The sequence below is a fragment of the Arachis ipaensis genome, chromosome B4 (assembly GCF_059453495.1).
Source record: "Arachis ipaensis isolate K30076 ecotype BB chromosome B4, ASM5945349v1, whole genome shotgun sequence".
Classification (NCBI taxonomy): Eukaryota; Viridiplantae; Streptophyta; class Magnoliopsida; order Fabales; family Fabaceae; genus Arachis; species Arachis ipaensis.
In genome coordinates, this window is record NC_142439.1 from 41,725,693 (window position 1) to 41,797,781 (window position 72,089).

At 39.1% G+C, this 72,089-nt stretch overlaps 1 non-coding gene and 1 pseudogene across 1 annotated transcript; one reads left to right on the plus strand and one right to left on the minus strand.

Moving 5' to 3' along the window:
- Positions 1-21,391: 21,391 nt before the first annotated feature.
- Positions 21,392-21,495, minus strand: LOC148567313 (small nucleolar RNA R71). The gene has a single exon (XR_015882267.1). It is a non-coding gene; the product is annotated as a small nucleolar RNA R71 (small nucleolar RNA).
- A 7,942-nt stretch (positions 21,496-29,437) lies between these two features.
- On the plus strand, positions 29,438-31,018 carry LOC148567314 (uncharacterized; annotated as a pseudogene).
- Positions 31,019-72,089: the final 41,071 nt, after the last annotated feature.

Consider the following 72,089-nt stretch of genomic DNA (forward strand, 5'->3'; position numbering starts at 1 on the left):
ATGTTTAGATTAAAAAATTTTCAAGTTGTTACTTGCCTATTAAGAAAAGATCAATCTTTAAATTCTAGAATCATATATTTTAGTTTCTTATTAGTCAAGTAATCAACTTTAATTACAAAAATCAAGTCTTTTTAATTCCCTTTTCAAATCTTTTTCAAAATAGATTTCAATCATATCTTTTTCAAAACTTAATTTCAATCTTTTTCTAACTTCTTATCTTTTCAAAATTGATTTTCAAATCTTTTTCAATTAACTACTTGACTTTTTGTTTGTTTTACTATTTCTTATCTTTTTCAAAATCACATAACTACTTTTCTCTCTCCAATTTTCGAAAATAACTAACCCCTTTTTCAAAATTTCTTTTAATTAACTAATTATTTTAAATTCTAATTTTATTTTATTTTCCTTCTTAATTTCGAATACTAACCAATAATTAAAATAAAAACAAAAATATTTTTCTTCTCTTTTAAATTAATATTTGAATTTTCTCTCTTTCACATCTCTTTCTATTTATTTTATTTATTTACTAACACTTCTCTTCTTCTTATAATTCGAACCCTCTCCCTCTCTCTGTGTTCGAATTCTTCTCCTTCTCCCTTTTTCATTCTATTCTTCTACTCACATAAGGGAATCTCTATACTGTGACATAGAGGATTCCTATTCTTTTCTGTTCTCTTCTTTTTCATATGAGCAGAAACAAGGATAAGAACATTCTTGTTGAAGCTGATCATGAACCTGAAATGACTCTGAAGAGGAAACTAAGAGAAGCTAAAGCACAAAACTCTGGAGAGGACCTAACAGAAATTTTGAAAAAGAAAAAGACATGTCAGCCAAAAATAATAACAATGGTGGAGATGCAAGGAAGATGCTTGGTGACTTTACTGCACCATCTTCTGACATTTATGGAAGAAGCATCTCAATTCCTGTAATTGGAGCAAAGAACTTTGAGCTTAAGCCTCAATTAGTTTCTCTAATGCAACAGAATTGCAAGTTTCATGGACTTCCATTGGAAGATCTTCATCAGTTCTTAGCCGAGTTCTTGCAAATCTGCGACACTGTTAAGACTAATGGGGTTAATCTCGAGGTCTACAGACTCATGCTTTTCCCCTTTGCTGTAAGAGACAGAGCTAGGACATGGTTGGACTCACAACCTAAAGAAAGCCTGAACTCTTAGGAAAAGTTGGTCAATGCCTTCTTGGCCAAATTCTTTCCACCTTAAAAGTTGAGCAAGCCTAGAGTGAAAGTCCAAACCTTCAGACAGAAGGAATGTGAATCCCTCTATGAAGCTTGGGAAAGATACAAGCAATTGATCAGAAGGTGTCCTTCTGACATGTTTTCAGAATAGAGCATCCTATGTATATTCTATGATGGTCTGTCTGAATTGTCCAAGATGTCATTGGATCACTCTACTGGTGGATCTCTTCAACTGAAGAAGACACCTGTAGAAGCCCAGGAACTTATTGAAATGGTTGCAAATAACCAGTTCATGTACACTTCTGAAAGAAATCCTGTGAATAATGGGACAACTCAGAAGAAAAGAGTTTTTGAGATTGATACTCTGAATGTAATATTGGCTCAGAATAAAATATTGACTCAGCAAGTCAATATAATTTCTCAGAGTCTAACTGGAATGCAAGCTGCATTCGTCAGTACTAAGGAAGCTTCCTCTGAAGAAGAAGCCTATGACCTTGAGAATCCTGCAATGGAAGAGGTGAATTACATGGGAGAATCCTATGGAAATACCTATAACCCTTCATGGAGAAATCACCCTAATTTCTCATAGAAGGATCAATAGAAGCCTAATCAGAGCTTCAATAATAATGGTGGGAGAAATAGGTTTGGCAATAGCAAGCCTTTTCCATCATCTTTTGAGCAACAGACAGAGAATTTTAAGAGAGCCACTCTGACTTAGCAACCATAGTCTCTGATCTTAGTAAGACCACTCTCAGTTTTATGACCGAAACAAGGTCCTCCATAAGAAATTTAGAGGCACAAGTGGGTCAACTGAGCAAAAGTGTTACTAAAATCCCTCCTAGTGCTCTCCCAAGCAATACAGAGGAGAATCTAAAGAGAGAGTGCAAGGCCATAACTATAATCAAAATGGCCGAACCTAGAGAGGAAGGAAAGGCAGTGATTTCCACTGAGGAAGACCTCAATGGACGTCCACTGGCCACTAAGGAGTTCCCTATTGAGGAACCAAAGGAATCTGAGGCTCATACAGAGACCATAGAGATTCCACTGAACTTACTGTTGCCATTTATGAGCTCTGATGAGTATTCTTCCTCTGAAGAGGATGAAGATATTATTGAAGAGCAAGTTGCTCAATATCTTGGAGCAATCAAGAAGCTGAATGCCAAGTTATTTGGTAATGAGACTTGGGAGGATGAACCTCCATTGCTCAGCAATGAACTGAATATCTTGGTTTAACAGAAATTACCTCAGAAGAAACCGGATCCCGAAAAGTTCTTAATACCTTGCATCATAGGCACCATGACTTTTAAGAAGGCTCTGTGTGACCTTGGTTCAAGTATAAACCTCATGCCACTCTCTGTAATGGAAAAACTATAGATCTTTAAGGTACAAGCTACAAGAATCTCACTAGAGATGGCAGACAATTCAAGGAAACAAGCTTATGGACTTGTAGAGGATGTCTTAGTAAAAGTTGAAGGCTTTTACATCCCTGCTGATTTCATAATCCTAGACACTGGGAAGGATGAGGAAGAATCCATTATCCTTGGAAGACCCTTCCTAGCCACAGCAAGAGCTGTGATTGATGTGGACAGAGGAGAGTTAGTCCTTCAATTGAATGAGGATTACCTTGTGTTTAAGGCTCAAGGATCTTCTTCTGCAACCATGGGGAGGAAGCATGAGAAGCTTCTCTCAATACAAAGTCAAACAGAGCCCCCACACTCAACTTCTAAGTTTGGTGTTGGGAGGCCATCATCAAGCTCTGAGTCTCTGTGAAGCTCTCTAAGAGCTCACTGTCAAGCTATTGACATTAAAGAAGCGCTTATTGGGAGCCAACCCAATGTTATTTAATTATATTTATTTATTTTCCATTGTTATTTTATGTTTTCTTTAGGTTCATGATCATGTGAAGTCATAAAAACAACTATAAAATTAAAGTAAAATGAAAAATGCATCAAAAACAGCACACCCTGGAGGACAGAATTACTGGCGTTTAAATGCCAGTAAGGATAGCAGAATGGGCATTTAACGCCCAGCCTGGCAGCATTCTGGGTGTTAAATGCCAAAATGGGCAACACTCTGGGCGTTTAACGCTAGAAAGGGCTGTCTGGCATCTGATTGGTGTTAAACGCCAGAAATGGGCATCTGGCTGGCGGTAAACGCCAGATATGGGCAGCAGATTGGCGTTTAATGCCAGGAAAGGTAGCAGAGCTGGTGTTAAACGCCAGGATTAGCACACAGTGGGTGTTTGAACGCCAGAATAGTGCAGGGAGTAGAATTCCTTGACACCTCAGGATCTGTGGACCCCACAGGATCCCCACCTACCCCACCTCTTCTTCTCTCCTCTTCACACCTTTCTATAACACTCTTCCCTAAATATCCTTCACCTATCAAATCTTACCCTCTTCTCTATAATCTCTTCACCACTCATATCCATCTATCATAAAACCCCACCTACCTCACCATTCAAATTCAAACTATTTCCCTCCCAAACTACCCCTTCATGACCGAATTCCCCCTCTCTCCTACCCTATAAATACCCCTCCTCACTACCTTCAATTTCACACATCATACACACTACTACCCCCCTTGGCCAAAACCTTCACTACCCTCTATCTCCTCCATTTCTTCTTCTTCTACTCCTTTCTTTCTTTTTTTGCTCGAGGACGAGTGATAAACCCCAATTTTGTGGTTTATATTGTGTAGAATTTGGGGGATTTTGTCAATATTTCTCACACTTATTCACAAGAAATGCATGGTTTTGTGTTCACTTCCTAATATTGCCCCATGATGAAAAACATGCTTATTTTGCCTCAAAATTGCTATATTTTAATCCCCTTCTATTGCCATTCGATGCCGTGATGTATTTGTTGAGTGATTTCAGGAATTATAGGGTAGGAATGGCCTCAAAGAGAGAAAGAAAGCATATACAAAAGGGAGAAACATGAAGACTTGAAATTTTGGAAAAAGCAGCATTGGCACGACCGCGCACTCCACGCGCACGCGTGGATGAGGTTGGCTAGAAGCGACGTGCAAGGATGGACGCATCTGCGCAGATCAGAAGATTCCTATCGACGCGCACGCGCAATTGGCGCACACGCGTGGGAAGCTGCACGTGACCTCATTAAAGGAAATCATGCCTGGCAATTTCTGAGGCTCATCAGGCCCAATTTGAAGCTGTTTTTGCATGGAAAAGCCCCAAGGATGCTAGGGGAAAAGGGGGGGGGGATCAACCATTTTACACTAAGACACAATTTTAGCTAGTTTTTGGGTTCTTTGTTCTAGAGAGAGAAACCCTTGTTCCTCTCTAGATCTAGTTTTAATTTGATCTTCCTTTGTTGAATCGTGAATTGGATCTTGTTAGTTACTAGTTTTAATGGTTCAATTTAAATTTCCTAGTATAATTTTGCTTATATCTTGTGATAGTTTCATGAATTCTTGTCAATTGTCATTTTATACCCATTTCATGAATGTTGTGAATCTTGGCTTGTTGATGTTATATTGATGATTTCTATGTTTAGTTGTGTTGTTTAGATGATTGTATGTTGAGAATTTTTAGTGGGTACTTGTTGATTTCAATTTAATTGCTATTTTGAACATGTCTTTTGTTAATGCTTACCATGTGTTTGATGAAATGTTTACTTTGATTATGGAGTAGTTCTCTTTACTCTTGGCCTAGGCCAAGGGAATTGGATAAACTTGAGTCATTGGGTATAATAGATTTGATGATTTGGGAGCCCTTAGTGGTCAATTTGATATCCATTGATGCTAACCTTCTATTAAGTCAATTAGTAGTGAGGTTAGAACTTATGGATTGATGTTGACCCAACCATTTGATGTACTTCAAGTATAGAAGTAGACTTAATGAGTTTGGTTCCTCATAATTGTCATGATATGGTTATTAGACAAGAATGGTGACCCCAATTCCCATGCCTAGCCAAGAGTTACTTTTATTATTTATACTTGAAAACCAAAATTCCCAATCACTTGCCTTAGTTATAGTTACTTGTTTAGCTTAGAATAGAATTATATTGAATGTTACTTTGTTAGTTTGAAATCACTCATATCTTGCTTAGTTGATTGAATTAGTTTCTTGTAATCTAAGATTACTTGCTTGTTAAGATTCTCATTTATTTTTATGCTCATAACTCACAACCCCAGATTTCTAACCAATGTTGAAGCACATGTTTGCCCATTCCTTGTGAGACGACCCGAGGTTTGAATACTTCGGTTATTTCTATTGGGGTTGAACTTGTGACAACCAATTCCCTCTTCTAAATTTGATGCCCGAAGATTGTTGTTGGTAGAGCTATACTTGCAACGCAGTTTTATTAAGAAAAATCTTTACCAATACACCCTTGGGTCACCATCAAATTTTTGGCACCGTTACCAGGGAAAGGTTGTAACATATGCCTTGATATTGGTTATGTGAATATGTGAATATTGTAGATATTTTAATTATTTTCAATACTTAGCTCTAGTTTAGATTTCTTTTATATTTGTGCTATGACTCTCAAGTTTGATGACTCGGTCTCAACCGAATTCTAGCTTAGCCAATTTTGATCTCGAGATTGAAAGAACTTTGTTACATACTCGGCAAGCTAGACGGCGGTTGGACTATACGGCTAGTACTTCGGCCTCTCTTGAGGAACATACCGAATCACTAGGTGGTACCGAGAGTGACTTGGAGTCTGCTACTTCCTATTCTTCTGTTGGCACTAATAATACGTCTTTACATCATATAGGTGAGCCACACATGGCGGAGCCACGACGGATCACTTTGCATGAGCAAGGAGCTCCGGATATCATACTTCAACCATTGCAAGCATGGTATCCTAACCTTGATCCAAACTTTGAATTGAAGGATAGCTTGATACATCTACTTCCTAAATATCATGGGTTGCCGGGCCAATACCCCATCCAACATCTAAGAGATTTTCAAGTTGCTTGTTCTACGGCTCGAAGGCATGGAGCCGATGAGGTGGCTATCATGGTTTTTGCCTTCTCTTTCTCTCTTGAAGGGCAAGCAAAGACATGGTTTTATTCGCTACCGGATGAGATTGCTACTAATTGGGATTTCTTGAGAAGAGAGTTTCTAGATAAATTCTTTCCACCGGAGAAGACCGACTACATTCGGAAAGAGATTTAGGGCATAATGCAAAGAGACCAAGAGAGTTTGTATGAGTATTGGTCTCGGTTCAAGAGGCTATTGGAATCTTGTCCGCATCATGGAATGAACACTCACTTGCTCATTAGCTACTTCACCGGAGGTCTTTGTGTGGAAGATAGAAGATTGCTTACCGCTTCTAGCAGTGGTTCCCTTTCGAAAAACAAGACGGAGGGAGAAGCTTGGAATTTGATAAAGGATGTTGCCGAGGCTACATAAAACACAAGGGTGAGAAGTAATCCTCTCAAGGGTGTGGTAGAACCATCTCCTTCCGAATCAAGTCTAACCAAAGCACATGGGGATATGACTACCATCCTTACCCAAATACAAAAGGATCAAAAGGAATACTACTCCATCCAAGTCGTCCAAGCCCCGCCTCCGGATGATCAACTTGGAGGCCCTCCTAGAATTTGTGGTTTGTGCTCTAGCACCACACATTACACCGATCAATGCCATCAAATTCAAGAGGAACATGCTCTTGTAGTAGCCAATGTGAATTATAATAACCGTCCACCTTACCCTTCTCAAGGCCAAAACAATTACCATCAAGGTGGTAATCAACATCAAGGGTGGAGGGATAATGCACAAGGAAGCAATCAAAACCAAAGATGGAACAACCCTTCTTCTCCCCACAACAACAACCAATCTTCATCCCAATACCACCATAACAACACCAACTACCAAGCCAACCAAGGCCACTGGTATGCAAAATTGTTACTCAGGTTGTGAATTATTGTTCGAAATTGATTCCCTGGCGATGGCACCAAAAACGGATGCACAGAACCATGGTCTAAACATATCTTCACAACTTCGCATAACTAACCAGCAAGTGCACTGGGTCGTCCAAGTAATAAACCTTACGTGCGTAAGGGTCGATCCCACGGAGATTGTTGGTATGAAGCAAGCTATGGTCACCTTGTAAATCTTAGTCAGGCAGATATAAAATAGTTATGGAGTTTTCGAAATTAATACTAAAATAAGTATAGAAATACTTATGTAAATCATTGGTGAGAATTTCAGATAAGCGTATGGAGATGCATTCATTCCTCTGAACCTCTGCTTTCCTGCTGTCTTCATCCAATCCGTCTTACTCCTTTCTATGGCTGGCTTTATGTAAGGATGTCACCGGTGCCAATGGCTACTTTCAATCCTCTCAGGAAAATGGTCCAAATGCTCTGTCACAGCACGGCTAATCGTCTGGAGGCATCACCCTTGTCGTTGGTTGCATCCTATTCCTCTCTGTGAAAATGGTCCGATGCGCTATCACTGCATGGCTAATCATCTTGGAGGTTCTCGATCATACTGGAATAGAATTTACTATCCTTTTGCGTCTGTCACTACGCCCAGCACTCGCGAGTTTGGAGTTCGTCACAGTCATTCAATCCCAGAGTCCTACTCGGAATACCACGGACAAGGTTTAGACTTTCCGGACTCTCATGAATGCCGCCATCAATTTAGCTTATACCACGAAGATTCTGATTAAGAGATCTAAGAGATACTCATTCAATCTAATGTAGAACGGAAGTGGTTGTCAGGCACGCGTTCATAGGGAATGATGATAATTGTCACGTTCATCACATTCAGGTTGAAGTGCGAATGAATATCTTAGAAGCGAAATAAGATGAATTGAATAGAAAACAGTAGTACTTTGCATTAATCTTTGAGGAACAGCAGAGCTCCACACCTTAATCTATGGAGTGCAGAAACTCTACCATTGAAAATACATAAGTAATGAAGGTCCAGGCATGGCAGAATGGCCAGCCCCCAAACGTGATCAATAGATCAAAAGATAATCCAAAGATGTCTAATACAATAGTAAAAAGTCCTATTTATAATAAACTAGCTACTAGGGTTTACAGAAGTAAGTAATTGATACATAAATCCACTTCCGGGGCCCACTTGGTGTGTGCTTGGGCTGAGCTTGAAGTCTACACGTGGAGAGGTCATTCTTGGAGTTGAACGCCAGCTTTTGTGCCAGTTTGGGCGTTGAACTCCACTTTGCAACTTGTTTCTGGCGCTGGACGCCAGAATTGGACAGAGAGCTGGCGTTGAACGCCAGTTTGCGTCATCTAAACTTGGGCAAAGTATAGACTATTATATATTTCTGGAAAGCCCTGGATGTCTACTTCCCAACGCAATTAGAAGCGCGCCATTTTGAGTTTTGTAGCTCCAGAAAATCCATTTTGAGTACAGGGAGGTCAGAGTCCAACAGCATCAGCAGTCCTTCTTCACCCTCTGAATCTGATTTTTGCTCAAGTCCCTCAATTTCAGCCAGAAAATACCTGAAATCACAGAAAAACACACAAACTCATAGTAAAGTCCAGAAATGTGAATTTAACATAAAAACTAAAGAAAACATCCCTAAAAGTAACTAGATTCTACTAAAAACATACTAAAAACAATGCCAAAAAGCGTATAAATTATCCGCTCATCACAACACCAAACTTAAATTGTTGCTTGTCCCCAAGCAACTGAAAATCAAATAGGATAAAAAGAAGAGAATATACTATAAATTCCAAACTATCAATGAAACATAGCTCCAATCAGATGAGCGGGACTTGTAGCTTTTTGCCTCTTGAATAGTTTTGGCATCTCACTTTATCCATGGAGGTTCAGAATGATTGGCATCTATAGGAACTCAGAGTTCAGATAGTGTTATTGACTCTCCTAGTTCAGTATGATGATTCTTGAACACAGCTTCTTTATGAGTCTTGGCCGTGGCCCTAAGCACTTTGTTTTCCAATATTACCACCGGATACATAAATGCCACAGACACATAATTGGGTGAACCTTTTCAGATTGTGACTCAACTTTGCTAAAGTCCCCAATTAGAGGTGTCCAGGGTTCTTAAGCACACTCTTTTTTTGCTTTGGACCTTGACTTTAACCGCTCAGTCTCAAGTTTTCACTTGACACCTACATGCCACAAGCACATGGTTAGGGACAGCTCGATTTAGCCGCTTAGACCAGGATTTTATTCCTTTAGGCCCTCCTATCCACTGATGCTCAAAGCCTTGGGATCCTTTTTATTTGCCCTTGCCTTTTGGTTTTAAGGGTTATTGGCTTTTTGCTCTTGCCTCTTGGTTTTAAGAGCTTTTGGCTTTTTCTGCTTGCTTTTTTTTTTCCTTTCTATTTTTTTTTCGCCTATTTTATTTTTTTTTCTGCAAGCTTTGTTCTTTGCTGCTTTTTCTTGCTTCAAGAGTCATTTTTATGATTTTTCAGATTATCAAATAACATGTCTCCTAGTCATCATTCTTTCAAGAGCCAACATATTTAACATTCTTAAACAACAACTTCAAAAGACATATGCACTGTTCAAGCATACATTCAGAAAACAAAAAGTATTGTCACCACATCAATATAATTAAACTAAGTTCAAGGATAAATTCAAAACTCATGTACTTCTTGTTCTTTTGAATTAAAACATTTTTCATTTAAGAGAGGTGATGGATTCATAGGACATTCATAACTTTAAGACAAGGTTACTAACTACTAATGATCATGTAATGAAGACACAAACATAGATAAGCACTTAACATAGAGAAAACGAAAAACAGAGAAAGTAAGAACAAGGAATAAGTCCACCTTAGTGATGGTGGCGTTTCCTCCTTGAGGAACCAATGATGTCCTTGAGCTCTTCTATGTCTCTTCCTTGTCTTTGTTGCTCCTCCCTCATTGCTTTTTGATCTTCTCTTATTTCATGAAGGATGATGGAGTACTCTTGATGTTTCACCCTTAGTTGTCCCATGTTGGAACTTAATTCTCCTAGGGAGGTGTTGATTTGCTCCCAATAGTTTTGTGGAGGAAAATGCATATGAGGCATCTCCGGGATCTCATGGTGATGAGCTTCCTGTGCCTCTTGAGCTCCATGAATGGGCTCTCTTGCTTGCTCCATCTTTTTTTTAGTGATAGGCTTCTCTTCCTCAATGTGAATGTCTCCTTCTATGGAAGCTCCAGCTGAGTAAGATAGATGGCAGATAAGATGAGGAAAAGCTAGCCTTGCCCCAGGAGAGGGCTTTTCGGCTATTTTGTAGAGTTCAAGGGAGATGACTTCATAAACCTCTATTTCTTCTCCAATCATGATGCTATGGATCATGATGGCCCGATCCACAGTAACTTCATATCGGTTGCTAGTGGGGATGATGGAGCGTTGGATGAACTCCAACCATCCTCTAGCCACAGGCTTGAGGTCCAATCTTCTTAGTTGAATCGGCTTGCCTTTGGAGTCAATCTTCCATTGAGCTCCTTCCACACATATGTCCATGAGGACTTGGTCCAACCTTTGATTAAAGTTGACCCTTCTAGTGTAGGGGCGTTCATCTCCTTGCATCATAGGCAAGTTAAACGCTAACCTCACATTTTCCGGACTAAAATCCAAGTATTTCCCCCGAACCATTGTAACATAGTTCTTTAGATCCGGGTTCTTACTTTGATCATGGTTCTTGGTGACCCATGCATTGGCATAGAACTCTTGAACCATTAGGATGCCGACTTGTTGGATGGGATTTGTTAGAACTTCCCAACCTCTTCTTTGAATTTCATGTCAGATCTCTGGATACTCATTTCTTTTGAGTTTGAAAGGGACCTCAGGGATCACCTTCTTCTTGGCCACAACATCATAGAAGTGGTCTTGATGAGCTTTGGAGATGAATCTTTCCATCTCTCATGACTCGGAGGTGGAAGTTTTTGTTTTCCCTTTTCTAGAGGATTCTCCGGTCTTAGGTGCCATCAATGGTAATGGAAAAACAAAAAGCTTATGTTTTTACCACACCAAACTTAGAATATTGCTCGCCCTTGAGCAAGAAAATAAAGAATTAGATGAAGAAGAAGAAGAAAAGATGGAGAAGAGGGGGAAGGTGTGTTTCGGCCAAGAAGAGAAGAGAGGGTTGTGTTGTGTGAAAATGAGGAAGAATGGAAGGCTTTATATAGGGAAGGGAGGGGGGGTTAAGGTTCGGCCATATGAGTGGGTTTGGGTGGGAAATTGATTTGAATTTTGAAGGTAGGTGAAGTTTATTGGGTAGGTTTATGGGGAAGAGTGGGTGGATGTGAGTGGTGAAGGGTTAATAGGGAAGAGAGATGGAGGTGATAGGTGAAGGGTTTTGGGGAAGAGTGTTTATTGGGAATAGAGGATAATTGAGAAGAGAGAAGAGAGTCAGTGGAGGTAGGTAGGGATCCTGTGGGGTCCACAGATCCTGAGATGATCCTATGGGGTCCACAGATCCTGAGGTGTTCAAGGATTTACAACCTTGCACCAAATTAGGCATGTAAAATGCCCTTGCACACAACTCTGGTCGTTCAGCGCCAGGTTGGTGCCCATTTTGGGCGTTTAACGCCCATTTGTTGCCCATTTCTGGCGTTGAACGCCAGAACCATGCTTGTTCTGGGCGTTCAGCGCCAGAACCATGCTCTGTTCTGGCGTTGAACGCCAGACAGGTGCTTCCTCCAGGGTGTGATTTTTCTTCCGCTGTTTTTGATTCTGTTTTTAAATTTTTCGTTTATTTTGTGACTCCACATGATCATGATCCTAAGAAAACATGAAAAAAAATAAAATTAGATAAATAAACATTGGGTTGCCTCCCAACAAGCACTTCTTTAATGTCATTAGCTTGACAGTGGGCTCTCATGGAGCCTCACAGATGTGCAGAGCTTTGTTGAGACCTCCCAACACCAAACTTAGAGTTTGGATATGGGGGTTTGACACCAAATTTAGAGTTTGGTTGTGGCCTCCCAACACCAAACTTAAAGTTTGACTGTGGGGGCTTTGGTTGACTCTGCTTTGAGAGAAGCTTTTTCTGCTTCCTCTCCATGGATGCAGAGAGAGATCCTTGAGTTGTAAACACAAGGTTGTCCTTATTTAATTGAAGGATCAATTCTCCTCTGTCTACATCAATCACAGCTCTTGCTGTGGCTAGGAAAGGTCTTCCTAGGATGATGGATTCATCCTCTTCCTTTCCAGTATCCAGGACTATGAAATCAGCAGGGATGTAAAGGCCTTCAACCTTTACTAACACGTCCTCTACTTGTCCATAAGCCTGTTTTCTTGAATTGTCTGCCATCTCTAATGAGATTTTAGCAGCTTGCACCCCATAGATTCTCAGTTTCTCTATTACAGAGAGGGGCATGAGGTTTATTCCTGAACCAAGGTCACACAGAGCCTTAAAGATCATGGTGCCTATGGTACAAGGTATTATGAACTTTCCAGGATCCTGTCTCTTCTGAGGCAATGTCAGTTGATCCAGATCATTTAGTTCATTGGTGAACAAGGGAGGTTCATCTTCCCAAGTTTCAATACCAAATAATTTGGCATTTAGCTTCATGATTGCACCAAGAAACTTGGCAGCTTGCTCTTCAGTAACATCCTCATTCTTTTCAGAAGAGGAATATTCATCAGAGCTCAAGAATGGCATAAGGAGGTTCAATGGAATCTCTATGGTCTCTAGATGAGTCTCAGATTCCTTAGGTTCCTCAGAGGGAAGCTCCTTATTGATCACTGGACGTCCCAGGAGGTCTTCCTCCTTGGGATTCACGTCCTTCTCCTCTCTTGTGGGTTCGGCCATGGTAATTAATTCAATGGCCTTGCACTCTCCTTTTGGATTCTCTTCTGTATTGCTTGGGAGAGTACTAGGAGGGATTTCAGTGATCCTTTTACTCAGCTGGCCCACTTGTGCTTCCAAATTTCTAATGGAAGACCTTGTTTCATTCATGAAACTCACAGTGGCCTTAGATAGATCAGAGACTAAATTTGCTAAGCTAGATGGATGCTGCTCAGAATTCTCTGTCTGTTGCTGAGTGGGTGATGGAAAAGGCTTGCTATTGCTAAACCTATTTCTTCCACCATTATTAAAGCCTTATTGAGGCTTTTGATCCTTCCATGAGAGATTTGGGTGATTTCTCCATGATGGATTGTAGGTGTTTCCATATGGTTCACCCATGTATTTTAACTCTGCTATTGCAGGGTTCTCAGGATCATAAGCTTCTTCCTCAGAAGATGCCTCTTGAGTACTGTTGGATGCAGCTTGCATTCCATTCAGACTCTGAGAAATCATATTGACTTGTTGAGTCAATATTTTATTCTGAGCCAATATGGCATTCAGAGTATCAATTTCAAGAACTCCCTTCTTCATAGGCGTCCCATTACTCACAGGATTCCTCTCAAAAGTGTACATAAACTGGTTATTAGCAACCATGTCAATGAGTTCTTGAGCTTCTGCAGGCGTTTTCTTTAGGTGAATGGATCCACCTGCAGAAGTATCCAATGACATCTTTGATAGCTCAGATAAACCATCATAGAATATATCCAGGATGGTCCATTCTGAAAGCGTGTCAGAATGACACTTTTTGGTCAGCTGCTTGTATCTTTCCCAAGCTTCATAGAGGGATTAACCTTCTTTCTGTCTGAAGGTTTGAACATCAGCTCTAAGCTTGCTCAGCTTTTGAGGAGGAAAGAACTTGGCTAAGAAAGCCGTGACCAGCTTATCCCAAGAGTTCAGGCTGTCTTTGGGTTGAGAGTCCAACCATATTCTAGCTCTGTCTCTTACAGCAAAAGGGAAAAGCATGAGCCTGTAGACTTCAGGATCTACTCCATTAGTCTTAACATTATCACAGATCTGCAAGAATTCAGTTAAGAACTGAAAAGGATCTTCAGATGGAAGTCCATGAAACTTGCAGTTCTGCTGCATCAGAGAAACTAGCTGAGGTTTCAGCTCAAAATTGTTTGCTCCAATGGTAGGAATGGAGATGCTTCTTCCATGTAAATTGGAATTAGGTGCAGTAAAGACACCAAGCATTCTCCTTACATTATTGTTGTTGGGTTCGGCTGCCATCTCCTTTACTTGTTCGAAATTTTCAATAAGGTTGTCTCTGGATTGTTGTAATTTAGCTTCTCTTAGTTTTCTCTTCAGAGTCCTTTCAGGTTCTGGATTAGCTTCAACAAGAATGCCTTTTTCTTTATCCCTGCTCATAAGAAAGAGAAGAGAAAAAGAAAAGAAGAGGAATCCTCTATGTCACAGTAAAGAGGTTCCTTATTGTTAGTAGAAGAAGAAAAGGAATAGGGGTGAAGAAGAATGAAGAATCCAAACACAAAGGTGATGATAAGAGCAGAGATGTGAGATGAAGTGAAGTGTTAGTAGATGAATAAATAAATAGAAGGGGATGAGAGGAGGAGAGAATTTTCGAAAATAATTTTTGAAAAAGAGTTAGCGATTTTCGAAAATAGTTTTTGAAAAAGGTTATTAGTTTTTCGAAAATTCAAATAAAAAATAAAATAATTAGTCTAATTAAAAAGAAATTTTGAAAAAGAGGGAAGATTTTTTTCGAAAATTAGAGAGAGAGAGAGAGAGTTAGTTAGGTAGTTTTGAAAAAGGTAAGAAACAAACAAAAAGTTAGTTAGTTAGTTGAAACAAATTTTGAAAAGATAAGGAGTTAGGAAGTTAGAAAAGATATTTTGCAATCACTTTTTTGAAAAAAGTAAGATAAGAAGATATTTTTGAAAAGATATGATAGAAATTAGTTTTTGAAAAAGATTTGATTTTTAAAATCTCAATTAATGACTTGATTCACAAGAAATCACAAGATATGATTCTAGAACTTAAAGTTTGAATCTTTCTTAACAAGTAAGTAACAAACTTGAAATTTTTTAATCAAAACATTAATTGATGATGTTATTTTCGAAAATATGATGTAAAATTAAGAAAAAGATTTTTGAAAATTATTTTTGAAATTTTCGAAAATAACTAAAAAAAATTGAAAAAAGATTTGATTTTTGAAAAAGATAAGATTTTTTTAAATTGAAAATTTGATTTGACTCATAAAAACAACTAGATTTTAAAAATTTTTGAAAAAATCAAATCTACTTTTCGAAATTTTAAGAGAGAAAAGGGGAAAGATATTTTTTTGATTTTTGAATTTTTATGATGAGAGAGAAAAACAAGAAAAATGACGCAATGCATGAAAGTTATGGATCAAAACAATGAATGCATGCAAGAATGCTATGAATGTCAAGATGAACACCAAGAACACTATGAAGATCATGATGAACATCAAGAACACATTTTTGAAAAATTTTTAATGCAAAGAAAACATGCAAGACACCAAACTTAGAATTCTTTAATGCTTAGACTTAAAGAATTCAGGAATGCATATGAAAAACAAGAAAAGACACAAAACATGCAAATGCAAAGATCAAACAAGAAGACTTACCAAGAACAACTTGAAGATCATGAAGAACACTATGAATGCATGAATTTTTTTGGAAAAATGCAAGATGAACATGCAATTGACACCAAACTTATAACATGACTCAAGACTCAAACAAGAAACACAAAAAATATTTTTGATTTTTATGATTTTCTAATTTTTTTGTATTTTTTCGAAAATTATTTGAAAAACAAAAATAAGGACTCCAAAATTTTTAATATGAATTCCAGGAATCTAGCATTCTTAGTCTAAAGCTCCAATCTGAGGGTTAGGCATGGCTTAATAGCCAGCCAAGCTTTAGCATATAACATCAGAGAATATACTGCTCATTACTTATCAAAGTAACTTGCCTCTATGCTGATGGTTTGGAAGCCTCAGTCCAAAAGAATTTAGACATGGCTTTATAGCTAGTCAGGCTTCAACCTGCTTCATGAAACACTAGAATTCATTCTTAAAAATTTTGAAGAAAAATATATTTTTGAAAACATTTTTTTTTTCGAAAACAAAGGAGAAATTTTTGAAAGATTTTTGAAAACTTTTTGAAAAGAAAACAAAAAGAAAGTTACCTAATCTAAGCAACAAGATGAACCGTCAGTTGTCCAAACTCGAACAATCCCCGGCAACGGCGCCAAAAACTTGGTATGCGAAATTGTTACTCAGGTTGTGAATTATTGTTCAAAATTGATTCCCTGGCGATGGCACCAAAAACGGATGCACAGAACCATGGTCTAAACATATCTTCACAACTTCGCATAACTAACCAGCAAGTGCACTGGGTCGTCCAAGTAATAAACCTTACGTGAGTAAGGGTCGATCCCACGGAGATTGTTGGTATAAAGCAAGCTATGGTCACCTTGTAAATCTCAGTCAGGCGGATATAAAATAGTTATGGAATTTTCGAAATTAATACTAAAATAAGGATAGAAATACTTATGTAAATCATTGGTGAGAATTTCAGATAAGCGTATGGAGATGTATTCATTTCTCTGAACCTCTGCTTTCCTGCTGTCTTCATCCAATCCGTCTTACTCCTTTCTATGGCTGGCTTTATGTAAGGATGTCACCGGTGCCAATGGCTACTTTCAATCCTCTCGGGAAAATGGTCCAAATGCTCTGTCACAGCACGGCTAATCGTCTGGAGGCATCACCCTTGTCGTTGGTTGCATCCTATTCCTCTCTGTGAAAATGGTCCGATGCGCTGTCACTACATGGCTAATCATCTTAGAGGTTCTCGATCATATTGGAATAGAATTTACTATCCTTTTGCGTCTGTCACTACGCCCAGCACTCACGAGTTTGGAGTTCGTCACAGTCATTCAATCCCAGAGTCCTACTCGGAATACCACGGACAAGGTTTAGACTTTTCGGACTCTCATGAATGCCGCCATCAATCTAGCTTATACCACGAAGATTCTGATTAAGAGATCTAAGAGATACTCATTCAATCTAATGTAGAACGGAAGTGGTTGTCAGGCACGCGTTCATAGGGAATGATGATAATTGTCACGTTCATCACATTCAGGTTGAAGTGCGAATGAATATCTTAGAAGCGAAATAAGATGAATTGAATAGAAAACAGTAGTACCTTGCATTAATCTTTGAGGAACAGCAGAGCTCCACACCTTAATCTATGGAGTGCAGAAACTCTACCATTGAAAATACATAAGTAATGAAGGTCCAGGCATGGCCGAATGGCCAGCCCCCAAACGTGATCAATAGATTAAAAGATAATCCAAAGATGTCTAATACAATAGTAAAAAGTCCTATTTATAATAAACTAGCTACTAGGGTTTACAGAAGTAAGTAATTGATGCATAAATCCACTTCCGGGGCCCACTTGGTGTGTGCTTGGGCTGAGCTTGAAGTCTACACGTGGAGAGGTCATTCTTGGAGTTGAACGCCAGCTTTTGTGCCAGTTTAGGCGTTGAACTCCACTTTGCAACTTGTTTCTGACGCTGGACGCCAGAATTGGGCAGAGAGCTGGCGTTGAACGCCAGTTTGCGTCGTCTAAACTTGAACAAGTATAAACTATTATATATTGCTGGAAAGCCCTGGATGTCTACTTCCCAACGCAATTGGAAGCGCGCCATTTTGAGTTCTGTAGCTCCAGAAAATCCATTTTGAGTGCAGGGAGGTCAGAGTCCAACAGCATCAGCAGTCCTTTTTCACCCTCTGAATCTGATTTTTGCTCAAGTCCCTCAATTTCAGCCAGAAAATACCTGAAATCACAGAAAAACACACAAACTCATAGTAAAGTCCAGAAATGTGAATTTAACATAAAAATTAATGAAAACATCCCTAAAAGTAACTAGATTCTACTAAAAACATACTAAAAACAATGCCAAAAAGCGTATAAATTATCCGCTCATCAGCCACTCCAACCAAAACCAAAACAACTACACCAAGTACCAAGCACCACATCATAGATAACAAAATCAAAACCAAACTCCTCCATCTTCCAACAATCAAGTTGATGAGCTTAGAGTCGCCATGGAGAAGTGAGATGAAAGCAACAAGGCTCAATTCGATGCCTTGTGTGCTCAATTGGCTAACCTCACCAACATGCTCTCAAAGATGACCATGTCCAACCAAACACCAACTCCCAACAACAACACCAACCAACCCTCAAGTTCTTCCAACCTTCCATCCCAACCCCAACCAAACCCAAAGAGCGGTCTCAACGCCATCACTCTAGGGTCGGGAACTACATTAGAGGAGATACCTCCAAAGGTTATGGGAGACATTCATGAGGAAGAAATGGTTGTTGAAGCTACACATGAAGAAGAGGTGGGAGACAAAAGGCATGAAGAAGAAGGAGTAAACCTCAAGGAACCCAAGAGGAAAGCTATAGTGGACGAGTCCATTCCTATTCCATTCCCTTCCATGGTGAAGAAAGCAAAGAAGATACCAGAATTTGATTTGAACATGCTTCAAGTGTTCAAGAAGGTTGAGGTTACCATACCCCTTCTTGATGCTATTCAACAAATTCCGAAGTATGCAAAATTTTTGAAAGACTTGTGTACACACAAAGATAGGATAGGAGAATTGGAGACATTATCCTTAGGTAGTTCAATTTCTTCCTTGATGGAACCTATTCCAAAGAAATGTGGTGACCCTGGACCTTGCTTAGTGTCTTGTTGTATTGGTGGACACACTTTTCATGATTGTATGTGTGACTTGGGAGCTTATGTAAGCATCATGCCACTTTCTATCTATGTGCGATTGAATTTAGCTCCATTAAAGAAGTCGGCGGCGAGGTTTGCCTTAGCTGATAAAAGTGTGATCACAGTGATGGGAATAGTGGAAGATGTACTTGTGGCGATCAAGGATTTGGTTTTTCTGGTTGACTTTTACATCCTTGAAATGCCCCCAACAGAAAATAGAAGCTCATCTTCTGTTCTACTTGGTAGACCCTTCCTCAAGACCTCTAAATTCAAGTTAGATGCCTTCACCGTCACATATTCCTTTGAGGTTGGAGACAAGACTATCAAGTTCAATTTAGAGGAAGCCATGAAACATCCTCCCGAAGAACATTCCATGCTCCGATGTGACGTAATTGATGAAGTGGTAGCGAAAGTGCAAGAAGAAGACCGCAACAAGTTATGCTACTGATGCGTGAGCATCTTTCCTATTTTTTCCTAGTAAATTTGCATGTAATTTGTTGAGTTTAATTAAGAATTAATTATATTTTAGCCACTATGGATGCTATTTTGAGTTTTGTGCAATACTGTTTATTTTAGGTAGCATTCGGCTGGATTTGATGGAGTTTCTGCAGCACAAGAATCAAAGGTGATGGCAGCGAGGAGCGACGCGTACGCATGACTGACGCGTACGCGTGATTTGAAGATTTGCAAAGCGACGCGTCCGCGTGACCGACGCGTACGTGTGACATGCGTAACGTGCAAAAAAGGGGATTAGTTATAAAAGGGGATTCAGATCCATCAGATTGGAACTCAGTACATTTTACCTGAATCCTTATTTTCTCTTTACCATGAGCAACTAAACCTCCATTGTTAAGGTTAGGAGCTCTGTCTATTTGTATGGATTGATTTTATTATTTTTTCTATTTTAATTTATGTATGGATTTATATTTAAAAATTGTTTTCGTTCTTTATTTTATGAATTTGGATGGAACGGAAGTATGATCCTCTTTTTAAATGCGTTCTTGTATAACTTGGAAAAGCTCTTTACTTGAACAACAGCTTGAAAACATATTCTCCTAAATTTCTAATTTATCTGGATTTAATAGGATACGTGACATATAATCCTTTTATGTTTGGGTAATTAGGATTTCTGTGGCATATAACTAGAATTGAACTTCACCCCCTAATTGGAATTAATTGACCAAGGAATTGGCTGTTGATGAATTTTAGAGGAGACTAGAAAGGTCTAAGGAATTAGGGTCTAGTCACATATAGTTGTCATAAATTAGATCTTACATGATTAAAATAAAATAATAAGAAAAGTCAATCCGGAAAATAGATAACTCTGAAACCTTAACTGTTTCTTCATATTTTATTCCTCATCTATTCACCTGTCTGTCTTCAACTTTAAATTTACTTTTTAATGCTTTTGAACTTCCGAACGCTATTTTCTGTTTGTCTAACTAATCCTATCAAATACTATTGTTGCTTAATCCATCAATCCTCGTGGGATCGACCCTTACTCACGTAAGGTATTATTTGGTACGACCCGGTGCACTTGCCGGTTAGTTTGTGGGTTATAAATTCCACACCAAGTTTTTGGCGCCGTTGCCAGGGATTGATAGTGATTAATAATTATTCGTTGTTTGATTGCTTAGATTAGATAATTATATATATATATATATATATATATATATATATATATATATATTTTATTATTAATTTTTATTTTGCATTTTTTTACGTTATTTTTTTCTTTTTTTCCTTTACGTTAATTTTTTTTCTCCTTTACGTTATTTATTTATTTTTTTTCTTTTTCCTTTTCGTTTACTTTCCCCCGTTCCCTTTATACCGTATCCATTTTTTTATTTTATTTTAATTTTATTATTTAAAAAAAATTTAAATAAATAAATAAATAATACCAATATTTTTCTTAATTTCTAAAATTAAGTTTGGTGTTCTCTAATTAATTTTTTTTATTTTTATTTTTTTTTGGCTTAATAATTTCAAAATTTTTGTCTTAATTTTAATTGAAATTTTCAATTTTTTTGTTTATTTATTTAATATTTTTATTTTATTTCTTTACACAGGTTACCTCACAGGGACTTCTCTACACTCTGACGTAGAGAGTCCCATCTTCTCTTGTTTTCTATTTGTGTATGCGCAGGAACAGAGACAAAGAACATCTCTTAGACTTTGATCCTGAACCTGAAAGAACTTTCAGGTGGCGTTTGCAACAAGCAAGACTTTACAAGGCTACAGAGTCCACTATGGATCCTAACAATAATGCTAATGCCAATGTGGCAAATCCGAATGGGGATGAGCAACAAAGGAGAGTGCTTGGCTCTTATTCTGCCCCTACTGCAGATCTTTATGGAAAAAGCATTGTGGTGCCTCATATAGCTGCAAACAACTTTGAGTCGAAGCCACAATTGGTCACCCTGGTGCAACAAAACTGCCAATATCATGGACTTCCTCATGAAGATCCAAATCAGTTTATATCTGATTTTCTGCAGATTTGTGATACTTTGAAGACAAATGGAGTGAACCCAGAGGTGTACAAACTCATGCTCTTCCTGTTTGCTCTGAGGGATAAAGCAAAGCTGTGGTTAGATTTCCAACCAAAGGAGAGTCTGAATACTTGGGAAAAAGTTGTTACATAATTTCTCACTAAATTTTTTCCACCAAAGAAGCTGACTAAGCTCAGGTTGGAGGTTCAGACTTTCAGACAGAAGGAGGGTGAAACTCTTTATGAAGCTTGGGAGAGATACAAGCTACTGACTAGGCAATGCCCTCCGGACATATTCTCCAAATGGACCCAACTAGATATCTTTTATGAAGGTTTGGGTGAGATGTCCAAGATGAGCCTAGACACTTCTGTAGGCGGTTCACTGCACAAGAAAAAGACACCAGAGGAGACTATTGAGCTGATTGAATTGGTTGCAAGCAACCAATATTTATACTCATCTAACAGAAATCCTGTGAACTCTGAGACCCCTCAGAAGAGAGGCGTGTTGGAAGTAGAAGCTGTTAATGCTCTTCTTGCTCAGAACAAGCTGATGTCTCAGCAAATAAATCTACTTACTCAACAGATGGGTGGCATGCAAGCCTCAGCTATCAACACACAAAATTCACCACAAGAAATATCCTATGACATAATAGGTAATTTTTACAAAATGATAATTATGATTATGCTCAACCTTTTTCTGAACAGGTGAATTACATGGGGAGTGGTCCTAGGAATCCCAACAATGATCCATACTCTAAGACATACAACCAGGGATGGAGAAATCACCTAAATTTTGGATGGAGGGACCAACCTCAGAGACCTCAGAACTTCAACAATAGTTCTTAGGGTGGTTTCCAGCAGAACAATGATTTGGAAGTAATATTGACAGGTTTTTGACAGGAAACCAGAGCATCCATCAAGAACCTGGAGATTCAAATGGGTCAATTAGCCACAAAAGTCACTGAAATTGATCAGAGGACCACTAATAGCCTTCCTGGTAACACAATTCCAAATCTAAGAGAGGAATGCAAGGCTATCACTTTGATAAGTGGACAAGTGGCAAGTATGGAAGCACAAGTTATGCAGGAAACCAGAGCCTCCATTAGAAACTTAGAGGTGCTAGTGGGCCAACTGAGCAAGCAAATACTTGAGAGGTCTGCAAGTACATTTCAAGAGGATACAGTGGTGAACCCAGGAGAAGATTGCAAGGTTATTCAATTGAGAAGTGGTAAAGTATCTGGCTCTGAGACTAAGGCCAATGAAGAGCTAGTTGAAAAGGAAGCTCTAGAAGAGAAGAAGGGAGAAGTGGAGCACACCCCTCCAAAGCGTGCAGACAACCCATTCCCAGACTCTCTTGACACTTATCCTACTTTGTCAAAGGCTCCCGAGTACAAGCCTAAAATTCCATATCCTCAGAGACTTCAAAAGGAGACCAAGGACAAGCAGTTTTCAAAGTTCTTGGAAGTCTTCAGAAAGTTGCAAATCAATATTCCTTTTGCTGAGGTTTTGGAACAAATGCCTCTCTATGCCAAGTTCATGAAGGAGCTGTTGTCAAAGAAGAAGCCTTTAAAGGGAAATGAGACAGTGGTCCTGACTAAAGAATGCAGTGCCATCATTCAGAATAACTTACCAAAGAAGATGCCAGATCCAGGGAGCTTTCAAATTTCATGCACCATTGGGAGCACAACCTTTGAGAAAGCGTTATGTGATCTGGGAGCAAGCATCAATTTAATGCCCTTGTCTGTGATGAAGAAGCTGCAGATCCAAGAGGCACAACCCACAAAGATAGCATTACAGATGGTAGACAAATCTATGAAGCCTGCATACGGATTAGTGGAAAATATCTTGGTCAAAGTGGGTAAGTAATGACAAGTTATCTTAGCCTAGTTTTACTAGTCTTTTTCTTTGTTTTTATTAGGTTTTATGCACTTTCTTACATTGTAAGTAAGTAATTTGGAGTGGAATTGAATGGTTTCCTTGAATCAATCAACCACCCCTTAATTGATACTAAATCATGAGGTTTAAGCTAAATTTAATTGGTTTTGAATAATTTATAAACCTTGTAAATTTGGTGATACTTTGATTGGTTATTTTGATTATTTACAGGTGAAGAAAAGAAGAAAACAAGAAAGCGTAGCCTAAGAAGCATGGCCCAAGGAAGAGAAAAGTGTAGCAAAAGAAACAAGGAAGCATGGCACATGGAAGGAGGAAGCACAACACTCTCTCTAAGAGCGGAGCACTCTCTAAGGGAGCACAACAATGAACCAAGGAAGCAAGGCTTGGATGCTACGCTCCCCTTGAGAGCGGAGCACAATTTTGAACCAAGAGAGAAAGGGGAGGAGCATAATGCTCCGCTCTTGCCAAGAGCATTATCGGGCTCCATCCAAAACAATTGCAAGGGAAAATGTTTGCTAATGCTTGCCCCAAGGATCGAACCAAGCACCTAAGGAAAGGAAGGAAGCGCTACTACAAAGCTTGGCAAAATAAAAATGCATAAAATGGCTCAGCAAGGATTCGAACCAAGGCACTCCCACTCAATGCATGCGCCAACCTTGTTTCCTTCACAAAAAGAAAAAAAATCCAGCAATGCCTCCCCAAGGTTTCGAACTTGAAACCTCTCCAAAGCAAAGGGAGTGCTACGCTCTTGGCAAGAGCAGAGCGCTACTTCTCTTATTCCTTAGTGCATGAGGTGCGACTTGACACGGCCAAGGAGGCTTGACACACACAACTTGACACGGCCAGGAAGAATTGGAGCACACAAGACACACCAAGGCAGCATTGATGCTACGCTCTCAAGGAGAGCATAGCGCTATCCTGAGGCACCCAACCTTGGCATGCAACAAAGAGACCAAAGACAAGCATTGATGCTCCGCTCTCCACAAGAGCAGAGCACACCACTGGGACAAGCAACATATGGGCTGAAAATTCAATTAAAAATCCAATTTAATTCAATTCTTTACCAAATTAAAAATCCCACACAAATTCTAAAATCCAAAAAATAGGAAGTGTATAAATAGAAGCTAGTTTGATTTAGATAGGACCTTTTTTGCTTCTTGGAGAATTTTCATTTTGTAATTTTTAGAGTTGTTCTTTGAATTTGGATCTTGAAGAATTTGGAAGGAGAATTGATCTCTCTTCTTCCTTGTTCTTGCTTGAGCACTCTTTACTTTTTATCTTGGGTCTTGGGTGGAGAATTGAAGAAATTCTGTTTCAATCTCACCTTGAGATCTCTTTGTTTATCTTTCTGCATAATTCTAAGAACTGTGATTTACATTTCAAATTCTGTTTACTGCTTTCATCTCCCACTTCTTCTGCAATTTACTTTTCTATTTTCTTTTGCAATCGTTCTTGTTGGATCAAGGAAGGATTTGAGATCTAGACTTGTTTTCTAGTCTCTTCCACTCCTGAGATCTTCAATTTCTTTTTTAACTTCTGTATTTAGGTTACATTTACTTTCTGTTTTAATTCTTCAAAGCATTTTTAATTCTCTGTTTGAGATCTACTTCAATTCAATTCATCTTCTACTTCTCTGTTAATTTGTCTTTTACTTCTGCTTGTTTAAATTCTGCAACTCCAGCTCCCAATTCCTTTTATAATTCAAGCAATTTATATTTCTTGCACTTTAAGATTCAGTTATTTACATTTCTTGCAATCTAAGTTTCTGCAATTTAATTTACTTGTTCTTTAAGATTCAACACTTTTATTTTCTGTTCTCTTTAATTTACTGCAATTCTTCCCTCTCCCTTTATAATTCATGCAATTTAGCTTCTGTCAATTACAAACCACTCAAATCAACACTTGATTCGCTTGACTAAATCAACCACTAAACTAAAATTGCTCAATCCTTCAATCCCTGTGAGATCGACCTCACTCATGTGAGTTATTATTACTTGATGCGACCTGGTACACTTGCCGGCGAGTTTTGGGTGTTGGAATTCGTTTTCCAAAATATCCATCAAGTTTTTGGCACCGTTGTCAGGGATTGATTAGATTGACAATGATTAAGTGAAGTGGAGATCTAGATCAAGCACTTTTTCTTTTCTGTTTCTTTAACTTTTGACTAACACACTAACTGTTTGAATTTTTGCTTAAGCTAACTAAAATTTCACTCCAGCAATGGATTGAAGTGTTATTACTTTTCTAATTTTATGTGATTTTTATGTTTTGTTTGTATGTCAGGGACAAGGGGAGCTATACCCACCTTTTGTGAACAAGACGAAAGAATCCTCAAGAGATTAAGAAGAGCTGAAAGAGGGAAAGGCATTGTTGGAGAAGAGGATTCAGAAGAAAAGTTCTAAGATATGGAGGAACACTCAACAAACCCAACAAATTCACCAGGAAGAGCAACCAATAACAGCAACAATCCACCACGGAGAAGAGTTTTGGCCTCCTACACATTTGCAAATCCTAGACACTATGGGAGTAGCATTCTTACCCCAAATGTTAATGCAAATAACTTTGAACTGAAGCCACAACTCATCACCTTAGTTCAAAATAACTGCTCTTATGGAGGAGGACCACTTGAAGATCCGAACCAACACTTATCTACTTTCTTGAGGATTTGTGACACTGTCAAAACCAATGGTGTGTATCCTGACAGCTACAAGCTACTGCTATTTCCATTTTCTCTCAGAGACAAAGCTACTCAATGGTTGAAATCTTTTCCAAGAGATAGTATCAACAATTGGGATGATCTAGTGAGCAAGTTCCTTGCCAAATTTTACCCACCTCAAAGGATTATTAGGTTGAAGACTGAAGTACAAACATTCACACAAATGGACACTGAACCCATCTATGAGGCATGGGAGAGATACAAGGCTCTAATCAGGAAGTGCCCTCCTGAAATTTTCAATGAATGGGACAGGTTGCAGAATTTTTATGAAAGCTTGACATTGAAATCTCAGGAGGCATTGGATCACTCAGCTGGAGGCTCTTTGCAGCTCATGAAAACTGCAGAGGAGGCCCAAAATCTCATTAATATGGTGGCTAACAACCAATATTTCTTCGCTCACCAAAGGCAACGCTAACCATCACAAAGGAAAGGAGTGATGGAGTTGGAAGGAGTGGACTCAATCCTAGCTCAAAACAAAATGATGCAGCAGCAAATTCAACAATAATTTGAGCAAATAGCCAAAAGGATTGATAGCCTCCAAGTTGCAGCAGTCAACACAAGCCAACCATCAACCACATGGGGGCAAGGTGAAGAAGCTTGTGAAGACCAACAGCAAGAACAAGTCCAGTATATGCACAACCAAAATTCTGGGCCAAATGAAGTTTATGGTGACACTTACAACCCCTCCTGGAAGAACCACCCCAACCTCAGATGGGGAGACAATCACAATCAAACTCAACAACCATGGAAAAGGACTTCAAACCAAAACAGTTGGAAAAACACAAGCTACAACAACCAGCAGAATAATAACCAAAACACATACAGAAAACCACAAAACACTTACCCTAACTCTAACCATCATCCAGCCAATAACCAAGCCACCCATCAAAACACTTACCCTCAACCCTTAACACCCCACAACCAACCAATCTCACAAGACTCTCAGAGGATCACCAACTTGGAGATCTTAATGGATAAAATGATGAAGCACCAAGAGATGACAACAAAGAACCAGGAAGCTTCCATGAAGAATATGAAGAGGTAGATTGGGCAGCTTTCCAAGCAAATTGCCATTGGGAGACCATCAAGCTCATTGCCAAGCGACATCATTCCTAATCCAAAGGAGGAATGTAAAGCTATACAACTAAGGTGTGGAAAGATCTTGGTGAAAAATGAAGAAGCAACCAAGAAGCCAAAGGAAAATGACAAGAAACAGGCTGAAAAAGAGGAAGCCAATGATGAGGATGTAACAGCAAGCAAGCAAACTTCAAAGCAGGCTCAAGAAATGGAGGAACAGCCACACAACTCAAAGGAAGCAATAAAAGAAGCAACCAAGGATCACAGGCAGGGAGTGAACCTCACACCTCCATTGCTATACCCCCAAAGGTTCAACAAGGAGACTAAGGACCAACACTTCCCTAAATTTCATGAAGTCTTCAAGAAATTGGAGATCAACATACCCCTGGCTGAAGCATTAGAGCAAATGCCCCTATATGCCAAGTTTTTGAAGGAGCTTATAAACAAAAAGAGAAGTTGGCAAGAGAAGGAAACTATACTGCTCACTGAAGAATGCAGAGCATTAATCCAGAAAGGACTCCCCCCTAAATTTGAAGATCCTAGAAGTTTCTTTCTACCTTGTACCATAGGTAGTATGATCATCAACAAGGCAATGTGTGACTTAGGGGCTAGTATCAATCTGATACCCTCCTCTCTAGTGAAAAAGCTGTGCATAGAGGAAGTAAATCCAGTACAGATGTCTTTAGAATTGGTGGACAAGTCAGTGATATGTCCCAGGGGTGTGATTGAGAACCTTCTAGTCAAGGTAGACAAATTCATATTCCCTGCAGATTTTGTGGTCTTAGATTCAGATGAGGATGAAGGTGATTCCATTATACTGGAGAGACCATTCTTGGCCACTTCTAGGGCCATTATAGACGTAGAGCAAGAAGAGTTGACCCTCAGAATGCATGATGAAAGCGTCATCCTGAATGTATTTCCAGAAACACAGCTCATTGATGAAAAAAAAGACTGCATGGAAACTGACAAGGAAAACTTGCAGTGGAAGGAAGGAATTAACAAGACGACCAGTAGTTACCTTCCAAAGCAAGAAATAGATAATACAGCAGGGCAAAAAGAGAAAGAGAATGTGCAGAGTGATAAAAAAATTCAAGAAGACATTGAAGTGTCAACCACTGAGAAGAAAAGTCCTAAAGTGAAGCCCACTGTTAAAGAAGGAGGATTAGCAAAAAGAAGGAAGAAAAACAAGAACAAGACTAAAAAGGGTTGGAAGAACAAAAAGATTCCAACAGAGGGGTTCTCCAAGGGTGATGAAGTACAGTTGATCTATCAACAGTTGGGGACAGACCAACAAGTCAATGACTACTACACTATTTGCAAAATACTCTCACTTGAGCACGCCGAAATTGAGCATCAAGGAACAAAGAAGAAGCTCACAGTCAGGGGGGACAAGCTGAGACACTACAATCATCAACCACCATAAAAGAGGGGTTCAATGTCAAGCTAATGACAATAAAAGAGCACTCCATGGGAGGCAACCCATGATTTAAGATTCTTGTTCATTTTTAAATTCAGTAAATTATGATCACCTTAGCATGATTTTGAATTCTATTAGACATACATGACAGATGCATACACTTTTTTGAAATACATGCCAGACTTCTAAGTTTGGTGTGCTTGACAGCACATAAGAAAATCAGCTTTTCAAGCATTCTTAGATCATATGCTTAGTCATTTCGATGAAGTATATGACCAAACATTAAGTTTGGTGTCTGCATATGTACCAATTTTCAGAAGAATTAACTTTTGTTCATAGAATCAAAGTCATACATAGATGAATCATACATTGTTTCATTTCAGGAATTTATATTAGAAAATAAATTAGAACTTATGATGAAGGTATCAATTGTGATAAATTGCTTGCACTTGACATTAATCCCTTAGAAAGAGACAAGTTTGGTGTTCACCAAACCTTGGTTCACCAAGTAAGGGACACAATTGATCTTTTATGACTAAGAAACATAATAAATAATCTAAGCATTCACCACTTCATCACTGTGCTACAGTTGTGTCCTAAAGCTTACCATTTTGATTTAATTAGGAAAAAGAAGGTTGAGGTAAAGACAAGATGAAGACACAGCTATGACAAGCTAAGAGAGAAGGATCACATGTGCCTAGAAAGGTGTGCCTACCTTGGAAAGCAAAAATATGCATGCTAGTCACCTTGGAGGATGAACCTCATGCAACCAATGGGAAGAGAATCCTTGTCAATCCTCAAGAGAACATGCAAGCCGTTCATCTCATGAAGTTACTATGTTGTTCAACTTAATCTTCACCCTTCATAAGTCATGACCGAATCCCTCTTTAAGTATGGTCTTCGTCTAAAGCTTTAATGCCTTGCCTATAAATAGGTTGAGACATTTCTTGCATCACATGTTCCTACAAGTCTTCCTTTCAATCATAAATCCTTGTTCCACCTTGTGCAATCCTAAACACGTCCTACTCCCCTCTCAACAGCAACATTTCTTTCTTCGTTCGCTTTACACTATAAAATGGTACCTCAACCAACCACAAATCCACCCCTGCCTCCTCCCTTTAATTGAATTCATGGCTTCATCAAGTTCAAAGAGAAGACAAGGGAAGGAACCAATGGTAACCAAACCCCCATCCTATGATATAAGGAAGTTTAGATCTCAGTTTCTTGAAAGAAAATATCATAGATTCATGAAAATAAAGCACATCATTCATGAGAGGGGTTTTGAGCTGAGAGATGGGGAATACCCAATCATGAGGAAAATCACTAGGGAAAGAAGGTGGAATCTTCTATGCGATCCTCTCACCAAGATTAGTGCAGTTATGATCAGAGAATTTTATGCAAATGCTGTGAAAGAGAGTGAAGACAGCATCCCTTACAAAAGTTATGTTAGAGGAGTTGAAGTAGATTTCAGTCCAGCATCCATTACAAGGGCCTTGAAGTTGAGAACCATAACTTATGAAGAGCCCAGCTATGAGGCCAGACTGCAGGGAGAGAATGACCCTGATGAGATCTTACAGGGGATATGCTTGGAAGACACAGACTGGGAAAGAGATTCAAAAGGAGTCCCAAGCCAATTGAAAAGAATAAATCTCATTCCTGAGGCCAAGGGGTGGTATGAGATAGTAAGGAGATCTTTACGCCCTACTGGAAACACCTCAGGGGTCACAATCAAGCGAGCACTCTTGACATACTATATCCTACATGGGAGAGAAATCAACCTTGCCCAACTCATAGCCGACAGTATTCAAGAGATAGCTGAAAGCATAAATAAATCAACTACGCTTGGTCATCCAAGCACTATTCTAAGGCTATGCAACAAAGCTGGAGTAATCTTTGAAGATGAGGGCACAGAGAAAGTAAAAAAGGGGACGGGAATCACAAAGAGAAATATGGAATGAATTAATGAGGATGATGATCAAGAAGAAAGACCACAAAGGAGAAGAAGATTAGAGGAAGGGGAAGAGCAAGCTCACAGTGCCATAGACATGTGTCAGCTACAAAGAGCTCTTGAGGAAATATCACAACAAAATGTGAGAGCACAAGAGCAGTATTCAATGCAACATGAGCAATATCTAGAGCACTGGGAGCAATATTTGAAAGATAGGGAGCAAAATGAAGCTTGGCAGCATAGAATGGAGGAGAGACAAGAGAGCTGGCAGCAACAAATGATGGTCCAACAACAAGAATTTCAAGCCGAGATTCTTGAGGGGAAAAGAGAACAAACAACAAATCTTCAAGAGTCATACGACAAAATGTTCCTGACCCAAGCCAAATATGGGGAATATACTCACAACTTGTATCAGTGGAAGAACATTCATCATACTATTGGAGAGGTTAGACATGTGCAACAATTAGAGTATGATGAAAATATGCAAGCAAGGTTGAAGTATTTGACCCACAATACGCCAGCACTAGATCCACAAATCAAACCATTTGAGCAGTGCCAAGAATTTATAGACCGACAGAAGGACATGTCTCATCACTACACAGAGGTAATACATGAAAGATTGGAGGCAGTTGGGCTCTCAGGTCTTATAGATCCTATCTGGGATAGAAGGTGCCCTAGTGAAGAAACTCAGGACTACTCCAAGCTCTGGAAGAGAAAGAAGAAGAAGGGAGAATCAAGCAATAACCAGGGACATGACAATTAGAAGGTGGTGAAGTTCTTTCATAATTTTAAATTAAATAAGGAAGGTGTATATCTGAAACATGATATACCTCCAATTGTTCTTTGTTTTGCATATATTTTTAGCTTAAAAGCTATCTGCATGATTGTCATCCTTCATTAGCTTGAGTATTTAGTTTTGTTCCCCTTGCTATTTGAATAAAAGAGAGATGTTTGATTTAGAAAAGTAATTGTTCAATGTTGCAAAAGTTAGAATGAAAGTTAGTGGTGGTATGTGTTTGATTCAATTGTTAGCTCACAAAATAATTGCTGCATAATGACATGTTACTTGAAGCTTAAGCTAGTTGCTGCTATGATCCTTCAATTAATAAAAATCCCTTGAAAATGAATCAAAACAGAAAGAAAAAGAAATAGAAAAGCCAAAAAGTGGCAAAGAAACAAACAATAAGGCTAGACACCAATAGCTTGGACCCTAGAACACATGCCTGTGGTGTTTTTCTACAAGGATATGCTTGGACAAGTAAGTTCTAAGGAGTATTTCAAAACTTGGCCACTTAGATCAACTGATTTAAGATTGCCAACTGAAAGTCCACAATAAAGAGAAACCTAGCTACAAAACACTTAGTTATCCAAAGAGATGCTGGGCATCAATGATCTTAGGAAGAAAAAGGTGAGCCATGTGTCTGTGGTGAAGGAATGTTGAGTGCAATTAAGCCAAAGACTGCTGTAACATTTGCCACCAAGCCTTCAATAAGTAATAAGCTTTCTAAGCAAAAGAAAGAAGGAAAAAGCTAACAAGGGAAGTAAGCAAAAAGCAAGGCATTATAGCAGCAACCTTAGAGAACCCTTGAGGAAACATTGTTTATTTAACGGCAAGTAATAAATGAGCTACTATTGATCTGCATAAAATCTCATGAACCAAGTTCAACTATCTGCTTAATAAGGACATGCACACTTCTCTATTTCATTCTATCTTCTCTTAGGTTTAATGCTTGCTTGGGGACAAGCAAGTTTTAAGTTTGGTGTTGTGATGACAAGTCATCTTAGCCTAGTTTTACTAGTCTTTTTCTTTGTTTTTATTAGGTTTTATGCACTTTCTTGCCTTGTAAGTAAGTAATTTGGAGTGAAATTGAATGGTTTCCTTGAATCAATCAATCACCCCTTAATTGATACTAAATCACGAGGTTTAAGCTAAATTTAATTGGTTTTCAAATGATTTATAAACCTTGTGAATTTGGTGATACTTTGATTGGTTGTTTTGATTATTTACAGGTGAAGAAAAGAAGAAAACAAGAAAGCGTAGCCTAAGAAGCGTGGCCCAAGGAAGAGAAAAGTGTAGCAAAAGAAACAGGGAAGCATGGCACATGGAAGGAGGAAGCACAACACTCTCTCCAAGAGCGGAGCACTCTGTAAGGGAGCACAACAATGAACCAAGGAAGCAAGGCTTGGATGCTACGCCCCCCTTGAGAGCGGAGCACAATTTTGAACTAAGAGAGAAAGGGGAGAAGCATAATACTCCGCTCTTGCCAAGAGCATTATCGGGCTCCATCCAAAACAATTGCAAGGGAAAATGTTTGCCAATGCTTGCCCCAAGGATTGAACCAAGCACCTAAGGAAAGGAAGGAAGCACTACTACAAAGCTTGGCAAAATAAAAATGCACAAAATGGCTCAGCAAGGATTCGAACCAAGGCACTCCCAGTCAATCCATGCGCCAACCTTGTCTCCTTCACAAAAAAAAATTGCCAGCAATGCCTCCCTAAGGTTTCGAACTTGAAACCTCTCCAAAGAAAAGGGAGTTCTACGCTCTTGGCAAGAGCAGAGCGCTACTTCCCTTATTCCTTGGTGCATGAGGCGCGACTTGACACGGCCAAGGAGGCTTGACACGCACAACTTGACCCGGCCAGGAAGAATTGGAGCGCACAAGACACACCAAGGCAGCATTGATACTACGCTCTCAAGGAGAGTAGAGTGCTATCCTGAGGGACCCAACCTTGGCACGCAATAAAGAGGCCAAAGACAAGCATTGATGCTCCGCTCCCCACAAGAGCAGAGCACACCACTGGGAGCAAGCAACATATTGGCTGAAAATTCAATTAAAAATCCAATTTAATTCAATTCTTCACCAAATTAAAAAGCCCACCCAAATTCTAAAATCCAAAAAATAGGAAGTGTATAAATAGAAGCTAGTTTGATTTAGAGAGGACCTTTTTTGCTTCTTGGAGAATTTTCATTTTGTAATTTTTATAGTTGTTCTTTGAATTTGGATCTTGAAGAATTTGGAAGGAGAATTGATCTCTCTTCTTCCTTGTTCTTGCTTGAGCACTCTTTACTTTTTATCTTGGGTCTTGGGTGGAGAATTGAAGAAATTCTGTTTCAATCTCACCTTGAGATCTCTTTGTTTATCTTTCTGCATAATTCTAAGGACTGTGATTTACATTTCAAATTCTGTTTACTGCTTTCATCTGCAATTTACTTTTCCATTTTCTTTTGCAATTGTTCTTGTTGGATCAAGGAAGGATTTGAGATCTAGACTTGTTTTCTAGTCTCTTCCACTCCTGAGATCTTCAATTTCTCTTTTAACTTCTGTAATTAAGTTACATTTACTTTCTGTTTTAATTCTTCAAGCATTTCTAATTCTCTGTTTGAGATCTACATCAATTCAATTCATCTTCTACTTCTCTGTTAATTTGTCTTTTACTTCTGCTTGTTTAAATTCTGCAACCCCAGCTCCTAATTCCTTTTATAATTCAAGCAATTTATATTTCTTGCACTTTAAGATTCAGTTATTTACATTTCTTGCAATCTAAGTTTCTGCAATTTAATTTACTTATTCTTTAAGATTCAGCAATTTTATTTTCTGTTCTCTTTAATTTACTGCAATTCTTCCCTCTCCCTTTATAATTCATGCAATTTAGCTTCTGTCAATTACAAACCACTCAAATCAACACTTGATTCGCTTGACTAAATCAACCACTAAACTAAAATTGCTCAATCCTTCAATCCCTGTGGGATCGACCTCACTCATGTGAGTTATTATTACTTGATGCGACCTGGTACACTTGCCGGCGAGTTTTGGGTGTTGGAATTCATTTTCCAAAATATCCATCAAGTTTTTGGCGCCGTTGCCGGGGATTGATTAGATTGACAATGATTAAGTGAAGTGAAGATCTAGATCAAGCACTTTTTCTTTTCTGTTTCTTTAACTTTTGACTAACACACTAACTGTTTGAATTTTTGCTTAAGCTAACTAAAATTTCACTCCAACAATGGATTGAAGTGTTATTGCTTTTATGATTTTGTGTGATTTTTATGTTTTGTTTGTATGTCAGGGACAAGGGGAGCTATACCCACCTTTTTTGAACAAGACGAAAGAACCCTCAGGAGATTAAGAAGAGCTGAAAGAGGGAAAGGCATTGTTGGAGAAGAGGATTCAGAAGAAGAGTTCCAAGATATAGAGGAACACTCAACAAACCCAACAAATCCACCAGGAGGAGCAGCCAATAACAACAACAATCCACCACAGAGAAGAGTTTTGGCCTCCTACACATTTGCAAATCCTAGACACTATGGGAGTAGCATTCTTACCCCAAATGTTAATGCAAATAACTTTGAACTGAAGCCACAACTCATCACCTTGGTTCAAAATAACTGCTCTTATGGAGGAGGACCACTTGAAGATCCGAACCAACACTTGTCTACTTTCTTGAGGATTTGTAACACTGTCAAAACCAATGGTGTGCATAATGAGCAACTATTCTTTCATGTCTTCAAAGATATACATTTAACAGATGAAAGAGAGAGGTGGATGCAGGCTGAGCTTATTGATCCAAACCTTCAAGAACCCCCTGATGATGCACAGCAGAGTCTGCAACTCAAACCTCCTTTGGTGACAATCAGTAAAATTCCTCCTGACATCAAACCTAAGTATATGGTATTGGAAATGCATCATCCACCAAGGAGGAGGTTCCCAAAAAGAAGAAAATATCCAGGGGATGGTGAAATAAAAAGATCCCCACTGAAGGTTTCTCCCCAAGAATGAAGGTGGTGTTGACTAAAACTCCAGCATGGATTTATACAGTAAACAAAATCCTCTCTCTGGAGCATATTGAGCTAATTTATAAAGACACAGGAAAGAAGTTCAAAGTAAGGGGTGAAGAGCTGAGCACCTATGATCCCCCTCCTTAGAGGAGCTGACCGTCAAGCTAGTGATGTTAAAGAAGTGCTTGTCGGGAGGCAACCCGATAATTTCGTATCCTTAGTTATTTTTTATAGTAGTAGTTTTCTTACTTATTTGATTTTTATTAAGTTCTTACTAATTTTCTGATCATATAGCTATTTTAGAACAGGAGCCGGAAAAAAAAAAAGAAGCACCCGACGCGCAAGCGTCGCTGACGCGTACGCGTCATCTAGGGGTGCGAGAAAAATAAAAAGTTACAGAGAGTTGCGCGTACGCGCGGCTGGCTTCGCGCGAATCGCACAAAACCCAGGGCACGCAGACGCATGCCTGACGCTTCCGCGTCATTAAAAAAATCTCGCGACCCACTCGTACGCGTGCCGTACGCGTACGCATCACCTGCGCCGCACACCTCCACCAGTTCGCTGCCAGTTTTTTTTAATTTTTTTTCTCTCTCCCAAATCCTAATTCTTTCTTGTTCTTTTATCCTTTTATTCTTATTTCAGTATAATATTTGTTTCTTTTTATTTTCAGTTCTTCTTTGCTTGAGGACAAGCAAACCTTTAAGTTTGATGTTGACGCTTCGCTTATAGGGTTTTCTGTCTATTCTTATGGCACCAAAGGGAGGCGAATCATCTTCACAAAGGACCTTTCGGATAACTAAGGTGGTTGAGTTCCTTTCATTTTTTTCCTTCCCGCTTTTATTATGTTATGTTCTGGTTTCCTGCTACTTTGTTTTGTTTATTGCATGATCCTTTATTAGTAGATTCATATGTTCTAGTTTAATTTTCTGTTAAGTGCTTTAATTCTGAAAGATGTCTCATATATTGCCCACTGAGCTTGAAATCAAAAAGAAAGAAGAACAGATGTAGTGCATGAGAATTTGAGTTTAATTTTTAGAGTAGTCTCATTTACTTAGATGTGGTGGTAGTTTCTATTTTCTGAATGAATGCTTGAACAGTGCATAGTTTTGATAGTGAAGTTTATGAATGTTAAAATTATTGGCTCTTGAAAGAATGATGAAAAAAGAGAAATGTTATTGATAATCTGAAAAATCATAAAATTGATTCTTGAAGCAAGAAAAAGCAGTGAAAAACACAAAGCTTGCGAGAAAAAAAATGGCAAAAAAAAGAAAAAAATAAACATGAGAAAGTTGAGGAGACGGATGACCAAGAGGATAAACATGAGAAAGTTGTCAAGAATGAACTCCATGAGCTTGATGAAAAGGAGCCCTAGCTTGAAGTAAAAAGTGAACTGAAGCCCCTTCCATCTCATTTGAAGTATGTTTTCTTAGAGGACAACCAAGGGTTTCCGGTCATTATTGCTATTGAGCTTTCAAGTGAAGAAGAAGAAAGACTCCTAGATATTCTAAGAAAGTACAAGAAAGCAATAGGATGGAGCCTAGCAGATATTGTGGGAATTGACCCCCGCAAGTGCATGCATAGGATATATCTCCAAGATGGAGCTAGGCCGGTTAGGCAACCACAAAGGAGGCTCAACTCGACCATCCTCGATGTAGTGAAGAGTGAAGAAAGAGGTCACCAGATTACTGGATGCGGGTATCATATACCCAATAGTCGACAGTGAGTGGGTGAGCCCAGTTCAAGTTGTCCCTAAGAAGTCGGGCATCACAACGGTCAAGAAGGACGATGGTGAAATGGTCACTAAAAGAGTACAAAATGCATGGCGAGTATGTATTGATTACAGAAGACTGAACACCGCTACACGGAAGGACCATTATCCCTTACCCTTTATCGATCAGATGCTAGACCGCTTGGCAGGTAAATCTCACTACTGCTTTCTTGATGGATTTACTGGTTACTTTCAGATACATATTGCTCCGGAAGATCAGGAGAAGACCACGTTTACTTGTCTGTTTGGCACCTTTGCCTATAAAAGGATGCCATTTGGACTATGTAACGCACCTGCTACTTTTCAGCGGTGTATGACGAGTGTCTTCTCCGATCTAATGGAGAATTGCCTGGAAGTCTTTATGGATGACTTCAGCGTTTACGGTACTTCATTTGATTGTTATCTGGAGAACTTGGCCAAGGTCTTAGCTAGATGTGTTGACACTAACCTTGTCTTAAATTTTGAAAAATGTCACTTTATGGTACGACAAGGCATAGTGTTAGGACATGTAGTATCTCATGAAGGCATTTCTGTAGACCCGGCCAAGGTCGATGTTATCACCACTTTATCTCACCCCTCATCTGTGAGGGAGGTCCGCTTGTTTTTGGGACATGCAGGATTCTATAGGCGCTTTATCAAGGATTTCAGCAAGATTGCTTTGCCATTGTCGCGCCTACTCCAAAAAGATTTGGATTTTGAGTTTGATAGTGAATGCGTGAAAGCTTTTGAAGAGCTAAGGAGAGTTCTTACCACGGCACCAATTGTGTGAGGCCCCAACTGGACGTTGCCATTTGAGATAATGTGCGATGCGTCAAACCATGCTGTAGGTGCCGTTCTTGCACAGCGCGATGGTAAACTCCCTTATGTCATTGCTTACTCTTCTAAGACACTAGATGCAGCACAATCCAACTATACCACTATTGAAAAAGAACTCTTAGCTATTGTTCATGCTCTAGATAAATTCAGATCTTATTTGCTAGGGTAAAAAATAGTGGTATACATGATTCATGCAGCTTTAAAGTACTTATTAATAAAGAAGGAGTCAAAGCCTAGACTCATACGTTGGATCTTGCTTTTGAAAGAATTTGACATTGAGATTAGGGACCGGAGTGGATCTCAAAACCTAGTTGCAGATCATTTAAACCGCATTGAGAATTTAAAATTTGATCTATTTCCAATCGATGACTCATTCCCATTGGATAGTTTGCATGCTGTGTCGGATATCTTTCCTTGGTTTGCCCCAATGGCGAACTACTTGGTTGCGAAAATCTTCCCTCCCAACTTTTCGAAAAACCAAAGGGACAAGTTGAGGAGTGATTCCAAATACTATATTTGGGATGACCCTCACTTGTGGAAGAGAGGCGTGGACCAAGTGATTCGAAGATGTATCCCAGAATCTGAAACCCAACCAATTCTTGAAGCTTGTCATTTGTCCGAATGTGGTGGCCACTTTGGCCCACAAAGGACCGCTAAAAAAGTGTTGGATTGTGGATTCTGGTGGCCAACCTTATTCAAGGATGCTAACCGGTTATGTGTGTCTTGCCATCAGTGTCAGAGGTCGGGAAACACATCCCAAAGGGATGAAATGCCTCAGCAACCTATGTTGTTCTGTGAGATATTTGATGTATGGGGTATTGACTTTATGGGACCGTTTTCCAACTCTAGTGGGTATCTGTATATTCTGTTAGCGGTTGACTATGTATCAAAGTCGGTGGAGGCCATACCTACCCGCTTTGACGACGCCAATGCCGTTGTTTCTTTTATTAGGAATCACATTGTGTGCCATTACGGGTCGCCATGAGTAATCGTGAGCGACCAAGGATCCTACTTTTGTAATAGGAAGGTAGAAGCATTGCTCAAGCGCTATGGAGTGTCGTATAAGGTTGCTACTGCTTATCATCCGCAAACAAATGGACAAGCGGAAGTGTCCAACCGGGAAATTAAGAGGATTTTGGAGAAAGTGGTCAATCCACAAAGAAAGGATTGGAGCCTTCGGTTAGGAGATGCACTATGGGCGTATAGAACGGCCTACAAGACTCTGATAGGGATGAGTCCCTTCCAGATCGTCTATGGTAAGGCATCCCATCTTCCGGTGGAGATTGAGCCTTGAGCCTATTGGGCGGTAAAGCAGTGCAACATGGATTTAGCCAAAGCGGGTAAAGCTAGGAAGCTACAACTAGAGGAGCTTGAGTGTTTGAGGAACGAGTCATATGAGAATGCTCGGATCTATAAAGAGAAGACCAAAGCATTTCATGACCATCACATCCGGAAGAAGGACTTTCAAGAAGGTGATGAAGTCCTCCTCTACAACTCAAGGCTTCGATTTATGCCTGGCAAGCTCCGTTCTAGATGGGAAGGACCTTTCAAGGTGAAGGAGATAAAGCCATATGGAGTGGTGGAGTTGTTTGATCCCAAGAGTGAAGCAACTTTCAAAGTGAATGGACATAGAGTGAAGAAGTATCATGGTTACAAGCCCCTAAAAGAGCTAGAGGTGTACCTATTGGAGGATGCACCAAGGAGAGAAGAAGATTAAGAAAAGGACCGTCCAACTTAAGGACGTTAAAGAAAAGTGCTAGGTGGGAGGCACCCACCGTGGTAAAATCTTCCTTATTTATACCATCTCATTTGTAACCTTCAATTTCTTGTGAATTTTGTGATTTCTTGATGATTGATTAATAGCATAGGAATGTTAGTTTTATTCTTCTTGTTAGATAGTTAGAATGTTAATGTAGTTTTCCTCATTTTGGTATGGATGAAGTAGTGAAGTAGGGAGAATGTTATGTTTTGGATTGTGAATGATATTGTGAAGAATTCTCTTTGGCTACTAGCTTAAGCACTTACCAAGAATGTGTTAGAATAGGTCTTGTTATACTGAAAAATAAAGATAGAAAAATGAAAAATGGGCACCGACGCGCCAGCGCACGGTGCGCTCGGGCGCCGGTGGCGCAATTCCACCTCTTGGGCCAAATACCCGAGAGTTATGCCCATTTCGTGCCCAACTCGCGCCAGGCACTCACGCATCCGCGTACTTGCCGCCTGCGCGCACCATTGCAATTTCACCATCGACGCGTAAGCGCACTGTGCGCGCTCGCGCCGATGGTGATATCTGGACTCCCTGGTACAAAAACCAGAGAGTTGTGCCACATTTGGGTCAACCTTATGCCAAAACTGACGCGTTCGCGCGTTGTGCGCACCCACGCCAAACACGAATTCTCTCAGGTACGCGTCCGCGCAAGGTGTGCGTCTGTGCGCCTGCGCCATTCACCAATTCTCGTACAAAATCCAGAGACTGATGCTAACTTTGTGCCACTTCTGTGCCAGAGGCACAACTCCCCTCATGCGTGTGTGCCACTTCTGTGCATGCGTCCCTTGCTAACACCCTCACCGACGCGCCAGCGCACTGTGCGCTCGCGCCAGTTGCGCGAATCAGTTTTATAACTTCGCGCCCTGTTCTGTTTCCCCTCTCTCAACCCCTTTTCTTTTTTTTTAATTCTCCTTTTCTTCTTCCTCCATCACACCCCTCTTCTTCTTCTTCTTCTTCTTCCACAATCCACACCACTGTCTCCGGCCACTCGCCGGCGACAACCACCTCTTCCGGTGGCACTACACTTCTCCTATTTTCTTTCTCATCTTCAGAAAAGAAGATTCAACCTTGTTCTCTTATATTTCTCAAGGTTTCACTTCTTTTATTTCTTTTCTTTTATTTTCTTTGCATTATTTCTTCTAGTTAGATGCTTCTGGTTGCTTTACTTAGTTTCTCTTTTACTTACATGATGATGTTTCTTGTTCTTTTTTGTTTGCTTACTTTTCCTTTTTCCTTATTTTTCCATGGATGTTGAATTGAGTTAAATTTGCTTTAATAGATCTTTTGTCATTTTTTTTCTTATCTTTGCCAATGTGTGATGTTTATGTGATGATTGATGTTCCATTTTGGGCTTTGAATTGACTCAGTATCTCATAATTACTCTTTGCTTAATAATTGCACACCAAGTGTTTGAAGAAATGCATGAATACCATTTTAGTTTCTTTTGACAATGTGCTTTCAATTGGATGCTTCTCCTCATTCACTTGTTATCCTTTACACACATTGAGTCCACTTTGCTTGCTAATTAGATACTCATTGAATATGACTTGCTCTTTATTATGGATGCTTGAGATTACTCCTCTCATGCCACTGCATGCTTTACTTCCTCTTGCATCCCATGCCAAGTGTTGTGACCCATGTCTTTATGATTACTATCCTTCACTTGCATGTTTTTATTAAAATGATACTTTGGGTTTAATGTTTTCCTGTTTCCCCTCTTTTCTCAGGATGGCCACCGCGAAAGGCAAGGCGAAAGCTCCAAGAAAACCAGCCGCAAAGAGGGCACCTCAAAGATCCACTTCTAAGGCACACTCTTCATTGGGAGCCGGATCTTTACCTAAGAAAGCGAAGACACCCGCTCCTATCGATGAGAAGGAAAAGAGCAAGCCGGCGAAAGATTCTTCAAGGTTCCCCAACCGCTTCTGTGAACTTATGTTCCCCTCCAAAGCTGTGCGGAACTATCATCCCGAGCATCTACTTGCTCCGCCGGATAAGGTTGCTCCTTGTATTTTACCCCGCATTGAACGACGAGGATGGGAGTTCCTTTTGAGGAAACGAAGGGAAATCAACCTCTCTTGGGTTGAAGAGTTCTACACTAACTACCATCTCTCCTCTCTTCAATCGGTATACATGCACCGCAAGCAAGTCCCAGTTTCGGAAGAGGCTATTTAGCAAGTGCTTAATGTCCTACCGGTGCCAAGTGACATGGATGGCTACCAAGAAATCTTATGCCAGCGAGAGAAGTTTAGATTTGATTGGGACTCGATCCTTCAAGTCATTGTTGACCCAGAGGCATTTTGGATCTAAGGTCGGCTCCGGATGAGGCCCAAGAGCATTGACGCTCGCTTCCTCACTGTGGAAGCTAGAGCTTGGGCCCAGATCCTATCTCACTATGTGCTACCTAGTACCCACAAGTCGTCCCTCACGGCAGACCTCGCCTTGCTTGTTTGGTGTGTTCTCACGGAGAAGCCAGTGAACATTCCGCTTCTTGTCAAGCAAGCGATGAGTCAAGTTCACGACCGGGGTAATTTACCATTTCTAGCATTGGTATTTGATTTAGTTGCTGCTGCGGGTATTCCTTGGGAAGCAAAGGACAGAAAGATTATAGTTCCGGCTAAGGGCGATATGGTCCCAACCGGAAAATACTTACATCTTCCCATGAACAACCTGAGCCTTGACCTAGCCCTTCCACCTACTATTCCTTCCACTTCATCATCACCACCACGGCAAAGATCCACATATCAAAGGATAGAAGATCTTCACCGGAAGCTTGATAGATATGAGCGGCGCAATCAACGCCGATATACTTACATCAAGAAGCTTCTGCATTGTGTTACCCCTAGCATGGAGGAATCCGAAATATTCACATCCACCTCAAACCCGAGTGATGGAAGCTCTGAAGGAGAGGATAGTGACGGTTCCTGTCCCGACGGCCCTTTGTGCATTGTTCGTAGCACGGAGGACCGTGCTAATTTTTAAGTGTGGGGAGGTCGAAGGACCGATCTCCATGGGTAACAATCTCTTCCCTTCAGTACCCATGGATTTATTTATTTTTTGCTTAGTAGTTAGAATATTGCATGTGTAGTTAGTTTTGCTGTAAATATTCCTTGCATGATAGTTAGTTTCTATAGAGTTACTTGGTCAAAACAATAACTTCTTTTCCAAGAAACTGTGTTTTGGGGTACCCTACCAAATTTTTGAAAATTTTTGCAGTAAACTTGCTTTAAGAATGTATTTTGGAACATAGTGATTGAGCTAAGAACACAAGCATGAAAGTTTTGAGCCTATTGCATGGTTACATCTTCTAACCAGTAATTCCATTCTTGTGTGCATATCTCTCTCTCTATGATTGTGATCCTTGCTTTGTCTGATTCTATATGTCCATTACCTTGTGTATGAATGCATTTACATGATTGAGGCCATCATTTCAATAGTCACTTTTCCCCAAATGGCTTTAACCCTCTTATCTACCATTGCTAACCAATTTTGAGCCCATAATAAACCCTTCTTTGTTCTTAAATAGAGCACATCAACAACCCTAAGAGAAAAACCATGAATGTCCCTAAATTTGGATCCTTGATTGGCTTAGGTAAGTTAGGATGTGTATCATTTAATTAGGGTATACTTGGGAAATTTGGGTAGATATATAGGTGTGTAATTATAGTGTAATTGAAAATTCTAGGATTTGGGAACATATTCATGCATTGAATGATTGGACTATATGCATTGAAACTTTTGTTCACAAGGCCCCAAGAAAAGGGGATAATAATTAAAAAAATAATAATATAAGCAACAAAGGGGACAAAGAAACCCCAACACAAAGTAATGAAGAAAACGATGCATATGGGTGTGAATTAAAAAGAATGCATGAGTATGCCAAAAAAAAAAGTGAAACTCAAGGGTAGCTAGGTAATGTATTATAGTTGTATAGGTTGCTCTATGTGTCTAGTGGGATCCTAGGTTAATCAAGGACTCAAATTTTAAGCTCACTTGGCCATATACATCCTTACCTTCACCCTAGCCCTGTTACAACCCATGAATAAGACCTCGTGATACTTGTAAGCATGCATTAAGTAATTGTTGATTGTTAGATGAAAGACAAATCTTGGAAAGCATGATTAGGAGAAGATTGAGCGACGAACCCTATACACTTGAGCGAATAGAGCGGATACACTTTCGGTGAGGGTTCGATGCTTAATTCTTTGTTCCCGGCTGTCACAAGCGTTCATTTAGCAAGTCATATGCACCCCTTAGTGATGTTCAATTTGGTAGGATTCATGAATTACGTACTATTTTCACCTTATATGCTCACATGTATTCTTGGAGGATAGATTTACTCTTGACCAAGTACATAGATGATTTTACATTAGTTGCATGCATCCACTTAGGTAGTTTGCATTTCATAAACCCTATCTCACCATAATCTTTGGTCTTTTTTATTTTAAGCATGAGGACATGCTTGGTTTAAGTGTGGGGAGATTTGATAAACTCCAATTTTGTGGTTTATATTGTGTAGAATTTGGGGGGTTTTGTCAATATTTCTCACACTTATTCACAAGAAATGCATGGTTTTGTGTTCACTTCCTAATATTGCCCCATGATGAAAAACATGCTTATTTTGCCTCAAAATTGTCATATTTTAATCCTCTTCTATTGCCATTCGATGCCGTGATGTATTTGTTGAGTGATTTCAGGAATTATAGGGTAGGAATGACCTAGAAGAGAGAAAGAAAGCATGTACAAAAGGGAGGAACATGAAGACTTGAAATTTTGGAAAAAGGCAGCATTGGCGCAACCGCGGACTCCACGCGCACGCGTGGATGAGGTTGATTAGAAGCGGCGCGCAAGGATGGACGCATATCGACGCGCACGCGCAATTGGCGCGCACGCGTAGATCGCAAAAGCAATCGGCGCGCACGCACGCATGGCGCGCATGCGTGGGAAGCTGCACGTGACCTCATTAAAGAAAATTGTGCCTGGCAATTTCTGAGGCTCATCAGGCCCAATTTCAAGCTGTTTCTGAATGGAAAAGACCCAAGGATGCTAGGGAAAAAGGGGGGGGGATCAACCATTTTACACTAAGACATAATTTTAGCTAGTTTTTGGGTTCTTTGTTCTTCTAGAGAGAGAAACCCTTGTTCCTCTCTAGATCTAGTTTTAATTTGATCTTCCTTTGTTGAATCGTGAATTGAATCTTGTTAATTACTAGTTTTAATTGTTCAATTTGAATTTCCTAGTATAATTTTGCTTATATCTTGTGATAGTTTCATGAATTCTTGTCAATTGTCATTTTATACCTATTTCATGAATGTTGTGAATCTTGGCTTGTTGATGTTATATTGATGATTTCTATGTTTAATTGTGTTGTTTGGATAATTGTATCTTGATAATTGTTAGTGGGTACTTGTTGATTTCAATTTAATTGCTATTTTGAACATGTCTTTTGTTAATGCTTACCACGTGTTTGATGAAATATTTACTTTGATTATGGATTAGTTCTCTTTACTCTTGGCCTAGGCCAAGGGAATTGGATAAACTTGAGTCATTGGGTCTGATGGATTTGATGATTTGGGAGCCCTTAGTGGTCAATTTGATAACCATTGACGCTAACCTTCTACTAAGTCAATTAGTAGTGAGGTTAGAACTTATGGATTGATGTTGACCAAACCATTTGACGTACTTCAAGTATAGAAGTAGACTTAATGAGTTTGGTTTCTCGTAATTGTCATGATATGGTTATTAGACAAGGATGGTGACCCCAATTCCCATGCCTAGCCAAGAGTTGCTTTTATTATTCATACTTGAAAACCAAAATTCCCAATCACTTGCCTTAGTTATAGTTACTTGTTTAGCTTAGAATAGAATCATATTGAATGTTACTTTGTTAGTTTGAAATCACTCATATCTTGCTTAGTTGATTGAATTAGTTTCTTGCAATCAAAGATTACTTGCTTGTTAAGATTTCTATTTATTTTTATGCTCATAACTCACAACCCCGAATTTCTAACCAATGTTGAAGCACATGTTTGCCCATTCCTTGTGAGATGACCCGAGGTTTGAATACTTCGGTTATTTCTATTGGGGTTGAGCTTGTCACAACTAATTCCCTCTTCTAAATTTGATGCCCGAGGATTGTTGTTGGTAGAGCTATACTTGCAACGCAGTTTTATTGAGGAAAATCTTTACCAATACACCATTGGATCACCATCAACGAGCAAGCCTACTAAGTTTAGTGTGGAAAAAGCTCCGGTTTTTTGTTTTTCCATAACCACTAATGGCACCTAAGACCGGAGAAATCTCTAGAAAGAGGAAAGGGAAGGCAATGGCTTCCACCTCCGAGTCTTGGAAGATGGAAAGATTCATCTCAAAGGTCCATCAAGACCACTTCTATGAAGTTGTAGCCAAGAAAAAGGTGATCCCTGAGGTCCCCTTCAAGCTCAAAAAGAGTGAATATCCGGAGATCCGACATGAGATTCAAAGAAGAGGTTGGAAAACTCTCACCAACCCAGTCCAACAAGTCGGAATCTTAATGGTTCAAGAGTTTTATGCTAATTCATGGATCACTAGGAACCATGACCAAAGTATGAACCCAAAACCAAAGAATTTGCTCACAATGGTTCGGGAAAATTACTTGGATTTCAGTCAAAAAATGTGAGGTTAGCATTCAACTTACCTATGATGCAAGGAGATCCTCACCCTTTCACTAGAAGGGTCAATTTTGATCAAAGGTTGGACCAAGTCCTCATGGACATTTGTGTGGAAGGAGCTCAATGGAAGAGAGACTCAAGAGGCAAGCCAGTTCAACTAAGAAGGCTTGACCTCAAGCCGGTGGCTAGGGGATGGTTGGAGTTCATCCAACGCTCTATCATTCCTACTAGCAACCGGTCTGAAGTTACAATAGACCGAGCTATCATGATCCATAGCATCATGAATGGAGAGGAAGTAAAAGTTCATGAAATCATATCCTTAGAACTCTACAAGGTGGCGGTTAAGCCCTCTGCTTTGGCAAGGTTAGTCTTCCCTCATATTATTTGTACCCTATGCAATTCAGCTGGAATTGTCATAGAGGGAGACATCCTCATTGAAAGAGACAAGCCCATCAGTAAGAAAAGGATGGAGCAAACAAGAGAGCCCACTCATGGACCTCAACAAGAGCATGAGGAAATTCCTCATCTAAAAATCCCTGAGATGCCTCAAGGGATGCACTTTCCTCTACAAAATTATTGGGAGCAAATCAACCTCCTTAGGAGAATTAAGTTCCAACATAGGACAACTAAGGATGGAGCACCAAGAGCATTCCATCCTCCTCCATGAAATTAGAGAAAACCAAAGGGCCATGAGGGAGGAGCAACAAAGGCAAGGAAGAGATATAGAAGAGCTCAAGCACTCCATAAGATCTTCAAGAGGAAGAACTAGCCACCATCACTAAGGTGGACCCGTTCTTTAATTTCCTTGTTTCTATTTTTCTATTTTTCGAATTATATGCTCTATGTTTTGTCTATGTTTGTGTCTTTATTACATGATTATTAGTGTCTAGTGTCTATGTCTTAAAGTTATGAATGTCCTATGAATCATTCACCTTTCTTAAATGAAAAATATTTTTAATTGCAAAAGAACAAGAAGTGCATGGTTTCAAATTCTATCTTGAAATTAGTTTAATTATTTTGATGTGGTGGCAATACTTTTGGTTTTCTGAATGAATGCTTGAACAATGCATATTTTTGAATTTGTTGTTTATGAATGTTAAAATTGTTGGCTCTTGAAAAAATAATGGAAAAAGAGAAATGTTATTGATAATATGAAAAATCATAAAATTGATTCTTGAAGCAAGAAAAAGTAGTAAAAAAGCAAGGCTTGCGAAAAAAGAAAAAAAAGAAAAAAATGGCAAAAAAAAATTAAAGAAAAAAGATAAAGAAAAAGAAAAAGCAAGTAGAAAAAGCCAATAGCCCTTTAAACCAAAAGGCAAGGGTAAAAAGAATCCAAGGCTTTGAGCATTAATGGATAGGACGGCCCACAGGAATTAAATCCTGGCCTAAGCGGCTGAACCAAGCTGTCCCTAACCATGTGCTTGTGGCATCAAGGTGTCAAGTGAAAAGCTTGAGACTGAGTGGTTAAAGTCGTGGTCCAAAGCAAAAAAAGAGTGTGCTTAAGAGCTCTGGGCACCTCTAACTGGGGACTCTAGCAAAGCTGAGTCACAATCTGAAAAGGTTCACCCAGTTATGTGTCTGTGGCATTTATGTATCCAGTGGTAATACTGGAAAACAAAATGCTTAGAGTCACGGCCAAGACTCATAAAGTAGCTGTGTTCAAGAATCAACATACTGAACTAGGAGAATCAATAACACTATCTGAATTCTGAGTTCCTATAGATGCCAATCATTCTGAACTTCAAAGGATAACGTGAGATGCCAAAACTGTTCAGAAGCAAAAAGGCTACAAGTCCCGCTCATCTAATTGAAGCTAATCTTCATTGATAAGTTTGGAATTCATTGTATTTTCTCTTCTTTTTATCCTATTTTGTTTTCAGTTTCTTTGGAACAAGCAACAATTTAAGTTTGGTGTTGTGATGAGTGGATAATTTATACCCTTTTTGGCATTATTTTTACATAGTTTTTAGTATGTTTTATTACTTTTTATTATATTTTTATTATTTTTTATTCAAAAATCACATTTCTAGACTTTACTATGATTTTGTGTATTTTTCTATGATTTCAGGTATTTTCTGGTTGAAATTGAGGGACCTGAGCAAAAATCTGATTCAGAGGCATAAAAAGGACTGCAGATGCTGTTGGATTCTGACCCTGCTACACTCGAAGTGAATTTTCTGGAGCTACAGAAGCTCAATTGGCGCGTTCTCAATTGCATTGGAAAGTAGACATCATGGGCTTTCTAGCTATATGTAATAGTCTATACTTTGCCTGAGATTTGATGGCCCAAACTGGTGTTCAAAGACAGCCTAAAACATCTTGGCGTAAAACGCCCAAACTGGCACCGGAATCGGAGTTAAAAGCCCAAACTGGCACCAAAGCTGACGTTTAACTCCAGGAACAACCTATTCACCTGTAAAGCTCAAGGCTCAACCCAAGCACACACCAAGTGGGCCCCGGAAGTGGATTTCTGCACTTAGTTACTTATTTTCTGTAAACCTAAGTTACTAGTTTAGTATAAATAGCACTTTTTATTATTGACTTTGAGAGAATCTGATGTTTATCTTTTGACCATTGTTCACGTTTAGAGGCTGGCCTCACGGCCATGCCTAGACCTCTTTCACTTATGTTTTTTCTATGGTGGAGTTTCTACACCCCATAGATTAAGGTGTGGAGCTCTGCTGTTCTTCATGAATTAATGTAATTACTAATTTTTTCTATTCAATTCACGCCTACTTCTTCTCCAAGCTATACTCTCATACTTAATTCAGTTAAGTCAAAATGAAGGGGTGACTCGTGACAATTACCCAATCTTCGTTACTCGCTTAGCCAAGATCGCGTGCCTGACAACCACAAAGCGGTCTACATGATGTTCAACGTAGTCATTGGACGATAGCTGGAGTATACTCTCTTGGATATCTAATACACGGACTGAGTCTGTGAGATTAGTATCTTCGTGGTAAAGGCTAGAATAATTGGCAGCCATTCCTGGGATCCAAAAAGTCTAAACCTTGTCTGTGGTATTTCGAGTAGGATCCGGAAAGGAATGACTGTGACGAGCTTCAAACCTGCGAATGTTGGGTGCAAGTGACAGTGTGCAAAAGGATCAATAGATTCTATTCCAACGCTAGCGAGAACCGACAGATGATTAGCCATGTGGTAGCTGTGCATGGTATTTTTCATCCGAGACGAGAAATCCGACAGTTGATTAGCCGTGCAAAAACCGTAGAGGACCATTTTCACTGAGAGGATCCTACAGCTTGCCATGGAAGGGAGCACACATGGTTGGAAGGAGGCACTAAGAAAGCAGAGGTTCAGAAGCAACAAAGCATCTCCAGACGCTTATTTGAAATTCCCACCAATGAATTACATAAGTAACTTTATTTTATTTTATGTTTTATTTATCATTTAATTATCAAAACCTCGTAACTATTTGAATCCGCCTGACTGAGATTTACAAGGATGACCATAGCTTGCTTCAAGCCGACAATCTCCGTGGGATCGACCCTTACTCACGTAAGGTTTATTACTTGGACGACATAGTGCACTTGCTGGTTAGTTGCGCGGAGTTGTGAGAAAAGTTCGAGATCACGATTCCGTGCACCACATGAATACATTCATCATGAGGACTTATTCATAGGTTGTAATGGGGCTAGGGTAAAGGTAAGGATGCATATGGTCAAGTTAGCTTGAAATTTGCATCTTTGATTAGCCTAAGCTCTCACCTAACACATATAACAACCTATACAATTCTAATACAATGCCTAGCTACCTATGATTCCCACTTTTTTCACATATTCATGGATTCTCTTTAATTAACATTCCATATGCATTGATTTTTATTGAACTTTACTTTGGGGCGTTTTTGTCCCCTTTTTATTTTTTTTTTCTCTTTTTTTCTTTTTCTATATTTTTTTCTTATATATATATATATATATATATATATATATATATATATATATATATATATATATATGTTCTTTTCTTTTTTCTTCATCATTTTTTTAAAGTATATACAAATGTATCAACGCATATGGTTTTATATATAGTGCATGAATATGTGCCCAATTCCCAATAGTTTTAACAAATATAAAAATTATACTTTTACCTCAACCAATGTCCCAAGTTTCCCATACCCAAATGATACACACCCTCACTAGTCTAAGCTAATCAAAGATCCAAATTAAGGACATTTATTATTTTTTACTTATGGGTAGTGATGTGCTACAATTAAGAACAAAAAGGGATTAAATAGGCTCAAAAGTGGCTAAAAATGGTTGATGAAAGGTAGGCTATTTGGGTAAGTGAGCTAAATAAAATGATGGCCTCAATCATACAAATGCATATATACATGGAATAATGGACATATAGAATCAAACAAATCAAAGATTACAATCATAGAAAGAGAACAATGCACACAAGAATGGAAAATAAGTGGTTATAAGATGTAACCACACAATTGGGCTCAAAACTCACATGCTTGTGTTCTTAGCTCAAAAACCATGTTTCAAAATAAATTCTTCAAGCAAGTTCATCACAAAAAAAAATTTTCAAATTGGTAGGGTGCCCTAAAAATAATTTTTTTTCTTGGAAAAGAAATCATCACTCTAACCAAGTAGTCCTAACATAAAAAGAAATGATAGAATATATACAAATTATAACTAACATGCAACCTATCATGCAATGCAAAAACTAACTAACAAAGAAATTAGTGTTGAAAAAGGAGGTTGTTACCCATGGAGATCGGTCGAACGACCTCCCCACACTTAAAATTTGCACCGTCCTCGGTGCATACAAAGAAGAGCAAGGTGAACGGGTTGCTACAATTGATGAGATTCTTCAAAAGGTTGTGCGGATGAACTTGTTTGTTGCCCCATTTAAAAGCTTTTCCATTCCTTTCCTTCTTGGTGGCCAACTTAAAAGGAAAGAAAAAGAAAGAAAATTAAGCCTATAACAAAGATATCAAAGCAAATAGAACATAGGCGAGGGCTAATGCCAAATAAGAGTAAGGTTCTCACTACATGGTAGCTACAACATGTGAGTGGGAAAATAATATCAGCTAGGGCATATTAACTAACACTTGATGTGAGAGTAAAGTCAAAGCATGAAGAGCACTCAAAAGCATCAAGTTCAAATAGAAAGAGTGGGTCATGAAAGACATGGAAGTTCATATCAATGCACAAAGAATATAAGAGTCATACAAGATTAAGCATTAATTTAAAAGTTTCATCACCCAACAATATCAAACAAGTCAAGAAGCACCAAGATTACCCAAGAATTTCTCAACAATTGAGTAAGAAAATTCAACACCATTATTCAAATAAGAAGATAAAAAAAAGAAGGTAAAAATAAGCTATAAAAACAAAATGAAAATGCAAAGAGTAAAAGTATGCGAATGCGGTGGACAAAAGAAAATGGAAGATGAGAAAAAAACTCTTTTTTTTTTTACCGGCGCAGACGCGTCATGCATGCTTATGCGCCGATGCGCAGTTTAGCCGAAGGTCGCGTACGCACCATGTGCGCTTACGCGTGGGTGAGAGTATGCGCGGGGCACAGTGTCAGCCCAAGGTTAGCCCAACTCTCTGGAACATGTACCAGAAGGGCAGGTGGCGCTATCGGCGTGCGCACGCTATATAGCGTGCGTACGCATGCATTGCGCAATTAGAGTCAACGGCTTGTACGCGCGGGTTGGTTTGTGCCTTAGGCCCAATGTTCGCACAGTGCAGGCCTAACTCTCAGGTTTTTGGCTGGGGATGGAATTTTTGCATCCACGCGTACGCATACATGGCGTGTCCGTGTGGATGGTAAAAAATGCTTGAGGCGCGCGTACGCGCCAGGTGCGCGCACGCGCGGGTTGGTGCTCTGTTTTTCAAAATTTTCCAAGTTCTTGCACCAAACCAGGCCTTCCGAACCTCCGAACAGCTACCAAAACACCCTAAAACCTTATTTAACATATCAAACTACCAAATAAACTCAACAAACAAAACAAAACATGGAATTAAACTAAGTGTATTAATATGTACAAAAGAGAGAAAAATTAAAAGAGTTTACCATGGTGGGGTGTCTCCCACCTAGCACTTTTGTTTATTGTCCTTAAGTTGGACTTATGGGGAGCTCCTCTTAAGGTGGCTTGTGCTTGAAGCTATCCTTGAACATCCACCAATGCTTGAATCTCCAATAAGCTTTAGTCTTGAAAGATGTTAACTCCAAGCCTTGATGGAGTTCCACACAAGCCATGGGCTCCCAAATTTGATTCTCCTTGTGCGATCTGGGATCCCACACTTTGTTTTGACACCCATCTTTAAATTGATCATCATGATTCTAATTGGGTGGCATGACCTTAGAATTCTCAATTAAGCATCCAAACATTCTCCTAGACCTATGCAATTTGGTTCTACACCAACCATTGCTATTCAACTTTGAGCATGCAACCATCATGAACTTAGAGTGATGTGTTCAACCACTATACAACTCTCTCCTACTCTTAGCTCCACAAAGAGCTCTAAGTTGACCATCATTTTCAATCAAACCATATTCAAGTGAGAAAGCAAAGCTTAGGGATAAGAATTTTACCCCCTTGAATGTTGTGTTGGATGATGGTGACTTAGGGAGGGGGAGCTCCCCACACTTAGCCAATGCGAGGTCTACACCCTTGTGCTCTTTCTTGACTACCTCCACCTCCTTGCAAGCTTCTTCAACTTCAATTCCTTCCTCACCAACTTCTTCTATACACCCTTCATTGCTCAAACCGTGTGTCGGAGGTTGTGCACGGTCCTCCTTGTCATCAATTTCATAGCACAATAAGGGAGATTCATCAATTCCAAAAGACTTATTAGTCGGTTTGAAATCATCTTTAATGATGGAGCTTGCTTCTTGCTCAACCTCCTCCTCTTGGTGGCTTCCTTCCAATTCAATCTCTTCTTCATTGCTTACCAAGGGTATGCGAGGTGAGGTATCTTCTTCCTTACCCTCTATGTCAAACCCAATTGGAGAGGATTCAATTGTACATAAAAATTCTTCAATGATTGAATCCATCTCTTGGTCAACCTCTTCAAAGGCTTTAACCACTTCTTCCGGCTCAATTGTCTTAACTTTCTTCCCTTGTGGCAATCCTCATTTCACCCCTTCTTCTACACCTTGAAGCTCTAAACTCACTCCCTCACTATGCTCCTTGATTGCTACTCCACATTCAACAATGGGAGTTCCTTGGTCGCATAGGCTTAGGCGGGAGGAGACCATATTGGCTTCCGCTATGGTAGCTATCTTGGCTTCTAACTCCTTGAACTCCTTTTGGTTCTCTTCTTGCCTTCGAATGTAAGAACTAACACAATCTTGGAGAGAATCATCCATTGGAGGTGGTGTATATTGAGGTAGTTCTTCAGAGTACTTGTGTTGGAATGGTGGTGGTTCCATGTGTGGTTCATATGGTTTATAAGGTGGTTGGTATGGTGGATAAGAATTAGGGTCATAATGAGGTGTTTTGTGGTAGGGGGCTTGTGAGTAAGGTGGTTCAAAGTCATGTTGAGGGGGTGGTTCATAGGCATGTGGTGGTGGTCATTGACAATCACAGTTAGGGTCACCACATCCATTAGATTGATATGCATTAGGATTAGGATTATACCCATAAGAATCCGGAGGTTGTTTTTGCCAAGAAGGTTGATCAATCCCTTGAGGCTCCTCCCATCTTTTATTGTTTCATCCTTGATGCACATCCTCATTGTAGCTCCCATTTCCTACAACATAATTTGAACTAAACTCATAGCCAAAGTGGTGAGAATTCATAATAGCAAGAGAAAATAAAAACAAAACTAGTAAGAACTAATAAAAACTAACTCGTAAAACAAGCAAAAACTAGCAAAGAAGCATATTAACATATATACAATAGCCAATAACATAACACCATTGCAATTCTCCGGCAACGGCGCCATTTTGATGAGTGAGATTTACTCGATGGTTTAGAATTTCCTCAAATGAATGAATTTTCATTGCAAGTATAGTTCTAAACCAACAAATAATTCCCATATAAAAAATTTGAGTTGTCACAAATAACAAACCCCAAATAAGAATTAACCGAAGTATTTAAACTCCGGATCGTCTCACAAGGAATTGCAATGAAGTACTCAATTATTGGCTATGAAAATGCAAGGGGGTTTGATTTTATAGTTTGATAAGAGAAGTAACCAACAAGAAAGTAAATGAGAGGAACTAATAAAATAAATGGAAAGAACTCTTGGCTAGACATAGATAATTGAGATCACCATCCTTGTTTACATACCAAATATTGATAATTATGAGGAACCAAGCTCATTAAGTTTACTTATATACTTGAAGTATATCAAATAGGCTTGATCACATCAACCCACAAGTCCTAACCTATCTACTAATTAAATTAGTAGTGGGTTAGTGTCAATTGATATCAAATTGATCACCAAGAGTTCTCAAATCATCAATTCAATGAGACCCAATGACTCAAGGTCACTCAATTCCCTTAACTTAGGCCAAGAGTGATGAAAACTATTCAAAAACTAGAGAAAACATTTTATCAAACACATAGTGTGCAAGAAAAGTAAACATCATAAAATGCAAGAATTAAAGGAAACCCATAACCAACACAAGCAAGAAATCAACAATAACAAACAAGATCAACATAAAAAGAAACATGGAAACATAAAATTTCATTAGAGGAAATCAAGATTTAACAATTTTTCATAAACATAAAAGAGAGCAAAATAAGAAATCACAAGAGAAACTAAGAAGAATTAGACAATAGAACACTAAAATATAGTGAGAATTAAAATCAAAACAAGAATTGAAAGAGAAATTTGAGAGTGATTAACCTAACTTTACCCTAATTTCTATCCTAAATCTAGAGAGAGGAGAGAGCTTCTCTCTCTATAATTCTACCCTAAACATGATGAAAACTAAACTATGACTACTTGGTTCATTCTCTCCTCAATCCTTGGGTTCAATAGTATTAGAAATGAGTTGGATTGGGCCCAAAATGAGCTAGAAATAGCCCCCAACGAGTTGCTTAAAGTGGACCCACGTTGTTCCATCGGCATGCACGCATACAGTGCACGTGCGCGTCTCTAGACATCAGCCAACTATGGCAAATTTTATATCATTTTGAAGCACCAGATGTTAGCTTTCTAAAACAATTGGAACAGTCTCATTTGGACCTCTGTAGCTCAAGTTATGGTCGATTGAGTGCAAAGAGGTCAGGCTTGACAGCTTTGCGGTTCCTTCATTTCTTCATGAGTTCTCCCACTTTGTATGCTTTTTTCCTCACTTCTTTCATCCAATACTTGCCTTATGAACCTAAAATCACTTAACAAACATATCAAGGCATCGAATGGAATTGAAGTCAGTTAAATTTAGCTATTTTAAGGCCTAAAAAGCATGTTTTCACATTTAAGCACAAATCAAGAGAGAATTGCAAAACCATGCTGTTTCATTGAATAAATGTGGAAAAAGGTGATAAAATTCCCCAAATTAAGCACAAGATAAACCATAAAATTGGGGTTTATCACTGGGCCACAATTCATTGGACGCGCGCGCGCACTATGCGCCTACGCGCAGATCGCAGAGGACGCCAGGTGCGCGTACGCGTCGATGTGCGCACGTGATTTTTTAAAGGAAAAACATGACCAGCAATTTCAGGGGACCCCAAGCACAGTTTTGGAGCAGAATTTTGGAGGAAAAAGCTTAAGAAGACCAAGGATTAGGAGTATTAGGAATTAGTCATAATTCTAGATATTTTAGAGAGTTAGTTATATTTTGTTTTTAGAGAGAGAAACTCCAACTTCTCTCTAGGATTTCACTTCCTCCATTGCAATTCTCCTTGATTCCTTGGTGAGATCCATTGCTAATTCGCTTTTGTTTTGATACAAATTGTAGATCCACTCTTCTTCTACTCTTAATTGATGCTCTTTTGATTCAATTTCTTAGATCTAGATTTGTTTGACTTTGTTACTTTGAATTTGGATTAATGAATTGTGGAATTTCATTCAATTACTTGATTGTTGATGATTGTTTGGATTAGATAGCTTTAATTAAATTTTCTTCTCTCAATTACATCATGTCTTCTATGATTGCCTACCAATTGTTTGTAATAATGACAACCCTAGCTATGGAGTAGATTTCCCTTACTTGGCTTAGGGGTTGAGTTATTGGAGACACTTGAATAGTAGATATCAATTGTAGATTATGAATTGAGAATTGCTAATTGACTTGGAGTGCACTAAAGCTAGACTTTCCTAGGGTGAGACTGTGACTTGTGACTCAAGTTAGTTACTCTCATTTGACTTTCCTCCATTGTTAGGGGATTAACTAAGTGAAGCAACAATCAATTCTTATCATAATTGAAGGAAACTATAATGATGGAACTTCCAATACTTACCCTTAGCCAAGGCCTTTATCTCAATTAATTTTTGTTTGCTTTTGTTAGCTTGAATTCTTGCACCAACTCTCAAAACCACAAAAGATTTCCTAATCAATGATGTGCATTCTAAAGCAATTCCTAGGGAGAATGAGCCGGGATCAATACTCTCGGTCATAGATTTTAGAATTGTTTGATGCGATATTTGCGTGTTGGTTAGACTATACTCACGATTGGATTCATTGTTAATTTCTAACCGGCATGAGAATATTTCGGTTCATCAAGGGGGAAGAGGCTTTAACTCTTGTTTTGTCTTCTCCTCTGTCTTGCCTTCAGAAGAGATTTCTACCACTTCCTCTTCTATGAGATCTCATTCCACTTCTGTTTCCACTTCTTGTTCCTCGTGGTTGTTGGCCTCAAGTAACCCCCTTTCTACTTCTTCCGCCATTTTCACTCTCATATATTTTTCTTTCTCAGGGGGTATTGCATGGCTTTGAAGACATTGATGATCATCTTTTTATCATGCACTCTGAGTGTAATTTCACCTTTCTCTACATCAATTATAACCCTTGCTGTGGCTAGAAAGGGCCTCTCGAAGATGATTGAGTTGTGTCCTTCTTCCTCCATGTCTAAAATGATAAAGTCAGCAGAAAATATGAATTCTCCTACTTTCACTAGCAAATTTTCCACAACTCCATTTGGTATTTTGAGCGATTTGTCAGCCATTTGAAGTGACATTCTAGTTGGCCTGAGTTCCTCTATTGCTAGCTGCTTCATTAATGAGAGAGGCATCAAGTTGATGCTGGCTCCTAGATCACAGAGGGCTTTGTCCAATGCTCTGTTGCCTATAATGCAAGATAGGATGAAGCTTCCCGGGTCTTTGTGCTTTGGTGGAAGACCTCTTTGGATGACAGCACTGCATTCTTGGGTCAGGATTACTGTTTCTTTTTCATTCCAGGTCCTTTTCTTGTTGATAAGCTCATTGAGGAATTTTGCATATAGAGGTATTTGTTCTAGAGCTTCAACAAGTGGAATATTAATTTCCAGCTTCTTAAAAACTTCTAGAAACTTTGGGAACTGTTGATCCTTTAGTTCCTTGTTGAACCTTTGAGGATATGGAATAGAAGGAGTGTATGGCTTCTTTTCTCCTTCTTCTATGCTTGTGAATGTTCCTCAATAGTAGTGGTGAAAACGAGGGGAAAGGGTAAAAGGGAGTGAGTTGGTGTGAGTGGTGATGGTGGTTGGAGTGCCGGCGACAATAGTGACCGCGACGGTTGATCGGGGGTAGAGGGAGGTGGGAAGAGGGGTGGTGAGAGAGAGAGAGAGAACTGAGAGGCAGATGCAAATTGAAGAGAGGGAAGAGAGATAGAAAGAGAGGGAGAAGATGGGGCGGCCGGCGGTGATGATGAGCGCCGGAAGGTGGTCGCGGGGGTGGTTCAGGGAGTGACCATGGAGGAGGAGTGGAAGGGGAACATTGGAAGAAAGAAGAGATGAGGGATGCGAATGGAAAGGGTTTCTCGCGTCCCTTGGGTTATGTTTTTGAATGCACGCGTATGCGTCTTGTGTGCGTCCGCGTGGGTGAATGAAAAAGGAATGGACGCGCAAGCATCGTGTACACTTAAGCGTGGGTGGAGAGAGTGCGCGCTGATGCGTACGCGTGATGTACGCGTCCACGTGATGTACGCGTCCGCGTGGGTCGCAACTTGCGCAAGGAGCGCAGTGCACGCGTGGTGTTCACGCGTCTCTCGGGTTCCATGTATGAGGGGCTTTATTCACTTATCGACGCGTGCGCATACAGCGTGTGCACGCGTCCCTGCCCCCTTTTTTTTCAGAAATACTAAAAACAGCTTAGAAATTCTTAACCTTCCCTATGACTTAAAAACCAGCCAAAATGCAAAATCACCCATATTTTTGGATTTTTGAGTATTTTTCAAACAATCTGAGGAAACTTGTAATCCAAGCAAAAACTCAAATTCAAAGAATCAACCTTATTCAAGGCATAAAATGTATAAATAACCTAGCAAGCAAAACAAACTATGCAAAGGAGTAAAGAAACTACTTACAACGGAACTCAATTCATTCATTCATTATATCTACAAGAGAATGGAAAAAGTTTACCATGGTGGGGTGTCTCCCACCAAGCACTTTTAGTTTAAGTCCTTAAGTTGGACATTTGAAAAGCTCCTTGTCATGGTGGCTTATGCTTGTATTCATCCTTGAACCTCCAAGGATGCTTGCTCCTCAAATGGTTGTCAGAATTTCCAGCCGTCTTCACCACGCTTGAGGGTAGTTCTTCCCAAGATATGAGCTACCATAATTGGTCTTCATGTGGTGATATGGGATCCCATATCTTATTTTCACATCCATCTTCGGTTTGATCATGGTAATTGGTGTGGGAAATTGTGATTCACACTTTTCACAACTCCGTACAACTAACCAGCAAGTGCACTGGGTCGTCCAAGTAATTCCTTACGTGAGTAAGGGTCGATCCCACAGAGATTGTCAGCTTGGAGCAAGCTATGGTCATCTTGTAAATCTCATCAGGCAGATTCAAATGGTTATGAGGTTTTGATAATTAAAAGATAAATGAAGCATAAAATAAAATAAAGATACTTATGTGATTCATTGGTGGGAATTTCAGATAAGAGTTTGGAGATGCTTTGTTGCTTCTGAACCTCTGCTTTCCTATTGTCTTCTTCCAATCATGCGTGCTCCCTTCCATGGCAAGCTGTATGATCCTCTCGGATGAAAAATACCAGGTACGATCTCTGCAAGGCTAATCAACTGTCGGATTTCTCATCTCGGATGAAAAATACCAAGTACAGCTACCGCACGGCTAATCATCTGTCGGTTCCCGCTAGCGTTGGAATAGGACCCTTGTCCTTTTGCACACTGTCACTGTGCCCAACATTTGCAAGTTTGAAACTCGTCACAGTCATCCCTTCCCAGATTCTACTCGGAATACCACAGACAAGGTTTAGACTTTCTGGATCTCAGGAATGGCTGCCAATTGGTTCTAGCCTCTACCACGAAGATACTAATCTCACGGACTCGGTCTGTGTATTAGAGACCCAAGAGATACGCACTCAAGCTGTCGCCCAATGACTACGTTGAGCTCAGATAGAACGGAAGTGGTTGTCAGGCATGCGTTCATAGAATTGAGAATAATGATGAGTGTCACAGATCATCATATTCTCCATATTGAAGTAAGAGTGGGTATCTTAGAATAGAATCAAGCGTGATTGAATAGAAAACAGTAGTAATTGTATTAATTCATGAAGAACAACAGAGCTCCACACCTTAATCTATGAGGTGTAGAAACTCCACTGTAGAAAATACATAAGTGAAAATAGTTTAGGCATGGCCGAATGTCCAGCCTCTTAGTCCAAGGATAGTATGCGAATACAATAGTAAAAAGTGCTATTTATACTAAACTAGTTACTAGGAATTAAAGAAAATAAGTAACTAAGTGCAGATAGTGCAGAAATCCACTTCTGGGGCCCACTTGGTGTGTGCATGGGCTGAGCATTGAAGCTTTCACATGCATAGGCCATTCTTAGAGTTAAACTCCAGCTTGGGTGCCAGTTTGGGCATTTAACTCCAGTTCTGGTGCCAGCTCTGGCGTTTTACTCCAGAAAAGGGTCTCAGGTAGGCGTTTGAACGCCAGTTTGGGCCATCAAATCTCGGACAAAGTATGGACTATTATATATTGCTGGAAAGTCCAAGATGTCTAATTTCCAACGCAATTAAGAACGCGCCAATTGGGATTCTATAGCTCCAGAAAATTCACTTCGAGTGCAGGAGGGTCAGAATCCAACAGCATCTGCAGTCCTTTTTCAGCCTCTGAATCAGATTTTTGCTCAGGTCCCTCAATTTCAGTCAGAAAATACTTAAAATTACAGAAAAACACACAAACTCATTGTAAAGTCTAGAAATGTGATTTTTTCATAAAAACTAATAAAAATATAATAAAAAGTAACTAAATCATGCTAAAAACTATGTAAAAACAATGCCAAAAATGGTATAAATTATCCGCTCATCAGTAATCCTCTCTAGGTGGTAGAGAAACCGAATTCTCATGAAGGCACCAAAAGATCCTCCTAGACCCATTCAATTGAGCAATACACTAATCCATGCTCTTCAATTTCGAGCTTCCAACCATAATGAGCTTAGACTTATAATGCCAACCACTAAACATCCTCCTCTTACGCTTAATTCCACAAAGCACCCTAAGTTGGCCATCCGTTTCAAGCAAACCAAATTCAAGTGGGATAAGAAAGCCGAGAGTTAGAAGTTTTACCCACTCAAATGAAGGATTAGATGACAACCTAGGTGGAGGAGTTCCCAACGGTCTTGATAAGGCGCATTCCGATCCACTCCCGTCCATCCTCTTCTAGAGGCATTCACCACTTGGCAAGGTTCTTCAAGCTCTACCTCTTGCCAAGCTTCCTCAAGTTCACATTCTTCTTCACCAAATTCATCTATCTCTTCTCCATCACTCAAATCATAAATAGGAGGTTTAGTGAAGTCCACCTCATCATTAATTTTAAGCATAGTGGGGAAGGACTCATCAAACTCAAAAGGTTCATATGTTGATGCGGAATCATCATAGATAGGAAGGCTTGTTGCTTGGGACACTTCTTCTAATTCTTCATTCACAATTTGCCTTGGAGGTTGCACATCCTCCCCAACATTACTTTCCAATCCAATGGGAGAAGGCTCCACAAGATCATTAAGGGGATTGATCAATGTGGACAAAAAATCACTAATGATGGAATCCACCTCTTGATCAATTTTTCTCAACTCTCTTTCCACTTCCTTAACATCACTCTCCTCTTTAACATCCCTTCCAAACTCCGTGGAAGAAGGCTCTTCAACTTGGGATTCCTTTATGTACTCAACATATCCTAAGTACCCAACCACTACTTCCTTTTGTTTAATAATCTCTACCTCCTCCTCTTGTTGTACTCCTTGCTTCAACTCCTCTTGTTCCCTTTGAAGCTCTGAGTTCAATCCCTTATTAAGCTCCTTGGTTGATCCTCCATATTCGTCAATGGGAGTACTTGGAATGCATGAGCTTAGATGAGAACCTATGTGGTTAATGGCTTCTACCATGATAGCCATCTTGGCCTCTAGCTCTTTAAACTCTTTTTTCACACCCTCTTGTTGCCCTTGGACATGAGAGTCAAGATCTCTTAGTTCTTGCGTGAGGGTTTCATTGGAGGGCGGTGGTGGAAGAGAGGGTTCATTTTTTGAAAGAAAGGTATTGTAGTTGGAAGGTGGTTCATATTGGTGAAAGTCTTGAGGTGGTATATGAGAAAATTGTGGTTCTTGGGAGTATTGGTATTGGAGTGGTGGTAGCTCTAGATATGGTTCATATGGTGGTTGGTATAGTGTGTATGAGTTAGGATCATGTGGAGGTGAATGGTGGTATGAGGCTTGTGAGTATGGTTGTTGAGGGCTATGTTGAGGGAAGGGGTCATATGTATGTGGTGGTTGTGGTTGACAATCACAATAAGGGTCATCACATACATTAGATTGGTATGCATTAGGATTTGCATTGTACCCATAAGAATCCGAAGAGTAGTCATGTTGGGGTGGCGCTTGAACGGCTCGGATGGAATAAACTGCTTTTTGGTACTTGCGCATCTCCGTGAGGAGAGTAGTTCATGTCCCTAAGCACTCTTGTCAAACTCGATTCGGAAGGAGGTTGTTGCCAAGATGGTTGTCCATAAGCTTGGGGCTCCTCCATCCTTTGATTTCCAAATCTTTGATTCACATCATCATTAAAGCTTCCATTTCCTACAACATAGTTTGAACCAAACTCATAGCCAAAGTGATGAGAATTCATGGTGATAAGAGAAAACAAAAACAAATTCTAACAAGAAACAAAGAAAAACAAATCCTAAAACTAGCTAAAACTAACATATAAACCAAAAATCAAGCTATTCACAATATATACAATAGCCAATAACATAGCACCATTGCAACTCCTCGGCAACAGCGCCATAAATTTGATACATGAGAATTAGCGTCGGTCTAGATTTTCTCTTATAAAAAAGAAGAACTTCGTTGTAAGCATAGCTCCAAACCAACAAACAACTCTCACATCAAATTTAAATTTGGTTTTGTCACGAGTATAAACTCCAATAAGAATTAACTGAGGTATTGAAATCTCGGGTCATCTCACAAGAAATTGCAATGAAGTGTTTAATTATTGGCTATGAAGATGCAAGGGGGTTTGATTTATAATTGGCAAGAAAAGTAAATAACAAGAAAGTAAATGACAATTAACTAATAAAATAAAGGAAAAGAACTCTTGGCTAGACATAGGTAATTGAGGTCACTCTCCTTGTCTACAAACCATGTATTGACAATTATGAAGAACCGAGCTCATTAAGTCTACTCCTATGCTTGAAGTATATCAAATGGCTTGATCAACATCAATCCATAGGTTCTAACCTAGCTACTAATTAACTTAGTAGTATGCTAGAGTCAATGATTATCAAATTAACCACCAACGGTTCTCAAATCACCAATTCAATGAGACCCAATGACTCAAGGTCACTCAATTCCCTTAGCCTAGGCCAAGAGTAGAGAAGACTACTCAATAACTAGAGGAAACATTCTATCAAACACTTAGTGTGCAATAAAAGTAAACATCATAAAATGCAAGGATTAAAGGAACCCACAACTAACATAAGTAAGAAACCAATAATAACAAACAAGATCAACATAAAAGAGACATGAAAACATCAAATTGCATTAAAAGAAATCAAGATCCAACAATTGTTCATCAAGATAAGAGAGAGCAAAATAAGAAATTAACAAAAGAAACTAAGAAGATTAAGACAATAGAACACTAAATATAAAGAGAATTGAAATCAAAAGAAGAGTTGAAAGATCAATTTGAGAGAGATTAACCTAATCCTAACCTAACTCTAAAGAGAAGAGGGAGCTTCTCTTTCTAGAAAACTAACTAAAGGCTCATCATGACTAACTAAGTGCTCCCCCTTTTGCTCAATCTTCAATTCTGCATCAAATACCCTCAGAAACGAGTTGGAATTGGGCCTGGGCAGCTCAGAAATTGCCCCCAGCAATTTCACTTTAAGTAGGTCAGGTGCGAACATCGACGCGTACGCGTGCTTGACGCGTGCGCATCGCTTGTGAATCTTCAATGCACGCGTACGCGTGCATGGCGCGTACGCGTGGCCCTCAATTTTCCATTTTGCTCATTTTTTCATGAATTCTCCACTTGCATGCTTTGCTTTTCATTTCTTCCATCCAATACTTGCCTTATGATCCCGAAATCACTCAACAAATACATCAAGACATCGAATGGAATTAAAGTGAATTAAAATCACCAATTTAAGGGCCTAAAAAGCATGTTTTTACACTTAAGCACAAATTACGGGAGAATTACAAAATCATGCTATTTCATTGAATAAATGTGGGAAAAGGTGATAAAATCCCCTAAAATAAGCACAAGATAAACAACAAAATTGGGGGTTTATCATAACCCAAAGGACATCACTGCAAACTCGTAGTGTCTATAGCGCGTCGTAAATGCAGTCTTAGGGATGTCATCCTTTTTTACCCTTATTTGGTGATAACCGCATCTCAAATCGATCTTGGAAAACATTTTGGCTCCTTGCAATTGATCCATCAAGTCGTCGATCCTAGGCAACGGATACTTGTTCTTTACAGTTACTTTGTTCAACTGTTGGTAATCCACGCACAATCGCATTCCTCCATCCTTCTTCTTTACCAATAAAATTGGCGCTCCCCACGGTGATACACTCAGCAGAATGAACCTCTTGTTCAGAAGCTCTTCCAACTGAGTCTTTAATTCTGCTAGCTCTATCGGAGCCATTCTATACGTCACAATCAACACTGGTCCGACTCTCGGCACCAACTCAATCGCAAATTCAATCTCCATTTGAGGTGGGAATTCAGGGATATATTTTGGGAATACCTCTGGAAAGTCTCTAACCACCGGTATTTGATCTAAGTTCTGGGCATCACCCAACGCATTAGCAGCCAATAGGATATAACCCTGACACTCCTCCCACTACAGTGCACCATTACAGAGTTCAGGTAATACCCCGCAGCTACCACTGCTCCATTTTCTCCTTTTGGCATAAATCGAATTGACCGCTCAAAGCAATCCACCAAACCCGATACTTCAACAACCAATCAAACCCCAAAATCATCTCCAATCCAATCATTGGCAAATAGATCAAGTCATGCACAAAGTCTCTACCCTCAAGCTTGAAACCTACTTGCCTACACCCTAACTTAGTCATAACCGTTTGATGCGGAGTATGTACATGCAAATCAAATGCTAACTCTGACACTTTCAAGTCTAGTTCCTCAACTTTAGCAAACAAAATAAACGAATGCAATGCACCAGTATCATACAATGCAATTAAAGTCTTATCACCAATTAAACAAATACCTCTCATCAACGGATCCGCCTTGGAAGCATCCTTGGCGTTCACAGCAAAAACTCGACCCTGATGCTAACTCTGACCCGCATTCGGGTTCCTCCCACGAGTGTAATCCCTCGCAATGTGGCCAGGAAATTGATGAGAGAACTTTTGCGTGGTCTAGAAATTTGCGGATAAATCCTCGTTGCAAGTATAGTTTCTAAACCTTCAAAAGTCCTTTCATACAAACGTTTTGGTTGTCACAAGTAACAAACCCCTTAAAAATTGTTAACCGAGTATTCAAACCTCGGGTCGTCTTCTCAAGGAACTACAAGGAAGTATGTTCTTATTATTGGCTATAAGGGTTGTAATCGGGGTTTAAAAGGTGAGAAGCAAGTGATTTGAATGACAAGTAAAGTAAATGGCAATCAAAATAAATAAATACTGTAAAGCAACTTTTGGCAAGGTAAGAGAAATTAGAAGTCCAACTTAGTTATCTCTCTCAACAATAATGAAAGTTGAATCTAAATTCCACTTAGTTAACCTTTACTAAAGCAAAGGAAAGTCAAGGGACTAATTAGTTTGACCTTCAAATCCTAATTATTTCCTGAGAAAAAGTTAGGATTATTGAAGTTTAGTTCAATTAGCAAGATAACGATTATCAATTATGCTGAGTTTAATAACTGTTGAGTTACTGATTTCTTAACCAGGACCAAAAGGGGAAAAAGTAAATTGCTGGAATAAAATATCTTCAGATTGGAAACAATGATAACATAAATTAAAAAGAGCAATCATAAACTGAAAATACCTCAAATATCATTAATTCAAATAATAATCTGTAACATGGAATAATTCATAAGCTAATTGGGCAACATCTGTAGATACGAATAAAAGCATTAAAGTAAAAGTAGCATAGAAACACAAATTAAAGTAAATATTAAACCTGGATCGAGAGTCACTCTTAAAAACTAAGAGAAGTCCTAAATCCTAATCCTAAGAGAGAGAGGAGAGAACCTCTCTCAAACTAAATCTAAATCATGGAAAGTGAAAATTGGCGAGCTCTCCCTAAATGGATGCATTCTCCCACTTTATAGCCTCTAATCTGTGTTTTCCGGGCCGAAAACTGGGTCCAAAACAGCCCAGAAATTGCGCCCTACGTATTCTGGTACGTTCAGGTCGCGGACAAGTGACGCGGAGGCGTCGTCCACGCGGCTGCGCGGATTGAAGTTTGCAGATGCGATGCGTCCGCGTGAATCACGCGTTCGCATCGCCTAGCATCAGGAAAACTATGACATATTATATATCAAATCGAAGCCCCGGACGTTAGCTTTCCAACGCAACTGAAACCGCGTCGTTTGGACCTTTGTAGCTAAAGTTATAGCTGTTTGAGTTCGAAGAGGTCAGGCTGGACAGCTTAGCAGTTTCTCCAACTTCTTGTATTCCTTCCACTTTTGCATGCTCCCTTTCCATCCTCCAAGCCATTCCTGCCCTATAATCTCCATAAGCACTTAACAAACATATCAAGGCATCTAATAGTAATAAGAGAGGATTAATAATAAGCAAATATAAGATCAAAGAAGCATGTTTTCAATCATAGCACAAAATCAGGAAGAAAATATAAAACCATGCAAATAGTATGAATAAGTGGGTAAAGAGTTGATAAAATCCACTCAATTGAGAACAAGATAAACCATAAAATAGTGGTTTATCAACCTCCCCACACTTAAACATTAGCATGTCCTCATGCTAAGCTCAAGAGAAGCTATAAAGATGAAGAAGAATGGTAGAATGTCTGAAATGCAACCTATGAATGCAACTACATGCAAAATGTTTCTACCTACTTGGTCAAAAGTAAATAAGATCTTCAAGACAAACATAAATCAGATTTCACTAATTCAAATCGTACAATAAAAAGCAAGTAAACTTGTAAGAAGATAGCTGATGAAAGCTGGAAACATAGAATCAAGCATTGAACCCTCACTGGAAGTGCATATCACTCTAATCTCTCAAGTGTATAGGGTAATTCACTCTAGTCTTCTCTAATCATGTTTTCTAAAACTTTGTTCTTTATCTAACCAATCAACAAATATTTAATGTACCAATGCAAACATCATGAGGTCTTTTCAAGGTTGTAATGGGGCTGAGGTAAAGGTAAGGATATATGTATGGCCAAGTGAGCTATAATATGAATCTTTAATTAACCTAAGCTCTAACCTAATATACATATACTCTATATACTTTTAAATTCATGCCTAGCTACCCATAATTCCCACTTTTGTATAATTCCCATACTCATGTACCAAATTTTCTTTAATTTTTATCACATGTGCATTGATCTTTTATTAAACTTAATATTGGGGTAATTTTATCCCCTTATTTATTTACTTATATATATTTTTTTCTCTTTTTTTTTTTCAATTTTTTTAAGCTGAAAAACAAACATAACTTATCAATGCACATGGATTTTTAATTTTTCTGGTCTCACATGAGTAGGTACCCAAATTTCCAATATTTTATCAAAGTAAAAAATTAACACATTCCCTTATGAACCCATGTTCCCATAATTTCCCCACACTTAATTGATACACAATCTCTATCTTAAGCTAACCAAAGATTCAATTGGGATATTTAATTGTTTTTCTGCTTAAGGCTAGTGATGTGGTTATAGAACGGAATAAATGGGGATAAAAAGGCTCAAGGTGGCTAACAAGGGTGATGTAAAAGGTAGGCTTATTTGGGATAAGTGAGCTAATAACAAGTAATGGCCTCAATCATATGCAAGCATGTAAATACACTAAATAATGGACATATAGAATGGAACAAAGCAAAGATTGCAATTATAGAGAAGAAAACACACAAGAATAAAAATTTATGATTAAATAATATAACCATGTAAATAAGCTCAAAATCTCACAGGTTGTGTGTTCTTTGGCTTAAAAACCATGTTCCAAATACAACTTCAAACAAGTTTTAACATAATTTTTTTTTTCAATTTAAATTAGTAAAAATTTCAAAGATAGGGTCTTAAAAGAATTTTATTACTTTAACCAAGTAGTAACTAAATGCATAAAATCAAACAAATATGCAATTGCAGTAACTAATTTAACAAAGAAAATTTAAACATTGGTGTTGAAACAGAAAGGTACTAACCCATGGAGATCGATATCGACCTCCCCACACTTAAAGATTGCACCGTCCTCGGTGCATGCTGAGATTTGTAGGTGGACAGATTGTTTTAACTGTTGCTTTTCTCATCGAGGAATGTGCGTAGGAACTTGTTTGTCTCTCCCATGTAAACGTCTTCCGGTTCTCTTTCTGGTGGCCATCCTGAAAGAAAAAAGGGAAGAAAAGTAACCCAAAACAAAGATAAAAAAACAAATAAAACATGGGTTGGTTAATGCCAAATAATAAGTGTTTCAATTACATGGTAGCTATAACATGCAAGTGAGAAAATAATAGAAGTACATGGCAAATCAAGAGTGCAACAATTTGCAACAATGGGGAAGAGAGTGTGGGTAATGCAGAATAGTGTAGGTACATATCAATGCAAAAGGAATATCAGTATTATAAAAATTAGCATTTGACTTATGAATAATAATACCCAATTAGAATGAAACAAGTCATGAAGCACCAAGATAATATCAGAAAAGATATAACAGTTGAATAAGAACTTTTAACACCAATAGAAAATAATAAATTTAGAAAAGAAAATAAAAATATGCACAAAATGAAGATGTAATAAATGAAAGTATGTAAATAAATAAAATAAAATAAAATAAAAGATAAGAAGAATGAGAAGGGAAAGAAATAAAGTAAGAGAGAAAGAAGAAAGAAGAAAAGATAGAAGAATTAGGATTAGGGAAGAAAAGAAAAGATATTTGGCACTAATCTGGATAGGTTGTGTGACGCTGGCGACGCGGTCGCGTGGGTGACGCGGTCGCGTGATGCGCAATAATGTCAGGCGACGCGGACGCGTGGGGCACGCGATCGCGTGACTTGATTTGTGCTAGTGGCGCGAGTGCAGCCTCGCGGTCGCACAACTCTCTGTTCGAAATTTGGTATTGCCAAAATCCAGGGTGACGCGGTCGCGTGGTCGACGCGATCACGTGAGTGGCCATCATGGGGATATGACGCGTTCGCGTGGTGAGGCTTGGGCTTCTAGCACAAGTTCAGCCCAACTCCATCTCAACTTTCGGCCATGCACCCGGTTGACGTCGATTTTCAGGTGACGCGGCCGCGTGGGTGACGCGGTCGCGTGGGAGGCATGTTTCTCATATGACGCGGACGCGTCAGCGGTGCGGTCACGTGGATCAATTTGTGCCATTAGCGCGCCTCTAGCCACGCTTTCGCGTGACTCTCTGTTCAACCTTATTTTCTTCCAAACGCACATACGACGCGGACGCGTCGGCGACGCTGTCGCGTCGCGTGCGAAAATCCTTTTTTTTTAAATCTGAAAAAAAATGCAGAATGCAGTGTTAATATGAATATGATGCAAAACTCCAGGTTCAATATAATAAAATAAAATAGAACTCGAAAACAAATAAAACTAAATAAAAATGAAAAAGGAACGATCAAACCATGGTGGGTTGTCTCCCACCTAGCACTTTTAGTTAAAGTCCTTAAGTTGGACATTTGATGAGCTTCCTGTTATGGTGGCTTATGCTTGAACTCATCCAGGAATCTCCACCAATGTTTGTGATTCCAATATCCTCCGGGATCCTAAACAAGGCACATGAAGCCTTTGAGCAGCTTCAAACAAATTCTTAGGCTCCCTGGGTGTTGGATGTCAGAACAGATTCCAGGATCCCAAACCTTGCTTTTACACCCGTCTTTGTGTTGATCATCATTATTCCATCCGGGTAGCAAGCAATCTGAATTCTCACTAAAGTGGCCAAACAACTTCCTAGACCCATTCAGTTGAGCTCTACTCCAACCTTTGCGTTTAAATTTAAAGCTTCCAACCATAATGAACCTTACAGGACAGTTCTTACCACTGGCCATCTTCCTCTTACTCTTAATACCACAAAGAGCTCTAAGTTGACCATCCGTCTCCAGTAGCCCATATTCAAGTGGAATTAGAAAGCTGAGGGATATGAATTTTACCCACTTGAATGTTATGAAGGATGATGGCAACTTAGGGGGAGGGGTCTCCAATAACTTTGGCAAGGTGATTTCAAGCTCCACTCCCTTGTGCTCTTTGACAATTTCCACCTCTTTGCAAGCTTCTTCTTCTTCTTTAATCTCCATCTCTTGATCAACCTCTTCAATGTCTTTAGCCATGATATGCCTTGGAGGTTGTACACCCTCCTCAACATCAATTTCAAACGTCTTTGAAGGAGGCTCTATGTCTTCACTTTCCCATGGAGGTTCAGCATCTCGCAAGTCTTCAACCACTTTTTCTTCTTTAATAATTACTGCTTTGTCCAGTTATTTTAATATAAAATCGTACTCATCCTTGATGATTTTCTTTCTATGACAACTCCTTTCAACTATTCTTTCATCTTCAAGGGTATTTACTACCTTCACCTTTAGGGCCTCCTCTAGCTCCTTATGAAGTATGGATTCGCGAAGATGATCCCTTTTCTCTTGTTCCATGTCAATAGCATCATTGGAATCATGTTGCTCTTGGATTGATGGATGTGGGTGCTCTTCCATGGATGGTGGTGATGGGATGGAGAGATCATTCTATGGTTGAAAAGGAAGTGCACTAGAGCTTGAGGGTTGATTGTTGAAGGTATTTGGTGGTCCGATTTGGGCGACGAGAGCTTGTATAGTAGAGTTTAGATCAGTAAGTGCTTTCTCCATGGAGGTTTGGGGCGGATAGGAGGGTTCATTTGGCTCATAAGGTGGTTGGTATGGTGGATACGGGTTAGGGTCATATGGAGGTGAATGGTGAAAAGGGGCTTGTGAGTATGGTGGTCCAAAGTCATGTTGAGGAGAGGGTTTATAGGCATATGGTGGTGGTTGTTGATAGTCCATTGGAGGTGGTTGTTCCCATGAGGGTTGATCGAATCCTTGTGGCTCCTCCCATCTTTGATTGTTCCAACCTTGATGCCTGTTCTCATTGTAATTTCTTCTTCCTGCAACATAATTGTAACCAGACTCGTAGCCAAAGGGGTGAGAGTTCATAGTATCAAATAAAAATTAAAAATGAAAATAAAAATAATTTTAAATTAAAAGGTTATTTAAATTTTGAATTTGAAAATTAAATTTTGAAATCTGAAATTTGAATTTAATAAGGAAAGAGAAAAACAATAAAATGACACCAAACTTAAAAAATTTTTAGATCAAAATGAAGAAAACAACTAAGAACAACTTGAAGGTCAAGATGAACACGAAGAACAACTTGAAGATCAAAATGAGCACCAGAAAAAAAAAATTTTTTTTTTGAAAATTTTTTTTTAATAATTAAATAAAAATCAATTACCTCTTAATTTATGAAAAAGCAAAAATAAAAAACAAAAATAAAAACAAATAAACAAGCAAAAATAAAATATTTACAATAACCAATAATAAGGCACACGTTTGCAATTCCCCAGCAACGGCGCCATTTTGATGAGAGAACTTTTGCGTGGTCTAGAAATTTACGGATAAATCCTCGTTGCAAGTATAGTTTCTAAACCTTCAAAAGTCCTTTCATACAAATGTTTTGGTTGTCACAAGTAACAAACCCCTTAAAAATTGTTAACCGAGTATTCAAACCTCGGGTCGTCTTCTCAAGGAACTGCAAGGAAGTATGTTCTTATTATTGGCTATAAGGGTTGTAATCGGGGTTTAGAAGGTGAGAAGCAAGTGATTTGAATGACAAGTAAAGTAAATGGCAATCAAAATAAATAAATACTGTAAAGCAACTTTTGGCAAGGTAAGAGAAATTAGAAGTCTAACTTAGTTATCTCTCTCAACAATAATGAAAGTTGAATCTAAATTCCACTTAGTTAGCCTTTACTAAAGCAAAGGAAAGTCAAGGGACTAATTAGTTTGACCTTCGAATCCTAATTATTTCTTGAGAAAAAGTTGGGATTATTGAAGTTCGGTTCAATTAGCAAGATAACGATTATCAATTCTGCTGAGTTTAATAACTGTTGAGTTACTGATTTCTTAACCAGGACCAAAAGGGGAAAAAGTAAATTGCTGAAATAAAATATCTTCAGATCGGAAACAATGATAACATAAATTAAAAAGAGCAATCATAAACTGAAAATACCTCAAATATCATTAATTCAAATAATAATCTATAAGATGGAATAATTC